This window comes from Lonchura striata, chromosome 8 (assembly GCF_046129695.1).
Source record: "Lonchura striata isolate bLonStr1 chromosome 8, bLonStr1.mat, whole genome shotgun sequence".
Lineage (NCBI taxonomy): Eukaryota > Metazoa > Chordata > Aves > Passeriformes > Estrildidae > Lonchura > Lonchura striata.
The window spans coordinates 13,961,533-14,033,621 of NC_134610.1; the positions used below are offsets into that span (position 1 = coordinate 13,961,533).

Genomic DNA, 72,089 nt, shown 5'->3' on the forward strand with positions numbered 1-72,089 from the left:
TTTCTGCAGCAAGGCCTTGGCCTTGCATGAATAATGAGCCAAATATACTTTAAGATATTTCTTCCATGCTTTAAAGTTGGAAAAGAGAGAGGTCTTCCATGCTGCTGCTTCTTGTTCTTCAAATGCATACAAGAACATAGAAGTTAGCTCAAGCTACCAGTTTCCAGAGTAGGTGAGGTCAGCCATGAGTTGTCCATCACAGACTTTTTACAAAGAACTGTAGCTGATGAGACATTTTTGTAGGCCTGGAAAGGTACATTCGGTTTCAAGGAGCCAAATGGCCTAGCCAGGAATTTCAGCCAGTATGTGAAAAAGAGTTAAAGTCCCTGAACAGTCATTAGAGAAAAATTAAATGATACCAAAAGGCAAGTTAGTGAGCCTAAGAGCCATATTCCTATGCTACCCCTACACAGGTAACCTCTGTTTTTCCATGGGGTGATCAGACCCTCTGACACTCCGGGTTCCCACATGGACTTCCCAGACTGGAAACAGTGGTGCTCAGGGAAACTCCAAATATGAATCCAAGGAAATCCTGTATAGCAAACATTCTACCTTCACAATTATTAATGCACTATTCAAAACAGATGCCTGAGAGTGGAAAAATCAACGAAGAATGAGCTCTAACCACAGCACTATGCCATGACCCCAATGGAAGGTTAACTTCTCAGCAGAGAGTTATCAATATCTATCTGTGGCAAAGACATCAGTTAAGAGTAAAGTGGACATGAGCTTAATTCTCATTGTACTTGTGTATATTTACAAGGAGACAGAACATGTTGATAAAATTTTTATTCTGGCATAAAATTTTTTGCTTTATTTATGTCAAATGAATGTGACTTCTAAATGGAGAAAAGCCCTTTATAGCTCAATATTGTAGGTGTATTTCTCCTTGTAGATAATATTTGCAGTGCAAGATGTTTTAAAATCTTTTTTCCCCACAATGATCAAAAAACTCAGCATTTCCAACCTTTTCTGGCAGTACATTTTAGATTATGTTCTGTTCCTCTAAGGAATCCAAATAATAGGTCTCTGCCAGAAAATGGCAATTTTGCAATATCAGCACACTGGCAGAGTACAGAGAATTGTTAGAAACACATAATCACAGAATATTTGGGGTTGGAAGGGATCTCTGGAGATCATCCAGTCCAAGCTCCCTGCCAAGACAAGGGTCACCTAGAGCAGATTACACAGGACCTCATCCAGGTGGGTTTTGAATGTCTCCAGAGAGTGAGGCTTCACAAGCTCCCTAAGCAGCCTGTTCCAGTGTTTTTCCACCTTCAGTGTAAGGAAGTTCTTCCTCATGCAGAGGTGGAACTTACTTGCATGTCTTTTAGTCGATGGTCATTTCTCCTTATCCTGTCACTGGCCCCACTGAAAGGAGTCTGTCACCATTCTCTTGACACCCAATTTTGAGATATTTATATGCATTGATGAGATCCCCTCTCCTCTTCTCCACACTAAACAGGCTCAGCTCCTGAAGCTTCTCCTCTGACCCCACACTGGAGCAGGGGAAGGGTGTGAGGAGCCTTCCCCCTGAGGAGGAAGGAGCAGCAGTGATAGCATGGGAGGGACTGACACCGGTCCCTGTCCCCCTGTGCCACTGATGGGGAAGAGGGAGGAAAAATAAGAAGTGAAGTTGTGCCCTGGGAAGAAGGGTGGTATGGGTAGAAGGTGGATTAAGATTTGTGTTTCTTTCTTACTATCCTACCCTGATTTGATTGACAAGATTTTTTTTTTTTCCTAAGGGAGGTCTGTTTTGCCCATGACAATAACTGATGAGTGATCCCTCCCTGCCCTTATCTCGATGCACAAACCTTCCATTTCATTTTCTCTCCTCTGACCAGCTGAGGAGGGGAGGGCCGGATCAGGTTTGCTGAGCACCTGGAGTCCATCCAGGGCTAACCCACCACAGCAGGGCACTTCAGAGGACATTTGAGAATTAGCTTTTGAAGATAAAAATTGCAGATTATTGTGGCAGGTGAAAATTCAAATGGTGGAATATTGATAGAGAGTGTTAATTAACACAGAGTGTTTATTCGTGCTACATAGTGCATGTAATCAGTTACACTCACTAAATGAGGATTTGATTGCCCACTGTTCCAAAGCATACCAGCACTTTCATATCATAAAGACAGGGATTCTGTCCATTTGCATTTGCTGAGTACAAGCAGAATGGCCTCTGGGAGGAGCACAAAACAGTTCCAGAATAGAAATAGCAAATTTAAATATTCGTAAAAATGCTGCAACATCCTTTATGTCTGGATCTCAGCAAAGAACGGTGTTGGCTTTTTCTTAGGGAGAAGAAAAAATTTTTGGATGTGATGTAGTCCATTGCACCTAACTTTAGACACAGAATGAATAATCTTCTGGAAACCTCTATCTCCTCCTTTGACTCCAGAGGGTATGCAGTAGACTAGGATAGATTATGTGACTAATATTTCAAACACAGAATGTACATAAAATGACACAAACCCTTATCTTTAGAAAGTTTCTTCAATAGACTGCTTCATCGTAGAGTCTAATTAGGAAATTTATTTTGAGTGATGCTGTAGAGGAAGAGTCCATATATGAATATTTATAGGAAGCCTTTGGTAATCACAAAAATCTTTCAGCTTGCTTTTAACTTGTATCAAAACCTAATCATGTGCTTAAAGTTTAGAGGAAACCTCATGTTTTCTTAAATCCTGGAAGCCATAAGGGCATTCTTCAATCCTTCTCCAATAAAAGTTTGACATCCCAGAGAGGAACCAGCAGTGTAGCACTGTGCTACACAGAATTACTCCAGCTCTTATTTCAGTGTTTGAAAAAACTGACAAGATCCAGGCATCCTGAAGATTTCTGAACTAAGTATTTTCTCAAGGCTTCCTGATATAAACCAATTCAATTCCTGAACTCTCCCTGTAACATTTTTTTCAGCCTGACTTCACAAGAGAGAATTCATATTTATCTACCTCATAGAGAAAAGATATGTTTAGATTATTCAGATATTTTCCCTGTAGTTATGTTTATTGTTCTGAAATATAACTTCCTGGGCAGCTCTTTGATTTAATAAGGAAGAAAACTATTTCCAAATAAAGCACTGCATATTTCATAGTGAAGTATATATATTTATCTCAGTTGAGTTTGCTTGTAGCTCATTTCAAGAAAGGAATAATTTCTATACATTGTCTTTCAGCATCTCATCTTTCCCTTGCAGTTTAATGCTTACCATGCCTAACAGGAGCACAAGGACAATAAAAAGTCGATCTGCATGAGTGTTGCTGAATTGACAGCTGAAATCTTCAACCACATTTGTACATGTCATGTAAATAAGGCTTGAGGAAGTGAAAGGCATTGTACCCAGAAGGAAACCATTTTACCCATTTGGACTCTGCATTAAACAAAAACAAAACTCATTGTGCAATTTTGCCAGCAAAAGCATTCGTTGTGTGTCCCAGTGCCCGAGTGGCTGAGCTGCTGCAGTTGGGCTTGTTGCCATCCCAGCATGTGCAGTTTGAGATTTTTTTAGTGTTGTTCTGTTTCTTGCAGCTGTATATTCTCCTGCTGAAGAACTTCAAAAATCTTGAACTAGTGCCAATCAGATACAGCTGAATTGCCTTTACTGTAGTAAGAAAAATTATCAGCATGCAATTTATTATTAGAACAGACCATTCTAAATTTTTACTTCCATCACAGCAGACAGCTATATCCATTTTTGTATAAGAACTCACTCAGCACAAATAAAAGGAACAGTAGATTATCTGGCTTTAAAACCATATCCTATTTTCAGCTGGGCTCACTGGAAAGTGGGCCTCAAGCATAGCCATGCCCAGGGCATTTAGTTGCACTTGGAGAGCTCTTTCTCTCCCACACCCTGTACAGAACCAATAAAACAAACTTCTTATCAGTGACTTAGGAACCTCACTTCAGTGAGATTAATATTTTATTATTTGAGAGAACTACAACCACCCATTTAGCAGGGGGAAGCAGAAAATAAAAAGTTATATCTACTGTAGCTGTAAGTTTACCCCGGGGTTCTGTGGATCCTATACCAATGGTGTTTTAGGTGTTGTTTAAAGTAAGATTTAAAAGACAACAAAACAAACAAAAATCAGCCACCACCAAAACAAAAAACCCAAACAAAAAACCTCCAAAACCAACCAAACAAACAAAAAAACACTAAAAACAAATGAACAATAAAAAGGCAAACCAACACTACCAACATAAAAGTATTGATGCTCTGCATGCAGGATATGATAACCACTTGCCACTTTGGGAATTATCTCCAAGAGCCTAAGGATTTGCAAGTGTTACAGTCAGGAAAGAGAGGAGAACACACCCTGAGGGACCTTGGGAGGACTAAGGTCTGTTCTAATCTCTTGTAAACCCTTTCTTTCCCCCCACAGTGCCAAGTTATTTATGGGATTCTAATGAATTCCATTAGTATTGCTAACTGTATCTTCTAGTTATTTAACTAATCACTTAACAAGGGAAGCAACCTAAGTCAGTAAACATAAACATCCTCATGATAGTAATTAAAGTAATAGAATTAAAGAAAAATTATTGAAGTTTAAGGTTCTTTTAAAATAAAACCAACTCAAGTCACATTATTTATGAGAAAAATGAAGTGCAACCCTCCCTTCAGCTAATAATTGTGCAGAGTTATTTTTAAAGCAGTGATAGGAGCAGTGCTAAGCAACAGGGTCTTGGGGTCATCACACACATCCTTATGGAGCCTTAGTTTCATTCAGTGTAACTGTGACTTTACCACATGCCAGCATTGTGCTCAGACAGGAGGTTGAAACACTAAACTTCACTGAAGTATCTCTGAAGAGAAGCACAAGATTTTTGCTCTTGCACTTAGAGAAGAAAGTAATCTTAAAGTGATGCCTTTTTCTCTGGAGAGAATAGTACATACAGGCTAAAAGAGCAAATGCCTCAGTTATTATATTTTAGAAAATATCATCAGCCAATCCGGCTGAGTCTGTTTGGCTAAAAGTTGCTGCAAGGGGGGAAGCAGACTCAGGAATGGATTTTAAGCACACACTTATCTAACACCTTTGTTGGATGTAACCCAGTTACTGCTTTGGCCAAAGCATTTGCACTGTGATTAGAAAGATTTCTGCTTTGGATGTATCACCTCTGTGCTTCATACATCCAAGCTAGAAAAGGGGAGAGGAGAGTCTGAAGCCCTTGCTAAAGTACAGGAGATCCAATCTCCCAGAGAGCTCAGAAACAAGCCCATTATTACATTACATAAGGACAGGCCAGATGCTGTACTAGCAACCTTTGAGAGGATTTTCACCTGCATGTAAATAGACATGAAAACAAAATTTAACGCTTAGGTAATAAGACACAACAGGGTCCACAATCATCAGAATTCTTGACGTTCAATTTTCTGGCCACTTCAGAGTTATCACAGAGTATACTGAGTTGGAAGGATCATCTAGACCAATCCCTGACCTGCCCAGCACCATTCCCAAGAGTCACACCAAGTGCCCGAGAGCATTGTCCAACCACTTCCTGAACTCTGTCAGGCTTGGTGCTGTGGCCACTTCCTAGGGAGCCTCTTCCAGTGCGCAGCTATGCTCTGGGTCAAAAACCTTTCTCTAATATCCAACCTAAACCTCCCCTGACATAACTTCAAGCCATTCCCTTGGTTTCTGTCACTGGTAACCACAGAGGGATCAGTACCTTCCCCTCCTCTTCCCCTCACCAGGAAGTTGTAACTGCGGTGAGGTCTCCCTGCATTCTCCTCTTCTCCAGGCTGAACAGACCAAGTGACCTCGGCCACTCCTCGCTCAGCTTCCCCTCAAAGCTCTTCACCATCTTGGCTGCCCTCCTTTGGACACTCTCTAATATGCAACAACTAAACAACCCAACTTATTAAAATTATGGTGCAGTAATACAGTCCCATCTATGTAAAGAAGAGTAAAAGTTTTCAGTCAAACTGAAGATCAAACTCGTCAAACTAGATCCTCCAGGAATTAAGATTTGCAGTGTTTAATTCTACTTTGTGTGAGCAAATCTTCCCTTTTGTTTTAAATTGCAGAATGATTCACTTTATTTATCATTCTATTCTTTTGTTATGAGAAATCCATGTGCTAAAGCCTGCTCTGATTTCTTAACTCAGCAAGAGCTGATAGTATGATTCACCCTCTCCACATCTACCCAGATGACATTACCAAATACGTTCCAAATATTCACTATCAAACTGCATGTCAACATCCTGTTGACTGGTCTAGAGTGTGAGCAGATGTGCTTTCCAGTGGTGTTGGAAATTATATTGGAGAGGAGGCAGTGGCTTTAAGACATCCTGTCTGATCTTTGGACATGATGATACTATAGAGTTACAGAGACTCTGCACCACTGAACTCTTGACCTTACACATCTTCCTTCTATGGTATCATTAAATGAACCACAGTTCATGGAAAGCCAAGCACCAGAATCAAGGAAGATGTAGAGCCTCCTTATACTTCAATTTCACAGAGAGTAGGCATGTTTTGAGAAGCATTTGCATTGTAGTGACACTAAAGTTTCCCCTGAGTACAGACACAAATGGAAAAGAGTTTGACCCAAGCAAACTAACAGATTAAGTGGGAACCTTAAACACAAACAGGCATACTACATCCTTTATCTGCAAATAATTGTGCAATAAGATAAAGCAGGGGATATACATGTTCCAGGGATAAGAATATATTCCAAAGGTTCAAGCAGAAGTCAGGGGAGTGGTAAAAATAAAGACAAATGCCTGGGATGCAAAGTAGGAAGGAGAGCTGATCTCTTATCTCCAGGGTAAAATCTTCTTTTCTGGCCTTGTATGAGGGTCAAGAACTAGTTCAGTGTTATGAATGCAGACAGAAAATTCCCTCTCTGTGTTCCAAGGATTTCACAATCTTGTTGCACTTAAAGTCACAGGCTGCAGAGGCACCACATAAAACATGAGTTATACCATCATCACAGTCCATCCTGGATAATAAGTCTCCATTGATCCCTTTTGCATCACAAAGGTTTAATTCTCCATGACTTTACACCAGAGCTGAGATGATCCACACAGTCTATGGCAAAATTCCTTGCTCTTTCAGCACAAAAATAAATGGGAAAGAGAAAGAAAACAAGGTGGGGGGAGAACCCAACACACAAGGTAACAAATAAATGAACTATTTTTCCTTACAGAGATGGAGATAAAGATAATCCATCGAAAATAGTATTTCATGGGATGTCCAGAGCCAAATGCTTTCCTATGAAGAACCCTCCTTCAGGATTCAGCCTAGCAGTTAAATCTCTGCTTGTGCTTGACCTGCACAAAGTCTTCAAAATTTGGGATTCCGCCCAACCTCACCCTGCTCAGCAGCTTGGCAGGGTGTTTAAGGCAGCCTGAAGTGTGTAGCCAGCAAAGGAGAGGAGGAAGCCAAGACCATGTCTCCTGCCAGCTGGCCAGGTGACCATGGCATGTAGCCCAGTGGCACACTGAGCCCCTGGCTCATCTGAATGTGCCCACAGTGCTGCCACAATGCCCATCTTGAACTCACAGCCAGGCACAACTGCTGCTACATCCTCTCCTCAAATGTGTAGAGGATGGATCCAAACACCTTCTCTTGAAGCTTGCAGGCTGGGCAGGGTGGGCAGTGAAGGACATGATTGATATCTTTCCACTCAGCCCCTTTCAATCTTGCCATTGCCTTTACAGGATGAGATTCCAGATTATGCATTATGTTTTGCCATGAAAATCCATCAGAGAGAGGGATTTCTAGTGTGATGTCCTGTTGTTGCGAAGCATAACTTCCTGGAGAGAGCCTCCTTCCTTTGTTTTATTTATTTATTTTCCTCTGAGTGCAGCCTAAACCCTCCCTTCCTGTTGGGAACAACAGCTGCAGCATGCGGCATCAGCTTGCCAAGCCTGAATGACTGTGAAATATCATTTATCTTGGAGAAAGATAGCATCAAAGAGAACAACTATGTGGGCCTGACCATGCATTCACTACATAGCTGGGCTTAGGAGGAGTAGGATAAATTGCAGTATCGGAGGCAAAAGAGGTCCCACTCCTGAGCTAACACCCTTGGACCTGAAAGCACTGTCACATCTGAAAGCACTACTGAAGAAAAAAAAAAAGGGAATTTTCATTTCCTTATTCAGAAAAAGATTATTTCAAAGGCTGGATATGCAAAAGTATTCACTGGGGCAGGAAAGCTATACGTCTGTAGGTTAATGGGAACAGCATGGCCTTGAGATCAAGTAATTGGCTGATGGAAGCCACAGGGCTGACACAGATTTCCTAACATACCTGTGTTTTCCCACAGACCTAGTGAATCCAATCCTTAGATAAAAAATTATTGTCAGATACCCTTCTGTTATCTCCTCCCTTTAACCCTTTTGGGGAGCTTTTGTGGTTTTTTTGCCAGAAGCAACTGCTATTTAAGATTAGGAGAGAGTTCACTCAAATAGGAAATTAATGATTAATCACACATTTTCCCCACCAGCACTCTACTCCCATCTTTTGCTCTGGGTTCCTTTGCTGCCTCCTGTCCCACATGATAAGTTGGCTGAGAGCACTGAGATGCTTTTTGTTCAGTGCCCAGTCTCAGACTCCCCTGGAAGCATGCTGGGCTGCATGCTGCTTCCCTTGACAACATCACATATTTCCCATTAGTGATGGGTGGAAAGGTCAGGCAGGTCTCTTTAATGGCCTGTTTGAGAGCAAATAGCCTTGGGAAATGGCTCTCTGATTTCTGGGAACCCCAGTCTATTCAATAAGCAAAGAAAGAAGTCCCCAAAAAAGTGACGAGAACAACACATTAAAGGGAACTTTCTCATGTGAGTTTGGACCTGCCAGAATCCTCCTACATAACTTGGGTATAAGTCTTCCAGTGATTTTGGTGGTGGGGAGGGCAGCTTTAATAAGAACACAGAGAGAGACAGGAAGTGTTGCACAGATGCAGAGGGGTTAAGCACCAGGACCTAACTGTGCATGCCATTTTGAGTAGTGTGCCACAAAATTTCTAAGACAGTCCAGGCCACTGGCTGTAACATAATAAAGCCATCACAACTACAATCCTTCACATCACCTGCAAGCAGCTAGGGAACCTTTTCTCAATAGAACTTCTGAAATTTCTTAGACATCACAGAATCATAGAATCATACAATGGTTTGGGTTAGATCATCTAGTTACAACCCTCCTGGCATCTTACACTAAATCAGGTTGCTCCAAGGCCACCCAACTTGTCCTTGATCATGATGATGAAAGATTTAAATGTAAAAACTTCACATGACAACAGTTCTAGAAACCCCTTATTTTACCTCTGCACATTGTGTTTCTTACACAGAAGAAGCAGTAATTAAAAACATGCCCATCAGTATTTTCATAGAGAAGCTATCAAGTGTAAATGAATGTCACGCTGTGGAGCTGAAGCCAGTGCAGCAACGTCAGGAGTTTTTGCTATTATTCCTCTGTCTTTGTTTTATGCCTTGCTTGGCTCTATCACTAAATGTTCCAGAGCTCTCTACCACAAGCCCAGAGTGTGGAAATGCTGACTGAAGTAATTTACTGCATCTATGTTCACAAACAAGCTGTTAGTTGCTGTTGGCATGTAAATAAGTCACTGTTCTTTCCATCCTATAGCTGTTAAATAAATACTGTGAGCCAAGTTCAGGGCACTGATTTCTTGTAGGTGGTCACTGAGATGATTTCACAGAAATATCCTGTGACAATTTTGCAAAACAGGATGGCCTCAGCCTGAATTTCATTACTCTGTTTTTTTCCACTTCCATCCGATGGTGACTATGTTTCTGCTGTCACAGGCAGGCTGTTAATTCATCCTGACTCCATAACAGACACCAGGAAAATGGAAATTTTGTCCACTCTCCTTAGTGTTTAAGGCATGTGCATTAAAAATAATCTGTATTCTGGCATAACCTAGAAGTCCTAGTCCATGTCAGCTACAGACAGGCTGTGTATGCACACTTACAGTGACTACAAGCCACTGACTGCAGCACAGCATGCAGACAGCCAGATAGCTTTAAATGGTAGCTATATAAACAAGGCAGCTGGCACCCTAGTCCAGGCTGAAAAACTTTCAGTGGAGTAGGCAAATTAACCTCTGCAGCCCAATAAAATACATCTTATTTACAAATAACACCTGCCTGTACATTAAAACAAAAATACCAAGACTAGGGAGAAAGCAGGTGTCTCATCTTTATTCTACCAATGGCAAACTGGAGCAGAGATTAAATATTTTCCAAAGGTGCCATAGGAAGCCTGTGTCAGTAACTGGAGTTACTTGTGCCTCAGCCTGTGCTGTAGCCACAGGTTTCTCCTTGCTCTGAGCACAGTGTAGATTCATGGCATATGCTGATGTAACTACTTTGACCCAATAAATGCCATCCTCAGTTTTCACTTGTTAAAAGGACAGAAACAGTCAGACTGTGTGGGTTAAGGGGGACGATGAGCAATGCAAATTGAAAGTCCTACTTTCAATCTTACTCACTAATAGTAGACATTTTAGGAAAGGGAGTCAGCAGCAAGTTTTACACTTAAAAGTAATAACATCAACAGCAGTGGATAAGGGTTTGGGAAGTGGATTTAATAGGTGTGTCTAGATTTGGCTAAGAATGAAGAGAGCATTTTCTTTCCACTGGTTGCTGGCTAATAAAAGCAAAGGGGTGGAATACATCCAACTTGCAAAACTCGAATACAGTTACTGCTATCTGCAAATGGGTGCCCCTCCCCGCTCATGTGAGCTGCACAGGCAAAAGAGAATGACACATGTGCTGTTTCCTTTTCCAGTTGTGGAGGGGTCAGGAGCCAGGCAAGGAGAGCCCGAACAAGAGGAGCATTTTCCTGGGTTCCTCCAGCTGTTCTGTTCAATCCCGCCGTCAGTTTTGAGCAGGGAAGAGAGGCTGTCACCACAAATAAGGCATTTTTCAAAGGCGTAAATTATGAGTTCCCAAAACAATGCGACATCTCAACCACGTGAGTACCCTTACCCCCCTCCCCCCTTACAATAAGAGTGGATTTATCAGTCCGCTGCTTAAGGAGCAGATTGTCTAATGCAGTTAGTATGGAAAAAAAAAAAAAAGAAAAAAAAAGCCTGAGATTAATTCTGAAGGAAAAAAGTTGTGAAGAAGCTGTTTTCTTCCTTAATTCTTTGTGTGTGTGCGTGCGCGTGTGCGAGGGGAGAACTGAAACGGGCTCTGCAAACTCTGGCTCCTGAACAGCACCAAGCAAAGCTAGTAACGTTTCCGCCTAAACCCCAGCTTAGAAAAGTTTCATTTGAATGTTTTTCCCTCCCCCCACTTCAGGAATGAAGTTATAGAGCATTTTGAAAGCGTACTGACGCTTTTCTAAGACAGTAATGGTGCTGCCCAGCTTGCGTTTAGAGTCTCAAGCTGTCTGTGTGTAACGTGAGACTCAAGCCACAAACTGACGGTCTATATTTAAAGCCACAATGTGTTTCTGCTCCTGAAAATTTAGAAACATGGGCTTAAAGACAAACAAATTGGTTCTTCAGCAAGAGAGGGTACAGGAAGGCAAGTCCTCTGTTTCCATAACTGCATATTTCAGTAAATTTTAAAAGAGAGAATTTGGCCCGAACAGTCAAGCGAGCACAGAGGCTCAGCTGCACTATGGTAATGTTCATTTTGGGACAGTATTAAAAAGAAAAGTGAAGGAAAGAGTGTGGGTTATGATTTGCTAAGCTGTGAAAAACTCTTGAGTTTTTGGTGCTGCAATATATATATTTTTTTTTTTTCTTATGGCTTTAGTGTGATCTTTCTTGTTTTAATTCAAGAAAGTACATTTGTTGTATTTTTAATAAATTAACTGCCAATAGCAGAATTGTTTGTCAGACCATGGTGTCAAAAATGAAGGTAGAAAGTACAGACAGCCCTGCTGGGAGCAGCCCGCAATTCAGGATTTGATCCAGATACTGCTATAAGGATATTTGTTCTGTATGGCTGTAGACACTGACAAAGTTTTCCAAACTTTGAATGAGGCACGCTGATCCAGAGAGAAGACACAGCAAGCAGAATCTGTGGCATCCCAACCAGCAATTTCTAGTTACCCTTTAGTCCATTTTGCAGATTCTAACCAACAAAAAAGATTAGATGTTACCTTTATATTATATTCTACTCCATTCTGCAGTTTAGAATATTGTATTTTGTTTTCTGTTATAGCCAGGAAAGATACAGGCAGGCTAATTCAGCATTCTGAGATCTTGGGTTTGGCACAGATTGTGTAAATTACTGCTATTGCTGCTTTCCAAGCATGTCCAGGAGGGTGGTCATGATTCACTGAGGTTCTTCTTGTGTATTGTGAAATATCAACAAGGGTCCAGACTCAGTCTTGTGCATTTAGTGACAAGCTTGGCCAAGTGACACATCCAGGACCAGCTCTACAGTTCTGAATACATTACAAACAACCTCTCTGGCAGACCCAGGTTGTCAAACCACACCGAAGGCCCTAGGGGGAAACAGGAAGAGGAGTTCATGTCCCATGGGGCCTTTTGTCTCCTCATAATGAAAAAAGACAGATGCATCAGCTTCTGCTGGGTTTTTTTCCAGTATGTGGACAGGAATTCTCAACTTGAACTATTTTAAGATCATAAGATTCTCTCCATGAAAACAAATTGCTTTCAATCCAGCTAGGAGTATTCTGGCTGAAAAATAGTAATGATGTATTGTCTTTGGTTGGGGATTTTGGTTTTGTTTTGTTGTTTTGGGTTTTTTTGTTTTGTTTTTTTAATTAGATGGATAAAATTTATAGATTAGGAACAAAAGTTAAAGGGAAGTCTAATGATACCATATTTCTGTATAATGTAAGTTTGGTGCATTGATAATGGTTGAGGTTTTAAGGGAAGGTCTTTGGGAAAAGGGCCTTATTTCCTATGAAAATTCCTGCTATTTTTGTAAGAAACAAGACAAGAAACAATTGAAAGTTCAGTGTATTGACAGGCACTATGCAGCATGGACAGCAGATGTTTGCCAGAGTGGTAGAATAATTGGGAAAACAAATTTGCTTCATAGCCACACAGAACATCTTTGAGATGGGTGTGAAAATGCTCAAAATAATCATCAAAAACCTTTTGATATGTATACCGAACATATGAATTCTTTGCTGAATACCTGCAGGTGAGACCACAGAGCAGCTGCCAACTGATGTAAACTGAACAGTGTTAAGTAACCTAATTGCACATGTACTTTGCTTATCTCCTTGTATTCACCGATGGCTGATAAGGAATTTTTATTCATTCTATAAATGCGGTATGATCCTGTCAATCCAAGGACGGGGGAGCACACACTGTTTCAGATTTTAAATATTCAACTCTGTGAAGTCTGTAAATGTATTCTACCTCTATATGGGGATGCTCCACCATCTCACCTTGGATATTTCCCATGTCCAGCTCAGATATCCCCCAGATATCTGAATGGGATCTCTGTACACGTAACAGGTGAGTGGGACACTAACTCTGTGATGCATTTGCTTCCTGCTCAGATGAACGAGCGTGACTTAACCATGAAACCTGAGGAACTCCACAGGTTTGGCAGTCTCAATTCAGCTGGCAGCTTTTGCCCTCTTCCTGTTAGACTGCAGTGACCCTGTCTTGAGGCAGTGGGACAGCTCAAACGAGGTGAAGGATTAGGACAATAAACGTCACCAAGTCAAAGGTTCAACCTGGGAAGGCAGTGATCTGTGCAAAGCCATCTTTTTGGGTCAAAGGTGTTCACCCCTTTGGAGAAGGTGCTCGGCAATTTACAGGATTTCATCTGTACCAGCAGGCTGGGAATGTTTGTGTGGAGTCTCTTATATTTCAAATGACATCTGTCAGAGGAGGTAGTGGTTAAGGAGAACAGTTTGTGGAGGCTTTTCTTCCTTATCACCCATCAACAGATAAGATCCTCTTCCTGGGGAGATAGCAAAGCAGTATGATGTGTGCAGTGCAGAAGAATTGGCCCAAAAGGAAACCCAGAAGCAAGGCTGGTCCTCAGGCCATGCCCCAGCTGCAGAGGAAGGATAGAGGGTGAGGAAGAGGGTGAAGCAAACCCTTCCTGAACTGTATGCACTCCCTCTGCATTGCCAGCTGCCCTCCAGCAGTAACCCAGGCACTGCCCTGCTCAGGAGAGCAGAGTCTGGTGCTCTGTTTTACAAGCAAGAGGTCTTGGCTCCATCAGCCCCAGCTTCTCCACCTGCCCCAGTGACAGAGCTTCTGTCAAAATGAGTCACATATGTGTGGGCTGTCCTCTCAGAGAGGCTGAGACCTTGCAAATGTGATAAAGGCAGAGTGACTTCTGGCTGTGAATGGGGAGTGTGGTTCTGAGAACAGCCTTTCCACATCTTCAGCTCATAATGAGATATATTTTGGGGCTGCAAACTGATTCTTTTGTATGTTCTGGAGCAATACCACTTGTCTTTCACACAGGGTTTGTGAAAAGCCTTGAATGAACCCTTTAGGTTTTTAATTGTGTTATTCACACCTTGGCAATATATGTGATTTCATTGCCCTTAATCAACAGAAGTGCTTGCCTGTGACAGTAAATGATAAACAAAAACAGAAGCTATTGATTATGAAAATTTGGTCTTCATGAGTGAGCATTTATACACAAGGAAACCTACAGATTATAAGAACCTCTCATTTTTAGCACAGAAATCTCAAAACCTATCCTACAAGTATTTATGTAAATTGAATGTTTCTGCTTGCATGTTTGTTTCCTACCACTGTGCATACGAATTGGGAAGTTTGGCTTTATATCCCAGGGCTCTCCTCACACCCTTACTGTCTGACACATTTATGTGAAAGTCTAGGAATTGAAAGACTCAGAATGCACCTGAAATTGCAGTAATTAACAGCAGATATGTTGGCAAACCACTGAGCTGGGGAGAATAGGGAGGATGTCGACTCAAATAGGATCTTCTGTTTTAAAATACACAATTTTCAGCATTGCTGAGCATCATTTAAAAAATACACATTAGATGTTAAAGATTCAGGTTGTGGCTAGTTGTGTGCTTAAGCCTGTTAATATTATAGCATTATGCAGTGTCTGCATCTCATTGCTGATACTGCTGCACCTTTATTTCTAGGCTCTTGTGTAATATACCCTGTATCCATCACTGTTCAAATGACTGAGTCCAATCAGCAAAGTCTTTTGTCAAACAGGCTTTCAGGACTGCATTGTCTAATGAAAATCTGTTTGTGTGTGTGCTCTGTGCAGTGCCTGTCTCTATTGTTGGGGAGGGATCAGTATTCCTATAGCATAGAGAAATTCAAGCCAAGAGAGGGATCTGATTTTGCTAGGTGCTGTACAGTCACCTCTTCTTCAAAAGGCTGGTAAAGAGGAGAGATTACAGGTGGGAGAGAAATCACTGCTCTCCATGGACACTGCTAGTGAGGCAGCTTTTATCTGGGAAAAGCTGGGGTGGTAGGAGTTTGTTTGATTCCAGTAGATTCACTGGTGCAACAGCTCTTTGCTTCCCACTGCCTAATTTTATAATGCATGCTCAGGGAAAAACACATAGCTCAGAAGTTATTTAGGAATTGGCCTGCTTGTTTCCCATAGAAAGATCAGAAAACCTTTGAAAACAGCATTTGACATGAGTAGGAGCTTTGTTTACAATTTTTTGCTTCACATACAATTTGTGATAGAAAATGCATGAAAAGCCTAGATGCCACAGTGACAAGAATATAGGAACACCTTAGGAGGGCAAGTGTTCGGGCAGCAGACAATTGTGTTTTACTTCCTTAATTTTCTAAGTCAGATGAATTTGACAGCATTACCGCAGTAATGATCAGATGAAAAATTCACCAGCTGCTAAGCATTCTGAAAAACTGCTTAGAGAATGGAGAAAAGTATCACTTGGAGAAATCAGGGTTTGTTTGCCAATAATTTATGAACATGAATGGAGGAAAGGCCTCCCCTCCCTGGATAATTTATTTGTAACTGATAACTGCATCAAGTACCAACACTGCTATGCTATAACAGACATGCAGCTCATAATTTGACACTGAAATAAGATCTGGACTCCTCTCTTTCTCGAAGAGTCAGCACAATCTAATTCACACCAGATTCCTGTCTCTGCTATGTTAGCTTGGAAATCAAATGCACTGCCTGTGGTAAACTGATCCTTTATTGCAGATGTACCTTGCACGTGTAGTTTCACCAATGAGACAGCTGGCCAAGTGATTTTCCTCTTAATTAATCATCTCATATGCAAAGGACGCCAGTTTCTCATATCTTCTTCTCTTCTGACATATGTTTCACCACAGGGTTCTTCCTGATGAAGCAGAATACTTCACTAAAAATCTCAATGGGTTAAACTTGTTCTGCTGCATTGGAGTTTTAAAGTGATTTTTCTTTCCTTTCCTCTGCCTCTCTTTTTCATCTTAAGAGGGAAGAAAGAATTCAGTTATTTCGTGAGGGTCTCTACCTCTTTTTTCTGCAGATAAGCTCTGAAACAGAGTTAAGCTTTTTATCAGTAAGTTGCAGGGGGGCATTTGAACACACCCTGAGACAGTTCTTTGTTATTTTGAGTGATAAATGCCTATTTTACTGGGGACTACATGTTTAAAATATCTAGTTTTATGAGGCAGTCCACACCATAGAGGACATGTGTGACAAGTTCACAGCCATACAGAAACAGACATCAAATCCTTACATATGTGTAGGTGTTTACAGTTGTGAGCAGATCCTCTTTCAGTAACACCAAACCTAGAAAACGAGTTTGAATTCTGTCTGTTCACACATATATACACACAGAGTGTAAGTACATACAACATACCTTATATCCGTATGCATACATACACAAAGACATGAGGATTTATACCCACCATCCTTTCCACTACTTTACAGGTTTATATTCCTTTTCTAGCTCATCTGTGCTGGGAGAATTTGGTAGTTGCATCTTCAGGACAATTTTCTAGAAAAACTGATCATATTAGTGTATTCATGCCAAAATTAAAGTTATTCTTCAAAAAAACTACCCTCCTTTGAAAACAAAATACTTATTCAAAAATCAATTCAATCCTGTTACATAATTCTGTGACCCTCTCAAACAGCTGAGAAGATTAATTTATGCTGGAAGAGATTTTACAGCACTGCTATTCCAGTTTAACCTTTTTTTGGTAGGCAAACATCTCTGGTGTTCATCTTGTTTTCTTTGAAAAGCATTCTTACTAAGACAAAAGTAAAATGCTTCTTGTCTGCTAATTGGATGTTCCAAAAATTTCAGTCACTTAAGAAGGGATGAAAAAGCAGGTCTTCATGGATGACTTAAGATAAACGAAATAATCCTCAGGTAAGACAAATAGACAACTTAAATACAAGTGATTAAAGAGTTACCTGTATGAATGAGTAGAGAGAAAACATATTTCTAGTGGATGGTGAAGAGTTACCATAAAAATGTAGTCATCCAAGAGTTCAGGAAACTTGTGTACATTTTCAAAACCTGATGTTTAAAATGACATGCTGTTTTTTTATATTTCTGTCTTCTAGAACATATTGTTGAAATCTGCTTGCCGGATTTTCTTAGCATGTATTAGGGCTAGAAGTTTATCAGTTTATTATTAAATATTCTAGTCTTTTATTTCCTGAAACTTATAACCAGCACTCATGAGCTAACTGAGGTTGCTCTTTTAACTGCCAATGGTTCATGCAAGTGTAATGAGCACTTTCCCAGTCCCATCCAACAAAGCAATCAGGAAATTAAATCCTTGATACATCTGTGACCTCTCTCACACCTGCTCTCTCATATTGTCTAGTTCAGATATCCTCTGCACCTAATCCTACCTGTCTGTCCCTTTCTTAGCCCACCAGTAAATGGTCATCTCTGAACATTCGAGACACACACAGGTCCCAGCTGTTAAATGCAATTTCCCTCCTTCTCTCAAGGACCTTCCAAAGTCCTGACAGTGGGAAGGAAGAAAAGAACAGGTCAGGAAGACATAGATCTTTCCCTGTCACCATCTGGGCTGAGGCTTTGTTTTCTTTGGGAGTTGCCCTCTCTTCCACTCTCCCTCTTCTCTACTGATCTCTCTTTGCTCTCTCATCTTCACAGATTGCTATGAAACAACACCTCCCCTCTGCAGATCTTTGCTGTTATCACAGAGCAATTTTTATTTATAACTGGGACATGCTTTTTACATTCTGAATGACACGACTGGGAGAGATGATGATTGTCTATCTCTCTTGAATTTCCATAATTATGTCAATGGCCTTTGATTTTTGGACTTTATTGCATAAAATTCCATTTTTAGAAGCTATGCTACCTGTTACTAATGACAATTAAGCCCTTGGTGGAAACAGGGGCTCAACACAAAATTAGGCTGCATCTCTCTCTTCAGAAACCCCTGCATAACATGCTGGGTACACCAGGAAACAAATCTGCAATTGGGAACCAACTTTCAGCTTCCCCATTGTTTTGGGAAAAAAGGGGTTTTTCACTCTTTTGTAAGACCACTCAGTGTGTTCTGAACACTGTCACTTTTCCTGTTACTCAACCTATCCCTGCTCCAGTCATGAAGAAGAGCAAAATGAACAACTTCTGCTAACATCACCAAAGCCAAGAAGAACCTTGGTTCTTAACCACCAGGTCAGAGAGAGGAAGGCCAGATTGGCTGGGACTTTGCAAAACATGGTCTAGTGGAAGATGTTGCTGACCATGAGAATGTGGTTGGAAACTGATGGTCTTTAAGGCCCCTTCCAACCCAACCCATTCCATGATTATATGATTCAAAGGGGGCTTGGTAGGTCCTTCTTGTGAAGGCTGTGTCCACCTAAGGTGAAGAAATGCATTCTTTTGAAACCTTGCTGATTGCCTTTGGCACTTTACCACCTCCCACTAAGAGCTGTCTACTCATAACACCTACAGCTCAAGCAATGGGTAGTGACTGGACCCATGAACATCCTTAAAAAAGTGAAAAATACCCTTCTGTCGTACCTTTTCTGAATAACTGAATGGATCTGGTTCCTCACAACACCTCTTCCCAAGTCAACCATCCCACACCCTGACCCAAGAACCCACATCTGATTTGTACTTGCTGTACAGGGGACAATTTGAAATTACTACAAATCCAAGCCAATCCAAGGGTAGTGACACATCACCACATGGCATAGCAAGAGATGGAAGAGGTGGTGTTATACAGCCCCCAAATGAAGCTGGTTTTTTCATGCCTTTGGTTATCTGAGTCTTTCCTCTGTCTCCAGCTCTCCAATTAATGTCTCCTTCCTACTCATGATTAATAGCAAGCTTTCCACTCACATCCTTTCCATTTCCTCTTGACAAAATACAGTCTTCTTCATTGCAAAAGTGCATCCTTTTTACTTTGCTTACTCTGTAAATTTCTCAGGGCAGAATGATCTCTCCCTTCATCTCCTTTCTAAACAAGAATCACCAAATAATTATTTGACACTTTGGTGCTTATGTGGCACTGACCACATCTGTCTTCCCAAGTTACCTCATCAAGTTTCTGATTCTGGATAAAGATTTCAGCCTCCTGAAGCATGAAGATAAAATGCAAAAAACAACCTTAGGTATGACTTCAACCGGTAATGCATATCAAGCTGGAAGGACTTTAGGGGTTTCTCCTTGAAAATATTTTTCCCCTAAACACATTTATTTGTATTCTCTGAGATAGTCTCTAGACTGCAGAGATCAAAGAGAGCTGGAAATCCAGCAGGGTTTTTAAGTGCATTAAAGGTACTGTGTTTCAAAGCCACATGCCTGAACATTTAAGCACCATGGAAGAAATGAAGTAGCAGGTGGTAATACATGTAAACATGGTTGTTCTAATCTTAATACTTTTCAATTTGTCAAAGCCTAACTGTGTGAGAAAGAGCCAAAATAAAGGATGCTGTGGGCACATGCAGACACACATGAGAGCATAAAACCCAAGGACTTCAGCCAGCTTTGGGTTTTCCCTTTCAGCCACATTTCTGATCTTGTAAGTCATTTACAAGTTACAAGGATGTGTATTTACCAGACTTATGTGGAACCTGGAAAATCTAAGCATGGAGTGCTTCTTGAGAGATTTGAATACAGAAATATAATTCCCTGCTGCACTTTTTTTTTTGCTGAGGTAAAAAATATAAAATGCCATCCACTATAGAATAGTGGCATATTGTAAATGTCTGCATATTGTGAATATATATATATAGGGAGACACAGTCTATAATGTACCTCACTTAGCAACTGAGACATTATATAATATTTTCAGGTGCTTTCACAGAGTCAAAGTGAGACAAAATAAGACTTTTTATTACTCCTAAAGAAATGAGAAAATATTAACAACTGCTGTCCACCAGATCTAACCCCTTTCCTATCATAAGTTTTTGTGCATGTTTTCTGTACAGCTCTAGCTGTAAGTTGAAAACTTCATCACCTAAGATCACCTGAGATCCTGGCCTGTAAACAAATACTCAACTATTTCTGTGTCCTTCCCGTTTCTGCAGTTTCTCAGGAAATGCCTTACTTACTGCAAGTTGCTCTTGCAGGGCTGAAATCTGTTGTTGAGATACTTGTACCCCAGAACTTGAGATTGCTCATACTGATTTTATTGGATTTTGTATCAGGATTTGCTTATTTCAGATCTTAAGTTTTTAATACTACTCTGCTTCAAATGCCTTGGTTTAGCTCACAGCAGCTTCATCTACTATCACCACAGATTTTATTGAAGGCAAAGTGATTTATCAATGGTAACTAGAACTCTTGTAGGAAACTTGAAGACTGGGGGTAGTGGGGAGCAAATAAAGATAAACCGATCCTGTATGCTCCCAAAGAAAACCTCCTGCTGATTCAAAGTTCTTGCACATTAAGAAAAGATGTCTGTAGCTCCTGAGCTCATTCCCCCTGTGGATTAATGATCCATAAGGGATTCTTTGTACCAAGGAGGAGTAAATCACCCCTCCTGCTTTTGGCAGGCAGGAACATAACTGGGGAGATAAATGCTTTTACATTTCTCTGAACTTTGCTGTTGCTCCTGGGTAAAAGATTTCCCTTCTGGAATCCATTAAAATCTGTGAATCTCAGACAAAGACTCTTCTTCCTCCTCCCACATTCTGTGTGAGATGCTTAATCTTAGCATCCTGGGGACATAACCATTTGTGAGCTGGAAGCAGAGCATGAGCTGAGCCCTTCTGCTCTCAAGGTACCTCCTCTGGCTTCCTTTGCTTGCAATGAATGAAACCTTTCATTTTGACAGCCTCTGACTTATGTCAGAAAGTTCATGACTGACTGGAGCAAACAATGGGTTGGCAGAGAGGTTTAAAACTCTTTAAAATGTGGCATTGCTTAATAAATAAAGATCACCTTTAAACACAGGGGAGAAAGTGAGATGAGGTACAGCTGCATGACACTGTTTTTAAGAAAAAAATGCAGCTTGGTCTTTTCCTCCCTATTCCTCTCCATGAATTGCATTTCCTTTAAGGAAAAGGTCATGCCTTCTTTCCCAGGCTGTAACAAGCCTTCCCCAGACAGGAAGCATATCCTGTGTCCTGTTTCCTCCAGAGCTCAGTAGCAGAGCAGACAGGAGTGTGACTTCCACGCTGCTGCTCACACTGTGCTGTTTCTAAGTGACCTGAGTACCAAATCTCTGACTGAACCTTCCCCCTCAATCGTGGTGCAGCCCCTGGGCCTTGCAGAGCTGGCAGCTGCTGAAGGTGGCCAGAGGGAGAAACACAAGCTCCTCCCTTTGGAGGTCTGGATGGCTATTTTTGTCAGATATGAAACTGCAGCAGTCATTGTGGGGAGATGTGGGAGGGGGTAAAGCACATGTTCTGTAATTGAAGATTGTGTCTGTGATTTATTCCAGAAGAGAGGGGTATATTTTCCTCATTGAATGAGAAAAAGAGACTTGGAAACCATTAACAGGTAGTACATGCCATTTTCCACCCAAGTGATTTCCTTCACAGCTCACACCTGAGAAGAAGCTGGGGATCATCCCTCCCCTGTCATGCCCTGCTGCCTGCAGCACAGAGCAAGGCCCAGGACTTGTGGGTGGCCAAGGGAAGTTTGCCAGGGAAATACGGATAAATGTGGGTGTTCAGCTTTGCAATTGATTTTGTTTTCCACTACTTGGCACTTCAGGGCACCAGCTTGCTGTCTGTGGACATGAGCATCCATATCCCTTAGAGGATAATTTCCTCCCACTCCTCCTGCACTAAAAATATCCTTGGTGAGAGGAGATGTAGCAAGAAATGCAAACTCTGTCTCTTAACAGACACAAAGCCATGGCATGTCAGCTGTGGCCAAGGGTCATACGTCTCTCCAGACTCCCAGGGACACACACATCTGTCTTTTCCATTCCCAAACCTTGCTGGGATATTTCCAATCCATCTTCTAGCTAATGGGATTTGGTACCAATTTTCCCTGTCCTTTGTTTCAGTGCCATTGCATGATGAAGTGATGATGTAGCATTACAAGAGCTGCCTGTGTGTCTCCCTTAGCCCTCACCACCTGTTGGGTTACACCAGCATTAGGAAAAGAGACTTCCTTTCCCAGGGACAATGCCACCTCTTCCCATCTGCTGCAGAATCCATGACAAGTGATGGCCAGTGTGGGTTTGATCCTGATGGTGCTGGGTTTTCTTGACTAACCAGGATTTAAAATCTTTTTAATCTCTGCCCATGGAAATGCTGCGTGGACTGTCTTACCCACTAGAGCCAGTAGCAGATGCTTAATGGAGAGTTAAAGCACAGGCTGACCACCAAGGGATCTGAGGAATGGGAAAGTTTTGAGCCAGAATTAGTAATTCAGTATTTAAATGGGTGCCTTGGGGTATCAAAGCTTTTGCATTTACCAGAGTTTCTCATATGACATACTTTAACCTCCTGCTCACTTCCAGACTCAGCACTTGGTGGGACTGAGCCTTGTCTGCCACTCTTCTTGAACAAGATCTTTTAACTTGTAGTTGAAAGAATTCAATCTTTGAAGCTCAGCATTACTGAGTGCACAGCTGGTGGCAGGGAGCAGGGAACTCCTCTGTCCAGTTCTCCAAGGTAACTCCAGTGCTTGCAGGGGTGTGTGACCATGACTTTATCATTTTGTCCCCTCCATCTGTGCAGCAGCTGCCCACCCCAGCAGTGATAAAGGCTTTTGTCTGAAGCCAGCTGTGCAACCCAGCACAGCACAAAGGTGCTGGTAAGCCTAGCCCCTGTCTTGGAATGCAGCCAGGATAGGGAACATCCCTGCCACCCCTTCTTCCCTCCTCATTAAGCAGACCTCCTGCTTCTCAGGCAAAAATATCCAGTGTGAGGTCTTTAAGAGTTAAAGCCAGACTGCTGTGTATGGCCCTTCTTTACAAAGCATGTGCATCACCTGGAGAGCACTTCTTGCTGACTGTGTCCTAAAGGGATTCCCAAGAGCAGAGGTAGAAGGACAATCCTTAGAGCTCCTGCCTGTGTGTTTAACACTCCTGGTGTAGCAGGGGAACAGGGAAAGACTACCACGTCTTGTGAGATGAGCCTGACGGATTTGGAAAGACAAGACATTGAGGTCTTGAGGAAGAAGGAATTAAAATTGACAGAGAGGCCCTGTGAAGCTGGGGCCTGAGGCCTGTTTTATCCACTCCTTTTAACTTTTCTATTTGATTTATACAGACAGAACCAAAAATATGCAAAAAGGAAGTGGGCTTTGCACCTCTCCTGTAATAGATACATACTTGTGTCCAAGCCTTGCCATGGCATGAAGTACAGCACAGCTCCCCCTGAAATAAACTGCAGCTCACACATATCTCAGGGTGGAACTTGGCTCTTAAACAAAATTTAATGGGAGTCTGCTCTGGCTGAACTCTACTTATGACTTCATATTTTCCAGGGCTCTGCTACTGCTGTTGGCTTGTTCATTTTTCTTCTTTTTTTTTTTTTTTTTTTTTTTTTCATTCTCTTTATAGTAATAGGTGTTTCAGTGGGATAACTTGACCTTATGAGACTGTTCCAAAGTATACTTCTCTGGAGGCAGTGGTAAATAGTTTTGCTATATTATGAAAGTGCTTTGAGAAATTTTCAGGCTGTCTCATGACTGCTTGAGAAGGCAGACTTCTGCAACCTGTTCAGCAACATCTACTAGTCAATTAAACTAGGAAGTTGGGGAGCAGAGAAGGTGGACAGAGGTTATATATTATGTTTCTGGCTTGATTCTATCATGTTTCTCATACTCATAAAATTGAGTTTTCAAAACTTTTACCAACTGAGCCCAACTGAGCAGGTGGAATGTGTGAGAGAAGTGATTTCGAAAGAAGCAGAAGCAGTTTAGCAGTGAGAGTCCTTGCAAATCCCACCTTGGATGTGAAGCACTTGGTGTTTCCTTGGTGTGTTGGGATCATGCCCTGCTTTGAGCCAGCAGAGCCAGCAGTGGTGCTGCTGCTGCTTGGCCACAGAGCCCCGTGGCTGCTGATGCTGTGGAGGAGCAGCACCTCTGGAGGAAGGATGGCACAGGGAAACAGCTCTGCCCTGGGTCCCTGACAGCTGAGAATTCTTAGTGCATTCCAATATAATCTTACATAGGAAATGCCAAGGCCAGCATTTTCCATGGCCTTCTAGAGCTACTGTTGTTCAAAGGAGTCACTGGACTCTGAATGTCTAGGGTTCTCTGCTCTGCTCAGAGCGCTCTAGAAGTTTCCATCTTTAACCAGCTGCTTTTCTCTTTATGCTTTTCTTCTGGGGAACTTGTTTTTCCTGCATGTAGATTTATGATGTACTTCAACCACTCAACAGAGCATTCCTGCTTTTTGCCCTCTCTCTGCACCTAGCAAACCGCTTCCTATTAATGACAGTCAGACTACAGACTGACTTGGATCAATCTACCAGTAAGTAAATAGCCCTCTAAGTAAACAGTAAATATGAGTAAAAAAATAAATATTAAATGGGGGGAGGGGCTTTGATTTTGGTGAGCTGTTTTCTGCTTGGAAGGAAAATGTTTAGGAACAAGAATGCCCTTTGCTGCAGGAACGCAGTAGCCAGCTCAAATCACAACCATTCACTGTTAGCTTTCCTCCATGGATATTTCATACACTTGGAGCAGCCCAAAGGCTTTACAGTAAGTGAAAAATATGTTGATCAGAGAAGTACCATAGCAAGCATTTGTTGGTATTGAAAACTACTAGACCATATTTCTTTGCTTAATGACACACATTAATCCTTCATTGAAATTTCCAGGGCTTTTCAAGCTGAATCTGGGTTTAAAGGTTTAAAATACAGTCCAAACTATAAAAATGTAGCATTCTGACAAAAAAAAAAAAAGGAGCTGGAAAAAAAGTCTTAGCAATGTTCCTTTGTTTTTTCCTTTGCTGTTTAAATTACTAAGGATGTCATCTACAAGTTTGAAATGGTTTCAAAAACATGGCATTTTTAAAATTGGTGACCAGAATATGAATATTATCCAAGTACCCACTGCTACTTCTGTTTTCAGTCCGTTTTCCTAATGAAATGAGTCTTATGTGTTCCTGCTGTCTATCTGTCTGCCTAATCATCTGTTCATCCATCTGCCAGTTCTCATCAAGAACTTTTGGGTCCACTGACCAGTCTCAACCAGATTTGAAAGAGAAACAAGGGCCTTGGAAATTATTGTAATTTTCCATATTGCATGAAAGTCAACACTGTTTACAGAGAGCCAGTCAAGTCAACAGTAAAAAGGATTGCTTATTAGGAGATTAAACTAAATTAAGTTCTTTCATACTTAAGAATGTAGCAGCATCAAGTTTTGGCATGATTAGTTTCCTTCCATAAACATGACTCCAACTTAACAGGCAAAACACAGAGGTTAAACCCTATTTAAGCACCTAAAGGAGATATCAGGCCCTTCTGACCAGGGCATGTTGAAAGCTCTGCAAAAAAAAAAAAAATGGGTCTCACTACCTCATAGCATGGTTAAGCCTTCAGCACAAGCTGTGGAAAGGGATGGTTAAGAGGTGCTAACAGTAATGTTTGGGATTTATTTTCCCTAATTATAGACTCTAGAAATCTAGGCTTCTTTAAGCTATTCTAAGTTTGCTTATGGTTGATGGGAAGCAAATTTCCACACCATACTCCAGGATTCACCACACTGTGTGGAGGCTGAATAGATCTTCTTGCAAGAAGGCATGTCAGAACAGAACAGAGCAGCTCCAGTTGGAAGAGACAACACAGCTATCATCTCGACCTGTTAGTGTTCTCCTGCAGCACCTGTGGAGACAGCTGAGCTGACACAGACTCCTTTCCAGCAATCAAACGTCTCATCAGGCTGGTTATTGGCCTCCCACCTACATGGTCCTTGACATTCATGTTGCATTAGGAGAGAGGAACATTAGCCATAGACTGTTAATGAATTTTGCAACGATATAATTCTGTGCTAAAAACCATTCAGTATATGGCTTCAGTGCAGGTCTTTTCATGCTTAGCTCTGTTAATGTGTTCAATACGCTCTTTTCCAAATAATTCCAGACAGTTGTCCAAAAATAATATACAAACGATCCTTTTTTCTTTTTTTCCCAACAATTATTGCACAATCTGTCTAGAATAGCTCAGATGAGTGATAGATGGTAAAGAAGTTTTGCTAAAACTCCTCAACTCTGTTCAGACAGCTTGAACTGATACGTAAATGCTTTCCAGATAATAATGTGGCCTTTGTCATTAGAGCAAATATGCAAAAGATATCTGCATATTCATTGAAGAAACCTTGGGAAATAAGAAATATTGTTGCCCTGAGCTACTATTTGCCTTGCAAGTTTTTAAGGTGCTTCAATGTGTTTTATTTTCTTTGTTTAATGTGCTCAATATTCAAAGCATTTGGAAGATTGTTTCCACTACAGATATCTCCATTAATAATATTAATCTCATCTGTGCTCCAGGAAAGATCTCTGTCCCTGAAGAACATATGCTAAACAACCTGACATTTCCACTTCCAATGCACAGTAGACAGTGCCTCAGGCACTGGTGTATGAGCTGGATGGAGCTGAATACAATTCATATCAAATAGGCCAGTGGATGGAGCACAGAGAACTCCCATTTCCAGGACTTATCACCTGTTGGACTGCTTTGCTTCAAAATATTGACAGTGGGAATGAGCATAAATGAAGAAACCTGCCCGTGTTGAGAAAATAATTATATTTTTCTAAGGATAGGAGCCTGGTTCTACAGTCTTTGAACTCTTACAATATTATCAGGCTTTCACCAGTTTCCAGGTGGTTTCTAGGTGACATTATGTTTAGTTTGATCATATAATCTGTAGTTTAAGCACAGAGTCAAGCTTTCTCATCTCAATGAGAAATAGACATTCATCAGCCTCAGTAGCACAATGGCTGTGTTTCTACCTCAGCATGTCTGTGTCCATTAAAATGAGTTTTCTGCCAGCAACAGAGTCAGTGAAACACCCTTGCTTTTGGATCTATGCCTCCTAAATCCCACCCCCAGTTTGCAGATGCTCTCTCCTTCAGCAGCTCCCCATGGGGAAGGGGAGCTGCAGGGCCTCTGGATCTATGTTGCCTGATAATGGAAAGCTCATGGGCACCAGACAACTGACTGCTGCTAAACAGAGCTTAAAAATGCTGAGTCCTTGCTGTCTTTCCTTTGGTGCTGGGCTGCTCTGGTCTCCCTTTTCTCTCCAGTCTGCAGTTTTCAGGAAAATAGAAGCTGTCCTTATCTTTGCCTGCTTTTCCTTTAAAAACAGTTGGAGTTGAATAATGGAGTTAAAATTTGTGAAGGATAAAAGGACAGTCAGGCAGATAGCAGGAACAGAGAAAATCAGTGCAAAAATGCTGTTGAATGTATTTGATGTTTCAAATGTTTCAAATTCTAGCAAGTAGTTCTGACTGTCTTAGTTAAGGGGACTAATTTTAACTAATGTTTGTCCTAGTGCCAAATCCATAAATGCTTAGTGCCATGTCCATAAAAGACTAATCTTTAGAAGTTATTTCAGTCATAAAATCAAGCACGACAACTTTAAGAAACAGAGATCACCTTATCCTCTTCTGAAACAATCAAAAGGCTTGAGAGTCAGGTCTGAGGCTGCTAGACCTGTTAGGTACAAATTAAAAGCTTGTCTTGGTAAATAATTACAAGCAGTTTAGCAGTTAAGATGTCTTACTGCTTCATGTAACCACTTACACAAGGGACTGGAAAGGAATAATCACCTACTCCAAGATCTTTTGGCCTCTGACTGTTCATTAAAAGGTTCTGACTCAAATTTTTATGCTTATGTTTTTAAAAGAAAAGGTTTAAAACAGTGGGATATGCTGTTTTCGTGAATCATTTCATAAGAATTGCTAGATAAATATCAGCTACAGGTTGTGAGATGGGGTTTCACTATGTCAGTGGTCAGCTGCTTGGATTACCTGTGGTCATCTGCAACATTTGCAATGATTAATCAGTTATGCCAGCAACTCCTGTCTGTTCAGCTTTGACCTCAACGAAGGAGCAAATGACTGGTTTGTTCCCATTTTGGTTCAACAAAAAATGAATATAACTTTAAATTGTTGACTTGGAGGAAAGTCAGGCAGAAATTATCAAGAATAATCAGATTCACTGGATATTTAGTGTTTCTTTCAAAACCCCCTCAATTATAAAGCCTTCAAAAGGAGTACTCTGCTCTGATGAAGAGGGAAGAGGTGGGAAGAGGAGACGCAAAGGCAGGAAAATGTCCTGATCATGGGCTTTACATGACAGATTGATTCATACTTCATTTGTCACTCCTTCCTCAATGAAACAATTCCAGGTCAATTTATCTTCCCAAGGAAAATGTTGTATATGAGCTGGCTTTGACTGCTATAGAGGAAAAATGTAAATGGTGGCCTGGTTACATTAACCTATTTCCATGGAAAAGTAAGGAAATTTTGCAGTGATATAACTATATATATGAAACAGACAAAATAGGACACAACTTCCAAATTGCCACATGCAGCATTTTTTCAGCAGATTGGACCTTCTTCCAGGTTCTCACACTTCATGCACCTTTGTATGATAAGAAGGCAACATTTGGTCTTCAGAAATTGAGCATCTTTCCCTTAGGAGCATGGGAAAAACTGGTCACTGCAACATTTACAGTATTTCTGAGGCATTGACCATTTTAATACTCTTGCAAGATGGACTTAATTGCCATCAGAATTGGTGGCAATTCTCAGGGTTCAGCAACCCTGAGCAATGAAGTTAAAGTCTCCAATAACTTCAAACTAAAAAAAACCAGTACGTGGTTGAAACTGTTCAAAGTGGAAGGGGAATTTGAGGGCACTGACAGTTCTTTTTCAGTTCTTTTGGGGGATAAAGAGAAAAGTTAGTTTAAAAAAAAATTCTGTGTGTTTTTTAGTTTATATAATCCTTTAAAACAAATTTTTTATCTTTTAAAATTTGATATGTGTTTTTTATTTCAAAATATAGACTATCTGTTCCTTTTAAAAGATCCTTATTATTTTTAACGTAAAAGAATTTCCCAAATGTCATTAATATTTTCTCCTTTTCCCTCTTATCATTAAGGGATATCATATGATTACTTTTTGACATCATATGATATATATATCATATGATTACTTTTGAGATACTTTTGTGTATCTCTCCATCTCTGATTTTCCCCAACACCCAATGGCAAGTCAGCTTCACAAAAGAAGGAGAAACTGTCAGTGAAGCCATTACTACCACAAACATTCTAAAACATATTTTCTCTTATTTACTTCATAACATTCTAGAATGGTCAAAAACGATTTTACTAACACTGTATACTAGAATCATATGAGATTAAAATTATGTGACAATCTAATTAAACTAATTTGATAATTGCTTTTTATCCTTTCTATGTTAGGAAGTGTCAAAAAATCTTGAACAGACCTTTATTTGAATGAAACAGTACTTAGTCTGTTTAGAATTAATGCCAAAGTGCTTGTTAGCTGGGATAACAAGAGAATTGGGCCCAGAGCATTTTAATTTTGTAGGTATTTTTAATCTGCAAGGTATAACTTACATTTTCAACACAGTCCATTTACTTGTCCAAAAGATCATGTGATTGTTGTTGCTATATTACACCATTATTTTCCTTATAATAATTTAGTACACAAGTGGCAGCCAAATTATTCTGTCTCTTTTCCAGATTGACAGATGAGGAACTGTTCCTTAATTTTGAAAGAACAGCCTTAATGTGTTTCATAGTCTAATGGGAGATGGTGATGACTTTTTCAGCCGAATATGTCAAATTGATGGGTTCAGGCTGATGACCCTTCGGGACAAGAGATGCCAGCTCTGGCAGTGCACTGCACACTTACTGTTATATTAAAATAGGTAATGAATTTTTTTTCATTCAGAATGGCCTCAGTGTGATGCATCTGATATTGTAACGGGCCAGAGAGCAGCTTGAGCAATTAACATATTTCTAATATGAAGTTTTCAGAAGTTGGTTTGACTCATTTTTACAGATACAGCTGCAGTGAACCAGTTCTAACTATAGCTTGTAAATTAAATTGGTGTGCTAAGGTTAATAGATTAATGATTTTCTCATGAATGCAGTGTGTTGGCAAGGCACAAATATAAACCAAAGGGCAAGGAGGACATACCATAGTTGCATAAACAATGGAGGTGTTAAGAATTCATTAGTTTTTCTATATTATGTGTGTGATAAGAAAAGTCCTGCATCAGTGGAGAAAAACAGGGACACGTTAGGACCTGCTTCTCCAGTCAATAGGAGCCGGGACTGCAGAAGAGCATACAATGAACAAAAAGGTTGCCTTGGAAAGAACAGTTATGATAAACACATTTTTATAGAAATAGTATTTTTTAAAAATTAAATTTCAGTAGTTATAGAAAAGGTTTTTAGCAGCTGCAAAAGCTGCCTGGTAGACTCCATATACTCCTCAGTGCTTTCATAAGTTTATAATGTTTTACTGAACCCAGTCAAATACTTTAGTATCATTCTGAGTGGAGGCAATTAGAACCTCACCTAAGTTCTTTACATAAAAAGGCAGTCTTATTTTTAAATTACAACTGTTTAAAAATAAGGCAAGATTAGTATCGTATGTTATGCTATCTCTATCTGGCCTGAACCATGAACTGAATTAATGAACTATCATTCAGTTTGAACATCTCCCTTGTTTACTGGACATGCATGGATAGACAGTACAAATGTTTAAGACAAAACCATTAAACATTTAATAGCCAAACCCTAAAGACACCTTTCAGCTTACAGACAGAGACTGCTTACACACCACTGCCTGCAAGAACTCAGTATTTGGGGCAGTTCTGCAAAGCAGATCCCTGGATACACTGAGATAAGGGTGGGTTGTTCCTCACTTGGAAAGTCCCATTAGCAGCAGATTTTCATAAAGTAATTAGGTGAGATGATTCGAGATGAAATCTTCCTGTGTATTTCCTAGCCTGCATGCCTAGGAAAGCCCTGAGAAGGAAATTACTGCCTCAAGGAGTTCAACCATCATTCACATGGAGTGAATAAATTCAAACCACTTCTTATGCAATGAGATCATCATTGCATAAGAGAGATCAAGAGAGACATCAAGAGAGAGAATAGGTTGCACAAGAAAGCACTTAAAGACCTACTTGAGTGTAATTTAGCAGCCAAGGCTTTGTCTGAGATTGTAACCTAGCAGTCAGCAATGGAGCATCATGATAAGAGATGCTGGGGTTTTTAAGAATCAAAAGCACAAGCTTGTGGGTAGGAAGATCCTGAAAGAGGGGAGCAGGAGCAGTGCTGCCTGACTGCTGTAAAACCTGTGTTGTCAGAGCTGTTTATCATACTGATATCTGTATATTCACTCAGCCTGACAAACTCTAAAATGCAGGATCAGCCACAGCTGCATGGGAATCATGACAATGTGAGTTGTAATCTTGGGCTTTTCATTCTCTACTCAATGCTACTAGCTTCAGTCTGGAACTTTATCTTCCAGAAATTGGAGAGGCCTTTGGAGACGAGAAGTTTGGTGTAAGGTTTACAGTTATACCATGAAATTGCCCTTGTGGATTGCATAGTAGAGATTTGGCAGTTCACACCAGTAGATTAAATCTATCCTGTAGGGTCATTCCCACACATCCCTGTCAAATGTGCCAGATGGGGATCCCTTTGCAGGTCTGGTTTTCCTTTCATGCTTTTCCCCTGTGTAAATCCATAGCAATCAAACGTGGGTGCTTAGATTGTTGACTAAGGTCCTGAATGCAGAACCACCAAGAGTACAAACAGTGGACTTCTTTTCTGGAAACAAATTTAGCAGGCAAAAATGATGCCTGAAAATTAGAAAGCTTGAAGCTTTGTACAAGTTTATTCCATGTGTCACTGACAGTAGCCACAGAATCACAAAGTATTGTTTCCTGCAAGGGGCAAAATCTAAACTCTGAGCTTTCTATGCTGAAGGGGAGAAAGTATTTGGGATGAATATGCCCTTTCCCACCACCATATAAATTGAACAGCTTGTCAGCTGGAATGTCTTAACATAGTCAGGCTTCTAAAGTAGCTCACTGATAAGTCTTGCATCTTTCTCAGGACTGCCATTATACTTTGTGTTTTCCTTAAAGACCTGTTCTCTGGTGTCACAAAATCATGTCAAAACCACCCTTTCCATCTACAAAGAACATTTAGTCCTTGGCATTGTAAAGAAGAACTGGAAAGATCTACTTGAATGAAGCTCAGATATAAAGAAAGAAAGTGTAAATTTAAAAAAAACATATTTTTAAAGCCAGTGTCAGGATTTTGGGGTGGGAAGCGATTTATGGCTTTTAGTGGTTCAGATTTCCAATTTATAGAACAAAAGAAATAATTACAACTGTCAGAAAAGTGCATCATGAGAATAGGAGAGTGCTGAATCTCAAGCAAATATTTTCACTGCTGGACCTGACCGCTTCAAGCAAGTGTTCCTTAGCAAAAATTGAAGGGGATAGATTAAAACGGGGGGGGGGAGGGGGGGGGGTTAACTACTAAAATTCATCAAAATCAAGTTTAATTGGAAAATTGTATGTGAAGAAGGTAGTTTAACAAATTTAGCAGGAATAAGTCACCACTGGCTATGTTAACATGCAAGTCAGTTGCACTGGTGTGCCACTTGTGAATCACAGAGATCTGCTTGCAGTATTTAAGTCAGGAATATTTTTGGGACTTTCACAGGCTGCTGCCTTCTCAGCAGGATGTGATTGATGAGAAGGAGACAGGTAGCAATTGTCATTCTATTGCAAAAATTCCTTATCTTTAAATTTATGAGCAAAACTGGAATTTGATGAATTTCAGGTCGTGACAGAAAAGCATTTCTTTCTCATCATTCTGGCTTTTAGAAAATACTTTCCAGCAACAGACAATTTGATTTGTGTGTTCTGTTCTTGATTTGGTCAACTCATTCTGATGGCCAGAAATTTTACGAAAAACATGTTTCCCCACAATCTTTTGATTTCTGTGTGTCATGGTAACCAGTGGCAGTAAATAATAACAATGTTCAAGCACATTCAGAACCAGATTGTAGCTGGACAAGGGCCAATATAACAGGGGGAGGAGGTGTTGCAAGGACAATTCAGCAACAGATGACACAAAAGATGTCCTTGAAACAAAGGGAAACCATCAAAACAGGTGCAACAGCAGCTATTGAAACACAGACCTCTGAGCATTCTGCATATGAAAGAAGAGCAGAATAAAGAAGGTACAAGAAGGCCAAAACCATTGCTGAGCTAAAAGTTCCTTCAGGAAGCTGGATGTCTTTTTTGCCTCAGAAAGTGAAGATTCAGTCCTCAGTAGTACAGAAATGCACTGTATTTCTCACTCAGACTGAGTTTAGAGAGGCCATGCTGGGAGTCCTGGCCAAGCAGGGATTCCCTTCTGGACAGCAGCCACTGTTCCACTCCTGCTCAGGGAAGATGGTCTCACTCCATCACACGTGCCTTGCGTGCTCCTCGGCCATATTTCAGGAAGGACACCACTGCTTGAACCTCGAATGCCAATACTTTCACACCTGCCTGTAATATTGCCATGAACCACATAGATATTTTTGGACAAAGTGAAATTTCAGAGACAGTGAAACAGGGATTAAGGGTCTCTCTGTGATCTCCATCAACAGTGCTCCAAAACTGATCTGGGGAGCAGACCTTGGCTGTCTGGTCATTGGTGGTAGCTGCAATGTTCTGGCACTCTGACTGATGCAGCAAAAGGCTGTCTGGGAGGACAGCAAACCCGTTCTGTGCTCAAAAGGAGACACAAAAAAGAGGAGTCAGGCCCTGGTTCTTGTAGTAGAATGGGAGCTGTGGTGAGAGAAGCCACATCAGGTGTCGGCTGAAGGGCACAGCACTGCCAGCTTAGCAGATCAGTGCCAGCTGTACCATAGCTCAAGATGAGTCCTGCATTCTGTTGCAAACTTAGAAAGATGGAAATTAAAACTTTTCTGCAAAGTGATGATACTGTAATCCATTATCAAAAAGCACAGTGATGGCAAGTCCTAGAGATAAGGCACCTGTTTGTTATCTGAATCTGAGAGGCACCTAAGAATGCCAGGTATGAGCAGAGAGTTACTCATAAACTTTTTTTTAATTAAGGGGATAATAATTTGATCTGGAATTAATGTTTGGCAGCAAGCTGTGTGGCTTGGAAAGCACTTTGGAATTCACACCTTCAAGTGTTTGATTGCTATAGAGGAGCCTGCTTTTTTGGCATGCAGCATGTATTTGGTGTGTAAGAATATACAGAGCATTTTTGACCTTGAGGCAATTAATCTCTTCTGAGCACATGGGTTTTGAATAGACATAGGCATAATAGGAATTTTTAAATGACAGAAGATGTGCTCAATCTTTTCATCAGTATATAGATGGAAGAAAATGTGGGAAGGATCTCTGGGGGAGAGAAAAACACTCTTACTTTCTAAAAAAAGCACCTCCCATGTTTGAAAAGAGGTGGATTCTTTGAATCTCAGCTCTCCTCTTTGTTGCAAACTGATGTTAGAGACTAGACATGAGCAAGGAGATAACTACTGATAGTGTTTTGTCCTTGAATCATAGATACAGATATAGCAAAAAAGCATCCTAGGTAGCAATCGTAGTGCCACTCTTGAGTTTACAGAAGGATTTGGAGTTACATTTTCCTGTTTTCCAGTGAGCTTTTCTATGTACGACATTTACCAAAGGAAATTTTTTAATAAAATTTTAAATTAATTATAATGCAATTTATGCTATTTGATTTACCAGCACTGAGTTCAGACTTACTCTAAGTGGAGACTGTGTTTTATACCATACACATGAGAGACTTGCTGTGATTTCAAATGTAAACTGTAAAGAAAACAAATGCAAAGATTAAAACCAGGACATTTCAGATAAATAAATATTAATTGAAATCAATACACACAGATTAATTTGCACAAAATCAAGATCCAGATCATGCTCTGAAGAGCCATAAATGGGAAAATAAATAGACATCAACCTTTTTTTTCCTAAAACTACCTTTCTGAGAGTAATCACAGTACCTAAATGCTCTTAATTTAAGCATTCACTGGAGGATGTTACAGGTAAGTGCTCATAATACACAGTAGGTGTTTCCCTGGGGGCCATGATAATTTGCATAATGTGCTAGCTATTTCTTTTCCAGTGTTATGATGGCAGAAAACTGTTACAGTAAGGCTAACTCTAATGTGAAATTTCATAAATGTCTTTTGCTAACAAGAGATATTAAGTTCCGAGTTTCACAGGTTAAAATAATACAAAATTGCCAGTACAGTCATTGCTCCTCCATATGATCCAATTTCTTTTTTATAATTAACTTTTTTGTGTTCTATTCTATTTATAGATGGAGAAGTGGAGAGCCCCACAGCTGGAGCAGATGTGGCTGTTATTGGAGGTGAGTAGCAGACCATACTAAGCAGCACCATAAGAATTAAAACAGCAGGTTTGTTGATTTCTTGCATTTTGCAAAACCTTGCTGACAAGACAACAGGAATGGCACAATTAGAGTTAATTAGGCCAGGGGGAAGTCTGCTCCCAGAGGGGCTATTGGCAAGATAACAAGATGAGATAATGAGCACAAACCATACACTCAGCAGTACCACCCTCATCCATCCCCCATTTTAGGACAAAATATCAAATGATCCACCAGAAAAGTCAGTCCCTGATTTCCTTCAGTATTCACTGGGTCAGGCTTGTCCTTTAGTACAGAACCGGTGGAGCACCTTTGATTTGAGTGATGTTAGCTTCTACCAGCTGACCCTTTATTCTTACAGAATTCACCACACTATATTTCCTGGTGTTCCATTAAAGCTCTCTCATGCATTTAAACTAAATACAGTTGTCAGAATAAATGAGCAAAGCTACATTCACAGAGTGAACCTGTCTTTTTATTTTTATTGTGTTTGTTCATTTCCATGCTAACACACTAATTTCAGCCATTCACAAGGGGCTATACCAATCATTAGTGCAAATTGGTGAGGTTCTGCTATATTTCCCTCAGGTCCCATCTCCTGTAACTTTAATTTCAGCTTTCTATGAACAAGTAGCAAGTAAATTGATTTGTACTTAGTCCCCTAGGCTTATTAATATTGTGCTACATCTAAAGCCTATTAGAGCCTCTTGTGTCAAGGGATACCACTGAGGTCCTAAAAATTGATGAAGCCCACAATGCAACCATGATATCATTTTCAACTTGAAGTTCTTTGTATAAGCGATTTCATTCCTGCTAGCAGTAACTTTACCTTCCAGAACCAAGCACCATGAAATCTGGGGGATAATGTCAAGGCATATCTTTAAAGACAGAGTTATAATCTTTATTTGCCCTGCTAATATTCTATCTATTCCTGTGTTTTTATGCCAGTAGGGTTTACTCAGTTGATCAGCATCAGTAACTCAGTTTACTGATGCTGATAAATCTAAAGCTTTGGAGATACACTTACCATTTACCTGGAATATGATATGCAAAAAGAGGTACTCTCCACCTCCCGTCATTGTCTCTGCAGAGTAGTAGGCATTTCCAGGAGCAGTTCTTCTAACAAACATAAAATTCACTTCTAGAAGAAATTACCCCACACACATGCACCCTTCACTGACAGCAGAGAAAGCCCTAGGGATGTTCTGTTCTTTTTAGTGTGTATTTCTGTAATATTTGGCTTATTCCTGGATTGATGTTAATACAGCATCAGCTCAGTATCATGTACTCATACAGAATCACAGCAAAAACATTTATAAGTGCATCCTGGATCCATGCAAAAAATCATGTTTAAAAAATTGTAAATGTCACACAAGTTGAATAAACTTCAAAATAATTATTTTTTTCAGAATTTTTAAGTCAATAATTTGATCTGGAAGAAAAGGGATAGACTTTGTAGGTTTTTTAATAATGGATTTGTCATGGACTTGTCTGTTTTATGGACTTCTACCTTTCATAATGGAAAAGGCTCATTAATGTACTTTCTTTCACTAGGAATGTTTCCATTCACCATTTAGTCCTACACACATTGAGGTCATCTATAGAAATTTTTGTCCAGTCAACACGTAGCTGGAAATTAGCCTTAGTCCAGGAGACAAGAAAGATCTACCCAGAACCCCTTCCTTCTGCCAGCTGTCACTTTCACATTCATTACAATCAAACTTCCATAATTAGAGCACAGAATGAAATGGCAGCTTGCAAATGCAGAGCAGTTTCAAAGCCACATAGCTCTGCTATTTGTTGAATGTCCCCTATGAAATACTCTGTTCCCTGAACATTTCCTGAAATTGAGAACACTTGAGAAGGCAGCGTTAGGTTGTGTGCAACACCCCCCACCTTGGGTGCATGTTACCAGAAGGATGAAAGAAACCCTTTCGTTTTCCTTTATGTTCTTTTATTTCTCCTCATTTTGTAATGAACTTTTAGCTCCAATATGTTCAATCAAATCAAGCCATTGATTAAAAGAAAGAGAGTGAGAATTTTTCTAGTATTCCTGCAGTATCTACATCCCATCTTGTTTTTTGCAGTGTGTTCTGACTCTGGCCACTGCAACATGCAAACCCCTTATGACACACGGACTTTTCCCTACCCAGCAACTCGGGTCATGATGTCTGGCTGTGAGACACTTCTCGTATTTTATCACTGGTGATACATTTAAGTGGTCTCTTTCCTCCAGGTGTGATTGCTGCCGTGGTGTTCATCCTCATTTGCCTGCTGGTGGTGATGGTGAGGTACCTGTACAGGCACAAGGGCACCTACCACACCAACGAGGCCAAAGGCACCGAGTTCGCCGAGAGCGCCGACGCCGCCTTGAAGAATGACCCCGCCCTCCAGGAGGCAGTGGATGAGAGCAAAAAGGAATATTTCATCTGAGAGGCAAGGATTGCCATGGAGGCTTCCCCAAGGGAATCAGTCAGAATTATAACATCAACAGAAGTACTAAGAGATGGTTAATATGAGGATACAGGCGAACATCCTAATTGAAAAGTATCTCTCTGCTTTTTTTTGTCACTGGGTTGTTTCTTTTCTTCTAGCAGTGAAGAACTAAATGCCAGATATTGCCTGTTGATTTTATTAGCAACACAGCTGGTCACAGTTGAAATCAATATCAGATAAGAAGAAACAAAATCTCAGTACGAGTGATACACCAAAACCAGATAAAGATAGCAAATGTCAAGCCTTGACATTTGGTGAAAATAGCAGATGCCAAATGAAAACATCCTCTTAGAGTTAATGATGCATCCTATTCTGATACGATGAAGAACTACCTGAAAATGACTTTCAAATGGTAACAGAACAAACATTTAACTAGATAAAAGTGGTCTAGCTCAAAAAAAAAAAAAAAAACTATAGCCCAGACTTCCCCCTCCATCCTCTTAAAATATGAATTTTTATTGACATGGGGGAGTTTATGTTGGTTTTTTTGGGGAATTTACACTGGGATTTCCTTTTTAAATATTTGAATTTTATATATATATAAAAATCAAAGACAATTCAAAGAAATAAAACTCTTGGAAAACATGGAAAAGGTAAGAGTGAAGGATTTATTACTGACTTTCTCTGTATGGCAGCTTGAGAACTGCAAAATGTTGGAATTTACAATATAGATACAAAATAGTCAGTAGATTTACAAATATTATTCCAATTAGTCTGTAGGTTTTCTGCACTCATAAATAGGTAGATATTAAAAGGTAAATCATCCTGGTTTGAGCAGGCCCTTTGAAACAATGGAGCTCAGCTACCTTTTTTTCATGTACAATATTTTTGCCTGAATATTTATTTATTTATTTTGCATTAGAAAATTCTCTGAGTGCCCACCAACAGGACTGTAGATGAGAAATTCTGTTCTGGTGCAGATATCATCTTTCATAAATGCAGCCTTATGACTGTCACTATAAAGAAGCTTGTTCATCTGCATCCCACTGGCTTTATTTCTCACTCTGTATGGCTTCTGTGTATCCTTTTTAGTGTGCTAGACCAGAGAATTACACTGCCATCAATGCTTTATTATAAATAAATAATAGATAGATTATTCATGGTGGGTCACATGGAAAGATCTTATTCCTCACCTAAGAATCGACAGTGATGAGTTTCTTTACCCCAGTAAGTTGGCTTCTTAATTGAAGCCCACAATTACCTCCAGAAATAGGATAATTGTTCTCTGCACCTGCTCATCCACAGCTGTCATGGTGCCCTGGACTACTGAAAATAGAGGTGGAGAAATGCAAGATAACAAACAAGATACTGATGAGCTCTGCTCAAGTCGATAAATTTTTTCCTGTGCTTTGACCTTTATATGTGTGTACATATATATAAAGTAATCTACAGCTGTGCTTTGAAGACACTATTGCTGATCACTTGTGATCACTTCTTGGCACAAAAGCTTGGAAAGCTCCTGAACTCCAGTGTTCATTACTGACATTGGCCTCAAAAATGCTGTAAGAGGTCTGAGCAAGGTAAGACTCTGAGGACCCAGCTGAAGAAACAAGATATTTTTGTCTTTCAATCACAATCTCAGTCTTTTGCCACCACTTGAGGAAGATGGACTCAATTATTTTTAGAATCCAAATACCTTTAATTTTGAATCTTAAATCCATTTGTGTTAGCATTTTAACCAAAGAATGTGAAACTTGTGCCAAATTTATTAAATTCTTAAGATACTTTCTGTAACATACCATTGCAGAACCACATTGTATTCTGTGGCTAGTGCAATATAAAATGAACAAAACAGAGAGGTCAAATATTTTTATATTGTGCACCTGTCTCCTTCTTAGACCCATTAATATCTTAATCATTTTACAACTTTTGAACTGTTTAGGAACTGTTTTATTTCTTTAGGACAAGTGTTAGAAAAAAAAATGACTGATCTTAACTGTAAGACTGAGTTTATAAAACTGAAGACCACTGATCCTCCAGTTCAATAATAATGTAAATATTTCCTCTGAGAAAAGGATAACTGGGGTGACTTGAGCTCTGCTGCATCTCCCACACAATGTGTGGGAACACCCAAGTACTTTCCTCCAGCCCTAGCAGGACCTATAGAGGGCTACAAGCATTTTGTCCCCTTTCATACATGCAGAACATGTAATATTATTATAACAGTTAAAGAAAATTGATTTCACAGAAAAGTGTGATGGACATAGGGAATAAATTCCTGCCTTTCTCCTCAGTCGTGAAATTCTGGCTTTTGCAAGTTGAGCTTGCAGATTTTAATTAGACATCTGTGTCATACCTGTTACACATGGGAACCTGACTTAGTGTTTCTTTTGGCACGGGTGTGATTTTTTAATTATGAGGTAGACTTAGTCAAAGTGCCACACTGGAGTTGTAGAGGCCAAATTTTCTGGTGGTATAGCATGAGCTCAGAGGAACTCAGCCAATTCTTACCAGTTCAGTCAACTTCAGACTTTGTGTCATTGCCTCCCTTAAATCTCAACTGAGGGCAACTTGTGGTCTCTGACTAGATCTCTTCTTTGTAGCTTAATTAACAGTCTTTATCCCATTTTCCCCATTTATCTAGGCTGACAAACAGTCCAAGCATTCAGGAACAGCTTCCCTGTTGGTAACAAGCCATTTTGAGTAGTTGGGCAGCAGCACTTCTGTCATGACCTGTGAATTTATTTCTTTACTATGTCCTTCTAGGTTTCAGGGTCTTGTGTATGTAGAAATTACTCAAGCACACTCAGCAGAGAGAATAAATGGTTTGTGGAGATTTTCTGTTTCTTTATTTTCTTCAGGAAAAACTTTGCTTTGTAATGAAGAAATTTAATTGTATCAGGTGACCGGCACATTCTTATGGCCTCATCCTGCTGTTTTTCACTCATACAATAACTCAATTCAATGTCTTAAGTAATTCAATTTAGTTATAAAAAGAAGCATTAAAAACTTCCTATAACTTTTATAACTAATTAGCAAAACATCCTTCTGCAAGCAGCATGCTGTGCTAAAACAAACGTTGTGTACAACGCTGAGACATCTCAGTTGGCAGCCGTAGCTTTCCATCACTGATGGTTAAATTATTTTTTACAATTTGCTTCCTGAATAGAATAATTAATTAATGAAAAAGATTCTTCTTCCCCCACATCCTTTCATGTGGGGTTCCCCTAATGCTGTGGCCTGTTGTCCTGCAGTTCTTTGGTGCTTCATCTTCTCAGCTGTGGCTGCTGCTCTTGCTTGCACTCCCTCAGCTCCCATCTGGACCTCTACTGCCTTCTCTATGGCAAAGGATTAGTCATTTACTTATGTATTTATTTACCTATTTTTATCTATGAATTTGCTCTACTCATCTCTGCTAGCCAATAAAAATTTTCAAAAGGTTTTAGGTTTGGATTGCCAATCCTACACCAAATTTGAATAAATGTGACCAGTCTGAGACAGATTTACAGAATGATCACATATGCCACATTTTTACAGACAACAGGTCTAAAAATAGCACTGTAAGTTCTATAATTGTTAAATTTAGTGCTATAAATCTCCAGTGATAATCTCCAATGTTTCTCCCTAAACAAGGCGTCATTATGATGATCCCTCAAGCTGCTTGGTTTTATTCCCATGCCTTAATGCCCTGTGAAAACTTGTTGAATCCCACTTTGCATAGGAAGTCATAGGTCCACATTTACAAGTATAAGTAAGCAATTTTTCAATGCACCAAAATGACTAATATTTGCTGAAGTTGGCAGACAGAAAATAAATATGATCCTGTAGGAGCACATTATATTTTTTTAAGATATATGGAAATGACAAAAATTAAACAGTATTTCTGATGACATTAGTGAGCTTTAAGAGTGGGTTCATGAAGCTTTCTAATTCTTTCACTGATAAAAATAATCCATTACAAAGGGAAATTTATCTCCTTTAAACCATTTCTTTTTGTCAGTCTTTGAAAAAAATTTTCATAGATTCAATATTCTGACATTCTGTCTTAACATCTCAAGCTCAATTTCTTCCAACTTTATGAGCATAACTAACAGTCCTCCCCTGCACAAGAATGACTGCTTACCCATCTCAGCCTCTGAAGCATCATTACAGCTCAGCAAAGTAATTCTGTCCAAAAGACGTCAGTCCCAATTTTGTCTGGCCAACCAGACCATGGACCTGGTGTGCATTTTTTCTGGGGCTTGTCCCAGGTTTCCCCTATTTCCAATATGCCATTGCACATTAATACAGACCTGAGAAGAATTTAGTCAGCCACTTGTCAAGGAAATGAGACATATATACATATGTGTATTTTTTTTTTTTCTGTTTAGAATACCAAGACCAAATCATTTTGGGGTTCTATTAAAAATAGGACAATGGGATTTCTCAGATCATCAGGTTTCTCTTAAATCAAATCTAGGGATCACAGGGGTACATCAGCACATGGAAATAAAAAGGACTATTTTCTTTCAACAAGGAATGCAGACAAAGTGCTGAAACACTTTTAGTCCCAGGATAGGCAGAAGAGGACTGCACTAGTTAAAGCCTGCAAGAATTCATTACAGAAAAGAGGAAATACTGAGACAAGATGCTGAGAAAATCAGTAAAAAGGTGCAGAAGAAGAGAAGGTAATCTGATGCTAATAGGGATGGAGAGAAGTTTTTCTTCAAATAAAATAAATATTCCTGTTTGGATAAATCAGTGTATTTACTCACTGTAACTGCTGACAACAATTTTCTTTGAATTTTATGAGATGTTTTTTGAATTAAATGAGATGTTTGGATTCTTTGTGTGTAAGTCCAATCAAAAAATGAGGGTACATACACACCAACAGGACACTCCCATTAAATGTATTAAAAGCTGTTTATTGCATTTTCTAAAATCTCTCATTCTTCACATAAGAAAGCTTTGTATGTTTAGAAAGTGTAGAAGCCTCACAGCATCAGTCCGTTCAGGACAGAATACTAAATACTTGAACAAGGAATGGACCCACATCTGATGTGGGTAAATAAAGGAAGCTAACAATATCAAAATAAAACATAGATGGTGAGCAAAAATTCCAACCATATTACAAATAAGTTAGATATTTTTTGTAATAAAGATCCTTCTCTAATTCAAGACAGTAGTATTGTAAGTGTCTGAAAATAAGGAATCCTTATTCTACATGACCATACTCTGTGTGGTTGGGACAAAATCCCACTGCATTCAGTGGGACAAGCATTTTAATGATCATATTTATCCTTCCTGCAAAAAAATGTATTTCCACACATGCCAGAAAGAAACACAATGAATTAAAACACAATATAAGTGCTGATCTTTCAGCATAATCTCTTGCCTTTACACCTTTTCTGTTGTTTCAAACTGTATGTATGATGGAAAGTACCTGGTATGTTGTACTAAAGTCTATTTGGATTGTAGCATTGCTATGAAAAGAAGAAAAGAGCATCCAAAGCTTACTGCTGATTTTATGTTAAAGCTGACTATAGTGTTTGTATTTACCAAAGCTATTAATACACTGATGGTGTAAATCTACTATATTTTGAATGGAAAAAATATGAAGAAATTAATAACTTTATAATTAAAGTTCTAATTTTCAGCATTGAAAAGGCTCTTCTCATATTTTTCTTCTTTTTCAAAACATCATAAACTTTTAGCATTGCCAGTTATGTTGCTTTCATCTGAATGTAGATTAAAAAGAAATAGCTAGAATATTTCTTAATAGAGCATACAAACCCTAAAAGATATACTGCTGGTGTTTGCATTAAAAAGCAAGTAGAAGCTTTTGATAGATCTAAGAAGAAGTTAACCTTTAAATGAGAAATCAAACAATTGTTCTCTCTGAAGAAACATTACCCTGTGGATGCCTGTGAAGACCTGTGCACTGCTCTATGATCTAAGTCATGGTATTCTTAAAAATTCTGGGCAGATTATAAACATCTAATGGCTATTTGCTGTTTTCTGACCTGCCTTCCACTCAGCTGATACCAAATATGAATACTTCTGCTTTGTTCTTCATGCTTTCCATACAATTTATCTTTTATTTTAATATATCCCCAGTAAAAGAATATTGCCAGGATATGCCTGGTATAACAAGTATTGTAATCTTAATTACAATATCTTAAAGTATCTTAAAGTATTGTAATCGATTTTAATCATAGAATCATTAAGGCTGAAGAAACCCTGTAGTATCAACAAGTCCAACCACTAACAATCTTGCCACTGCCAAGCCCTTTTTGAAAGATTACTTCTGCCAGTGAGAAAAGCTCTTCAGGTAATATGTTATTGGGTCAAAATGGTACCTTAAAGTGGTCAAACCTGGAGGGTCCAGAAGGACAGTGGATCACCTCAGTTTTGATATCTGTAGAGAAACTGTTCCAATGGGCCTTTTATGTGCCATAGGATTTGATGTGTAGACTGGAGGCCAGCATCAGCCAAATGGTTTATCAGCAATGTTCTAATGCAGAAGCAAAGATAAGCAAAGAGGAAATGCTACTGAAGACTAGAAGCCAGACTATAAAAACTATAAACCAGATCCTTCATTTTTAGCCAGCACACTGCGGAAACGGGACCTTGACTTGGTACCACATCAGACAACAGGAGGTGCTTCCAATTTGGCAGCCTTGGTACCACATCAGACAACAGGAGGTGCTTCCAATTTGGCAGCCCAAATCTGTGATGACTTTTACTGTTACCTGTGCCCTGCACGGCGATTCTGTGGAGACTGCCACAGGCTAGCTGCCAAGGGATTACCAAAGTCTGTTCACACCAAATGAGTCTTCTATGGATGGCCAGTAGTTGACAAGCTTACAGCAGAAACAAAGAGGTGAATAAAGAAAAGATTAGCAAATAAAGGGCACTACATGAAAATAAGAGCTTTCAGAATGAAGTGCTATCACATAGCGTGACCTTACACATACACGTGATTCACTTCATACCTGTTCTATCAACCTAAAACTTCAGAACAAGATATTTTGACTACACTGACAAAGAAAAGGGTCCAGACTTTGAATTAATAAATCTGTTTCCCAGAAAATATTTAAACGTTTCTATTTCAGCTTCTAAAGAATTTCACGCCTTTGCAACTAATCTTGCTAGAACTATACATAGAGATGTTTCTTAATTTCTGATGTTTGCTTAATGACCAGGAACACCTGAATGGCCGTTCAGATTCCAATATCTTGTAAATGAAGTATTTCAGCTACCTGAGGGATTGCTACCAAATTCACTTGGAAGGACTTCTCAGTGTGACATATGGGTATGTTGATAAAATGCAACTCAGCAGGATGTGATGACATTCTTAATTACTGGGAACAATCATCTTTATTCATTCTAACACCTCATGGACTGATCGATAGCATTTTAATAAAGCCCCCTGATATTCATATTTAACATAAATTTTATATTGTGTTTCAATTAAATTACACTTTCTGCCATTCCATACTGTCAATTTTTTGCTTTGTTCCCCATTCATAAGTTTTTTTGTTTCACAAATGCATGTGAGACCCTCAGGGCTCTCCATACCTTTTTCTCATATTCCTGTAATGTTCTGCATAAATAAAGCCTCGTGCTTAGAATTTCTTCCATAGAGCAGAAATATCTCAATACCCTTCTGTTCAGCAGCATCACAACTTACCTAGCTGAACAAAAGTTGAAGAATCAGAGATTATTACATCTCTCAGTTTTCTGGTAAAGAGATAAAGACCCTTGTTCCATGAAGGGAGCTCAGGACTCTCTCAGTCTTTCTTCATGCATGACATGAGTGATGCTTCTGACACCAGGGTGCAAGAAAGCAAAATGAAAAATGGAAGGCACAGCACAGAATGAGGAGCAAGTGCATTCCCCTTAACAGCAAGATGCTGAACACTTGCCAAAAGCCCCCACAGAATCATTTCTCTTTTTCTTCTCATTCAATACATCTTTCACCTTCTTCCCTGCAAAGAAACATCTGGCAGCTGTGCTTAACTTTAACCAGATCTCTCATCTCTGCAACTTCACTGACTGCAATGAAAAATGGATTACAGGCACAAGGATAAGAGCAAATAGTTCAGGATCAGATTACTTCAAACTTTATCAGACCCACCAAGTCAGCTTACTTCTAGCCCCACTTACAGGTATAAGTCACATGAGCTTTGAAAACCTGTCCTGATTTTTTCATTTTGTTCCAGCCCTCAAGTCCTGTTTTCATCCTCTCCTGTAGGATTGGGCATTTTCTTATTAGACTCTGGCTGACCTTTTCATGGACAATCGTGAGGGGAGAGAAGAAACTGTTGTTGTATTGGTTGTGGTGCGTTTTTTTCCCATACAAAAAACCTTAAAACATGACAAAACTGTTTTGTTAAGCTCCAGTTGGTCAGGCTTTTTGGTAAGGAAGATGATGGAATAGTTGTGAGTGAAGGTCATATTCCCAAAGATCAGCCTGCCTCCCCAAAGCATAGGGGCATTGAAGACTTAAAAGAACAGCACCATAATATTTTTTTCTGACATGGATCAAACAATATCTTTTCTATAAAACAAATTCTTGGCCAAAGTTGAATTGTTTTTGAAAAAAAAAGTCTCTGAACTCCTAATAATTGTCTCTTCTCTGAAATAAAGAGTAAATAAATAATCAGTCTGGAGAAAAAGCATTTTTAATCAACCAGATGAATAAGAGGTCATTATTCACTAATGCAATTTCTTTTCCAGGAGCTCTGTTTTCTATAGCAAAATTTGTTAAGACTACACAAAGCAAGTAGTATTTTATTTCATCTTCCCTCTGCAGGAACAGTCATGAAATGTGTTTGTATCATTTTAGCTAATAAACATTTTTTTTTGTGAAGTGTCTTCCAGGGTCTTGCCCTCTCTCTCTATACGAATTGTATTTCAGGTGGAGATGGGAAAATATATATAATCATTCACAGTCTAGCTCCAAGTCCAGGCAAAAAGTTCCCATCTTCCAAGTGCTCTTTTTCATTTTATTGATATTATTATGGCAAATTAAACTGCTGAGAAAATTCTATACAGTTTCCTAAAATTGTATATTTAGCATGTATCTCTCTCAAGTTGGAATTCCCAGCCAAAAAGACAAGAGAGTCTACAATGAATTGGGAAAACAGGAATGAGAGACTCCATTAGTCCCATGAAGATTGCCTCTGCATGTGCCTTGATTTGCCCTAGGATTTCAATAAAGAGGGGGAGGTTATGGGGTTTTTTCCTTGTTTCTTTGTTGTTTTTTGGTGGTTTTTACTAACAGTGATATAGCCCAGCTGGCAAAATTCATGATAGGAGTAAAATAAAGTAATCCCTCCGAAGATACATAGCCTTCTCCTCCAGCTGCTGGGATGCAGAACATACACATGTCCGTTTTTAAGGACTAATGCTAAACCCAAATAGAGAAAGTTATGCTTTGCTCCACTGTACCCACTAAGACCATTCTGAACAAGATCAGGGAATTATATTTATCCCCAGGTGTGTGTGCCCTCATTTTGGATCATTTGAGAGCCAGGAGCTCTGTAACAGAGCAGCTGCTTCATCCCATCTCTGTCACAGAAGCTCTGATGTTTTGTATGTCTCAGATATCAATAACCTCCACACCAACGTCTGCCACCAGCTTGTGAGGGCCATCAACTACTGCCAAAATGCTTTCCAGAGAGTCTTATTACCTGCAACTGAAACAGCAAAAATGGACTCTGCATTCACTGTGGCAACAACTGAAAGAGGCCACAGATGCTGGGCAGAGTCCTATAATTTGTAGGAGCAATTGGATCAGATGTGGTAAAACCAGAGCAACCCATGACCTTGAAATGCTGTGTTGGTGAGTGAACACAAACACATGGATATGGGAAAGCAAATGAGGTCTCCCCTGGGACCTTGGGAATGGTAGAAAGTGAATTCATACTGCCAAGCACCTCACTGTGTAAACACAGCTATATACTTGTATTCAAGAGCAGCATGGCCACAAAGGCTGAATTAACCCAGCCCCCTTTATCTGTGGTTGTTCAAACTCAGCTACAACAAAACCTAAGAGAAATCTCTTCTGACAGCTGAGTCAGAAAGAAGCAGGAATTGATGGTGGTCATTCACTGTGAAGATCAAGCTGTGGTTCTCACAAATATTTTATCACCATATAGCACAGAAAACCTCTCTATGAAATTCTCTGCACCTGCACACTAACAAGCAAAGTCCAAGAAAAAGCTTTCTTGTAAAAGCTGTTTTCTTATTTGTATCCAGAGGTTTGTCTGCCCACAAGCAATTTTTATAAATTAACACAGGTCCTTTCACTTCAATATCCTTAACTTCAGCTACTTTGACTCAAAAAAAAACCCAGAAAAAACAGAACCAAACTCAAAAAAAAACAAAAAAACCTTAGCATAAATTTGTCAAGAACCAAGGAACACACTGAAACAGGAGATCTGCATGAAGAGAAGTTATGAAAAGGCTTGAATCCAACACTTAGGACTGAAGTGTACTTTTTGTTAGGCTTCCAGGAAAAATTAATGTTGCAATAGGTAAACTGGAGAATGAAAATGACCTTGAACGCAGCAAAAGAACCAGCATCTTTGAAAGCAGAGGGTTCTGATCCTTTCTAAATTATGTTGGCAGAGTCTTAATTTTGCAGAACTGATGGCTTTTGTTTTATCTCCTCACCACAGTTAATCTGACAATGTGCTACTGTAATTATAAGCCAAGACAAACTTGTATGCATTCTAGGGAGACCATCACAGAAAAAAAAAAGGAAGAAATATGCTATTGTGCATTAATGACTTCATTAAACAAAATTTCATGATTTTGTGATGGAGGACTGAAATGATGGGCAAGAATTATCTTCTTCAAACATCTGGGAGCAAAGCACAGCTGGCTCTCTCTTGGAGCTTGGCACTCAGCGTGCTATGAGACATACTTCAGTACATAAGAGAGGCTCTTATAAAGCTGAATCATTTGGGCAATTAACACTCAAAGCAATTTTCACACAAGCTCTTGATACACGAAATTTGAGTTTTCTATAAGTGACAGGCAGGCTGCTGTATGCAGACAGAACCAGCTTTGCTGTAGCACTTCAAGGTTTATGAGGGGGAAAATCCATTCAGAGATGGAAGGTGCTTTAAGCAAGTTTTTCTGTTCATTTGAAAAGGAAGACTTACTGACAATGTTTTACTGTTATGGGCCTGTGTAAAGTTAGTTACCTCACAGGAATATTCAGATCAAGGATCTGAAATTTTGAAAGGATTGAAAGGTTTTGAAAGTTTGAAAGTTTTACATCACAAGAGTTTAATGTCTTAGATGACAAAAAAGATAATTTTATTTTTCACCCCTTGCACAAAATCTTGCATTGGGTGTAAGCTGAAGTGTCTCTCTTAAGAAGGTGTTTCACATTTTCTGTGAAGAGCAACAGCATAAGTAGTGGCAAGAAATTGAAACAGATGAGAAAAAAATATGGATTTTATAAGTGCAATAACTTTTGATCAAAATTCCTGCAAAGTCTTTGATTTAGAAAAAAATACATTCCAAAAAGCCAACTATATTTAACTTTTCTATTACTGTTAAAAGTCCACATACAATATGGTTTCTGACTCAGAATTCCCAGTGATCTGGGAGTTGACTGATAGATTTATCATGCTTCAAATGGTTAATCACATGGCAGCCAGGAATTACCACAGACAGAAAAGGACAGCAAAACATGGAGTTAGTCACAGATAAAATAAGAAATGGAGAATAAAATTTGTCCTACAGTCATACATAACATAAGCACTTTGCAAAGTAAAGATATCACCCCTAAACTAAAATAATAAAATGAGAGGAAAATCAACATTCTTCCCCTACACCAATCTGTGAACTGGAAGTGAAGGTTCAATGTTAGTGAAATTAGTTTTGTTTATTTTTTAATTATTAGGTTATTTTTTTTTTCTTCTTTAAGTGCAGGACTGAGTAAAACACAATCCAGAAGAATACTCTGAATTTTGCTGTTCCTTTGGTTTACTGCAGAGTAGTGATTTCAGGCACTCTTTGAACTGGAATATAGAGATTTAGTGGCAGTACAAGGAAGGTTATTTAGAAGACAAAGTTACATAGAGCAGTTGCTGCTCACCATTCTGCTCTTAAACTATCAGCTGGTCTTGATAAAGCTGCTCAAATTCCACAGAGATAACTGAGAACAGAAGCTGTCTGAAGCCCCCTGACTTGATTAGAGTTTTTAAGTCAGAGTTGAACCCTATCTTCAGAAGCAGCCTTCCTATCAGTAGCTGCTTCAGAGTAAGCAATAGAGATACACAGCTGGATCCTTTAAACCTGAGAGAAAATTGAACAGAGGTGCATTCGAGAGGTAAACCTCTGCACCTGAGGTATCTCAGAAAGCCTGGATTTACTGACAAGTAGGCTCAATACCAAAGACTTTATTTATGCATTGCTGCTAGGACTGACAATAGCACTTTGCCATTAAGTGCCTCAAACTCATTTCGCCTAAACTCATATTCCACCAAAGCTATTTTAGGCTTCAATGACCAGAAGCATTTTATCAATGACTCAGAACTCCCTGCACACCTTGCTTCTTAACACTGACTCAATTGCTGCACACCTGGACTTCATTCCCCAAAATACTGCTATTATCCAAGAGTCACGAATCCTAGGAGTCACCTAGGGTTTGCAATCTAACGCAGCAACTAAGTGTAGTTAACTTTCTGTGCTTACTTCCACTAGGGAGCAAATCCTCTCTTATTTAGCAAATAGTCACAGCTGGGAAAAAGATTTTATAGGGAAGTTTTTCAGTCATCTTTGATTTGACTAGAGGGGTGCAAAACAGCATGATTTTCATTTGGGTTTCAGAATGTATTTGCAGCCAAAGATGAAGTATGGAGAAAAGTTTGAAGGAAAAAAACTTCAAACATCCATCAGTGATGTTTACTGAAGAGCACCTAAAAATAGCTCTTGGAGAACAGGACACTGAATTAAAAGAGCAGGTCCATATTTCTGTATAATTCTCAATGATTTTTCCATGTAAGGCTGATTTTCTGGCAGACCAGGATACTTCGAGGGAGAGCAATTTCTTCCACCCTCCTTTTCTCTTCATGCTCACCTCATCCACACACCCTCTGGTGTGTGCTGGGCACTGCCTCTCCTACCTGCTCTCCTGTTGTTACCCTGCTGCCAATATCTTGATTTCATCCAGCCCTTGTTTCTTTGCTACTAGAGCAGTTGTTTCCCACCAGTGAATACTGAGTCTGCTTCCTTGTGTGGTAAGCTTTTCTCTGAGTTTATTTTGTCTCTGGTTGACTCAGGTCAACCAGTCTCTCCCACCTTCCTCGTAGTGACATCTGAGTAAACTTCAGCAGAAATTAGAGGCTGACTCTGGTAATGTAAGGAATGTGTGTAGCTCTGTAAGAGAGCTGTAATGGGACAGAAGAAAGGTCCATGTAACCTGGTACCTCATCTCCAAATCTTTACTGATAGCAGGCCTATAAGGGAAGGCTACAAGAACAGAGGAACCTTACAGTGCAAATTCTCTGAACTATACTCTGAATATTTATGATTTAGAGATCTCTCAAATCAGAGTAAGGTTGTATTTTCAGATTGTAAGGTTTTTTTCACCATTATTTTTTTTAATTCATTAATAATAGGTTATGTTTTGAATTAACATAATTCTTTTTTATGTCTCAGACATGCTGAAGCAATAAGCTACATAATTTTATTTATTTAATAAAGCAAGACTTTATTTTCTCTGTTCTGAACCTGTCCCTGAGTTTCTCAGCAGATTTCTGATAGCTTTTGCATCAGAACAGATGACGAAGAGTTATTTCCATTAACTTCCTTGGTGGTCCTTACATCACTTGGAAGCCCTGTCCACCCTCTGCAAAGCTATTTAAAACAGCAGCAGTAACATGACCTGTCTTGTGTGAGGAAAACTGCAGCAGCAGTTTCAAAAAATGTTAAATTAGCTGGAAAGTTACGTTCTTTAGATTTTTTTTTTGTATTGCTCTCAACTTATGTTCAATGAGTCTTTTAAAGCTTGACATCCATTCTCTGCATAATATAGTCAGCAAGACACTACCTTTCTGGCAGCAGCTTTATTCAAGCTTTCTTTATTCAAGAATGTAATACTCTGCAATCCATGGCTTCTATGCAACAGACAGTATTTTAATCTTCATGTTATTATAGACCACTAGAGGGTTTTCAGGACTGTCTTCATATGTAGTTTTGATAGTAAAAAAAAGAAATTTGGCTTCCACATTTTGTAGTAAAGCTGTTCTCTTTCCCAGATAATGAACAGAACTCATTGGACTGAAAAGAGATAATTTGCAAGTAAAGCACTGATGGGTATATGAGAAACTTGAGCCCTAAGTTTGTCTTATTTTGGATGGACTTGGTTATGGTATCCAGATAAATTGGTGGCAGGAATCTCTGCTAACACAGAACAGTTGCAGGCTGCAGGTGGGGTAAGTTCTAGCTATGAAGGTAGCAAATTTCTCACTAGCTGACAGCATGGGAACCTTATCAGAATATTTCACCATCAGAGTTTCACACATCACTCTCCAGTTTATTTTCATAATCATAAAGCTGTTCTTTACCAATGTTAAATAGAACTCCTCTTGTGTTTTCATGAAACATGAATCAGCTCTGCATTAGAACCAGGGACTTTCAAGTCTGTAGAAGTCTTAGTCCACCTTCCCATGGGGGATCACATCAGGAGCTGAAGGTAAATATAGAATTGCTCCTCATCAGTGATTTGATTAATACAGACCAATACGGGTAGTTACAGATTTTGCATTGGAAGTTTGGTCTATCTCACAAAGTCCATTTTCATTAAGTGAAATGTAATATTACTGATCTAAAGAAGTGAGGAACAGAATGCTAATAACCAGTGTGAACTATATTTATAGTTCATAACAATGAAACAACTCAATATAATTTGCAAGGGTGATATAATGGGTGAACACCTTCCTTGGATGCACCAGCAGACAAGAACTGCAATAATTGTTTTTCCCTATTTGGCCTTGCTCACCTGATGCTGACACATTTCCTGCATAGTGGAATGACACGTCCAGTTCTGGTGTTGACATTTTCAAAAGGATGTTGAAAAACTACAGGGTGTGTAGGGAGGAGTCACAAACATAGCTCAAGGGATGGAGAGAAACATTTACGGGAAGTGAATTTGATCTTATCTCAAAGAGGTCCTGAGACAACCATGACTGGTGCATTAGTAACCTTACTCAAGTGAAAATAGAGTATACAAAATCATATTTTAATCTTGCAGAGAAAGGCATAACAGAAAATTTACATAAATTGAAATTGAGAAAATTCATATGAAGTATTTTTAATGACTGTGATTAACGACGAAATACACAGAGCATAGCAAGTTCTTGATCTCTGTGCCTGTATTAATACTTTAAAAAAAAAAAACCATAAAACAACCAGGCTCTCATCAGCACAGTTATAGTCTTTCAGCCTAGATATGGGCTTAAATGGATCACAGTCACACTTTTATGAATTCAGGTCAAGACTTGCTGTCTTACACATTTCTGAAGCAATATGTAAGCCAAACACAGTACAGGTTGTTGGATTCCATCCAGGAATAAAAGTGTGTGATCAACTGGCCAAGCACTTGGTCTTTTCCATCCAAGGGTGATGTTTTGTTACCAGATCTACAAATCTCGACAGCCTTCCCTGTTCACAAAATGTCTTGAATACCCACAATTTCCTAAAGCAAGCCTGATTGCAAAAACCACTTACCTTCACAGAGGGCAAGTACCACAAGAAGTAATACAACCAGCACCACAGCTGTGCCTCATGAATGAGTGAAGGCAGTAGCTATTGCTACTGGAAATAAAAGTGTAGGAGGCCTATCAGCTTCTCAGGTGCTGTTTAACCTGCAGGTATTGTTGTTTGTGTTGCTTAACACAAAAATATGTTACAGTGTTATCGCTCACTCCAGCAGATACAGCATTGCTAATTATCCCATCATGAACTACTTTGCAGTGATATAAATAGCCCAGTTAGTGTCATTTTACATTATCTAGCAAAGAGCCTCCGTAGCCTGCGTAGGGAGTAGAATTGCTTGAAAAGGAAAGCAGGTCACTTTAAAGAGGGATGCTGTAATTTTCTCTGCACATTTTAGATGCTATGGTTTGCTTGAATCAGTAGAGAAGGAAAAGGGGAATGACAAATAGGGTGATAAAAGAGATTAATTAATGAATAAGACTACTGTTGAGAATTCACCTAAAGCAGAGATGTAGAAGCTGATGCAAATACAGTTTGCCTCAGATTCTCCTAGCTACAATACTTCACAGACCACCCCTCCAAACTGAATCCATAACCTGGATCCCTTTTCCCCGTTTGCAAAAGGTCATGTTTCATTGTTGCCAACAGAATGACTTTTAGACCCTGTCTTAGGCTGTTCTTGTGTGTACACCTGAGCTCTACCCCACACCTGAGAAATTCTGATCTATCTGATCTGGGCTGCTTACTCAGCTTTGGTGCAATGGCAGACTCTATATGGGAGATTATGCCTGATGAATGGGACTCCCAAATTTCAAGCTGAGATTTCCAGGCTATAAATAGATAAAATCAGGAAGAAATTATGAAACACAGGATGGTTTGGGTCATTTATGCTCACGTATATGTATGGAACAGCTAAAATTCTGGACAAAAATATCCTACATCCTCAAATTCTGTCTATTCTGGAAATTTTACCAGGCAGTAAATATATCTAAATGGGAAAATATGATTAAAAGAGTATTATTAATCTAAGCATCTGTAAGAAAATATTAGAAAAACTGGGAAGTATAGACCTATCTCTTGGAGGGGGAATAAACTGAGAAAGTTATTAAAACCAAGCTGAGGGAAAGAAAATTTATTATTAATGAAAATTTGCTGAATCACTGAAAGGAGGTAGTGTGGGCCTCATTTCACAAGTGAAGAATGAAGACCATAATCCCAGTTAGATATTGGGAAAAGGAGGTGACCCAGAGGTCCGAAATTTGTTTTATCTTTTTCCAAGTTTCACAGTCATTGTTGCCATTGCAGTCATTTATCTGCAGTACATCTTGCTTGAGCTGTGTGCCTGGTGTGCAAGGACAAATTATTTACCAGGAGCCATATGGGTTATTACCATAGCCAGTTTGGTTCCAGGAACACCATTTGGCTACCTTATGGCAAAAGGCTGGAAGTTCTTCCAGGCAGGTTGTCATACATGAAGTTAGGTAGCACAGGTTCCTGAAATGAGGTCTGTGATCTTCCAAGGGTACTTCATTCTGAGATTGGCCTCTGCTTGTTCTCAGGTAGCTAATTTTGCTTTAAAACATTGAAAGAATAAATGTTTTCCTGGTGTTTCTCTTCCAATGGAGGAGCCATATGAATTGCCACAGGGAGAGTTGTCTGACAGCAGGAGAGAGGACAGTCCAGCTCACAGAGCATCAAAGGGTGGCTCCTCTCCTCCAGGGTCATCCACACTCTGGAAACCTGAGTGAGACCTTCTGCCCAATGGCAACCACAGGAAGTAGTCAGAATGTAATAAAAGGGTCTTGACAAGGAGGTATGGAGTCACTAAGTAAGTGGATTAAGGGGAATGAACATCTCTTCATATGTACTCATGGAAAGGATGACACTTCCATAGAATGAAGCACTTCTATACAGGAGTAAAATTTCTGTAGTGTTGGATGTGAAGATTTTACCCAAATTTACACTGAAGTTACTTACACTTTGTGTCATAAATTCTTTAAGCTGAAGAAGCTCCAAAACAACCTCAGCGTATTATTTTCTGGGCAAACACCTGTAAAAGGAATGTTGTAAATCTGATCCTTTCCTTGAGATGACACTCAGGCACCTGCATGTCTCAAGACAGAACCAAAGTTTCAAAAAGCTTGTGTGCAGTTGTTCAGGGAATTTTTCATTCATGTCTCAGGCTCTATTTGCTATGCAAATTGAATAGCAGCACACCCAAAATAACTTACATGTGTCTGCCTATTTGCAAATTGAACTATGTAAGTTAATAGGCAGCAGAAAACTGGGTCCCCACAGCAAAGAGCAGAGATCTACAACTTATAAATCAGCAGGACCTCTCTGTTGCTGTCTCATAACTCAGTTGCCCAATGAAATTACCTCCCATCTTAGATACCTCTAGGAAATTTGGTTTTCGTCTGCCAGTCTTTCTAACACCACCATTTGGTATGCCACCCCTGCACCCGCTGGCTCCAGAGCCCAAGGTCATCAATAGAAAACTCTTTTGTTTCAGCAGCCCTTAGAGTAGGCAGGAAATAAATAGACATATTACACACACTGTCCTAAAGAGGCTTTTTTTCCTACCAAATTAGTCCAGGTACATTTGTGAGGAGTTCAAAATTATCTTGACGGAAATTAATATGTATCCTGAAAAATCAAGAGAGCTGGAGGTGAAGTCCAGGAACTCAGAAAGCAGCATGTATTGTGTGGGTTTTTTTCTAAAGATTAATTTACTTCTCAGGGGACTCAGCCTAAGTAGTTGTGACAGATCAGACAGAAAAACCTTTTTATGCACATTACCTCAACTTCTAGCAACACTGCTGTGATGTTTGTCTTAAGTTTTTGGTGTTTTAAAGAGAGATGGAAATTCTATTACCAAACATTTTTAGCTTTCAAAAAAAATGCTGCTGTCTTTGAAAGAAAAGCTTTCAGCAAGAATTAGTCTATCAAAATGAAACTCCTACATGAAAAGCATTCTCTGTTGAAAAAAACAGAAGTTTTAATTACCTATTTTGATGTGCCTGACTTAAAGTTTTATTGTCCATTCCATCAAAATTCTATTTGCAGATTGGTTTTCAGCAAAATAAATAAAACTAAACTAACTGATACTGTTTTGAAATTGCAGTAGGGAAATTTTTTCTCACACCAATTCACCATCATAACTGTTCCTATTAATCAGGTTTTGCACCTCTCACCTGATTTGTGCACAGAAAACATGACAAGATTATCCTTCCTTCCCATCTCCTGCTGAGCTTCCTGGAGTTAGGAGAGCAGGGTTTTGGCCACTTGTGTTAGCAGCTCATCAGTGATACCTTCCTCTGTTCTGTTTCCATGCAGGCTGCTGTTTTTAAATCCTTTAGCCAAGAACATCTCTCTCATCTATCCTAGATCAGTGTTGCCTTGAGCACTTGGATGAAGTGCTCACTGCAGGACTGGGAGCTCTCATCTAAACGTGCATCATGCACATGGACACAAAGCATTCTGAGCATTTTGCAACCCTAAATTTAGCTTTTGCTGGACTATGAACTCAGCCCAATGGGCAGTACATGCCAAAAGTCCTGGAACACTTCATGCAAGGTAACAGAACAGTAGAAATAAGTGAAGAAGGTATTTCTAGACCTCCTCTGTGTAATTTTTCAGAAGTTATTCTTCAGCATGAGTGCAAACAGGAGGACATGGACTCTGGTGTGATTTTTTGCAGACCTCCCTCTTTACCCAGCCTAAATAAATTTCTATTTATTTAAGTGTGGCTTTGTGAAAACTGAGCCATTAAGATTCTAGTGACTGAAAGGTGATAGAAATAGCATAGGCCATGTATATCAACATAATCAGATTTTAGACCTCCAGATCTCCCTCCTGCAAGGGAATTAAATATAATTTTCTGATACCTGATCATTAGGTTTTGTTCCAGGATAGCATGAGCTTTTATTTATTGCATAAAGCACTTAGGATCATAGGATACTTGGTAAAATACAGATTAACTGCTCTGAAGTAGGCACCTACAGACAGCTGGATTTTGAGAAGCCCAGGAGGTCTTACCTCTCTCTCTCTCTGAAAACTCTTACTCCTTCTTTTCAATTGGGATTTTGAAAGAAGAATAAAAGGAGTGAGCTTTCAGCCACCCCCAGTCTAAATCAGCATATTCCCTTTTGCTGCTGGGAGCTCATGTTGTGACAGGTCATTGTAAGCTCTGTAAATGCAAAGATTAAAGTAATTGAACCTCTTGGGGGAAAGGCAGAGAGGTTCAAGCTGGAGGTAGCAGCAGGATGCCACAAGGTGGGAGGGGAAGTCTAGAAAGAAACCTTGAGATTTGCTTTTCCCTGCGTGGCAGGGATTGAGCTTGCTGTTTCTGTAACAGGGCTGTTACCATTTGAAGACTAATTGTCATTCGCTGAAAAAACAGACAAAACTGGAAGTGTTGAGGGAGGGGGAAGCTCTAACAAAATGAAACCTGGCAGAGACATATGACAGAGCCCCTCCCCACCCTGTTCAAAACCACAGATCTGAAGAGACTCTCCAGTTCTATTAGAGAAGAGAGATGCCACTATCCTATAGTACGTGACCTTATCACATGAATTGCTATTTTCCAGCTCTTGGTGTTCTCTAAGTATGTAGCTCTCTAAGCTCTCTGACTTTCAGACTTTGAGTTTTACTAAAATTCAAAGCAGTGTGGGCTTAGGAAAGGAGAGATTAATTTTGGTTCTTTCATCTGAGATGATTCATAACCAATACAGGAAAAATACTCAATTAAAAACTCTTTCAGAAGAAAAAAATGGGTTTGCATAAATATAAAATATAAAAAATACAACATTTACTTTTGACTGAAACAAAATTAATTACCCGTGCCAATTTTGTCCTTTTCCATAAAAAATTGTTTCCATAAAAACTGTGGTGTTTGTGGAGGACAATAATTCTTGTGTGCCTTGCCCCATTTTCTTATGTGGTCCAGGGTGGCATGGCATGGTTTCATGTCCAGCACTGCATGCCAGTAGCACCCCATGGCACACTTTCTGCTGGCATAGGAGATGCTGCCATTGAATTTTGCAGTCTATTTTTAACTTTCATCACTTGATATGCATTAGAATTTGATTAATCTCTCTAAAAATGAAAACTTTAGCAGTTTGGCACTATTTTGGCTGAAATAACTAGAATATTTGAGCACAAGTCAGTATTGGGAACTCTGAAAATGTTGCTGCCATTTCATTAGAGCACTCCCTCAGCTGCCATCAACAGGGCCTGTAGGTCTGGCAGTCACACCCTGTCAAACACAGGGAGACTCTACCCTTAGCTCTTTGATATATAATGTTCATTAGCATCCTGCACATTCCCAAGAACCTGTTGCTTTGATTTTCATCTGGCTTTGTTTAAGCGTGTTTGAGTTCATGGGATGTGTTGATTGTCTCTTCAATACTTTTGCACACAAAATCTCTGCTATAAAGCTGCCATCTGCCTCTGAAATATACACGAACATGCTGGGGTTCTCCTCTATAGAGACCTCCTGTTCTCCATGAAAAACTGAATAAAATTCATATGGGTGTTTCAGAGGCAATAATTTAAAAAGAAAAAAAGCTTTTGCAGGACTGAAGGAGTCGGATTTAACCATCTTTACCAGCGTTATGTCATCCAAATGTCCTCACTGCAACAGCAAAAATGTGAAGTTAGCCTACCCTATACAATTCATCCTTAGACTACACCTCAAATATTAAAAAGTTTGTGCCACATGTGAGTTTTATACTCTCTTGACCAAAAAAGTGTAGAGGAAGATTTGGCTTGTACAACAAAATGGCAGCCAACACTGACTAAAGCTCATGGGCACTACTCATTGAGTAATGATGAACAGTTTAGTGGCCACAATTGCTGTCCCTTTATTGTCACTGGACCAATCCATCCCCTGACTCAGCACTGGAGACCATTGTTTTACTGTCACTGACCAAGTCTTGTCCACTGAAGGCCATTGTGATGATGAGGCTCACCATCAGTTCAGGTAACAAAACTTTTGATCGTGGGGTGTGGTTGGGCCAGCAGCTGCCCAGTTGGCATATGTGACATCCTGAGCTTTCCAGTGTCCTTAGCAGAAAATTTAGAGCCTGACCTGGCAGATGAGTGTGCCATACAACAGGCAGACTTTGTCTTCCACCTGGGTAGGCAATGCCACATGAGCAATGTGGGCAAAGGCTGTCTGTGATGCACAGCCCAGGCCAATCCTATGTGGAATCCCTTCTCTTTCCATGAGTTATATTTATAATAATAGTCAGAAGCCCATTCAGGAGCCTGCTGCCATACTGAAAGATATCACAATAATCCTTCATTATGGGCTGAACAGGCTGCCATCTTCTGTCAACTATTTGGCTCCACTGTGGATTTTGTTACTTCTCTCAACTGGAAAGTCTTTACAGCTAATGCTAACTATGGTCACACGCAGTAAAGGCAATCCTTGTTCCCAGAAGTTCCAAAGGTTTAGATTAGAGGGCAGTAAGTTGCAGTGATGTGAAGCAACTAATTTCTCTCTTCTGCTGATGGATGAAATGCAAGTTCCAGCTCTTGCTGAAGAGAGATATTGCAGGTGTACAATGCTGCCTTCAACACACTGGAAGGATTTTCTGACTGGGGGGCCCTGCTGCAAAGAGCTACACCAAGCAGCTCATTCACTGCTAAAAGCAGCAATATGCTGTATCAGAGCTGCAGATCTCAGGCATCATGCTTTGGTTGTGTGCTTGGTCAAAGCCTCTGACACTTGTACATTAGTTGAGAACACAGCTGCTGTTGTTGTGACACAGCAATTCCTCAGAGTTGTCTGAGTTCCCTGCAAAATGAGAACAAATTATTCAGCTGTGGAAGATGTACTACAATTATTTAGTTTGTAACAAAAAGCAAGTAGATAGAGCAGAGAACTCTGAAAAAAAGTTTTTTCTTCATCATTGGCTTTGGCAGAATAGAATCTAGGTAAGGAATTTGCCATAAGGAATAGATGGAGGATTTCTCAGAAGAAATCCATGAGGTACAGCATTAAAACTGTTGACTTCATCTGGCCCAGGCCTGACTCCTAACATTATGTGTGACTTACAGCAAAAATAAAAACTGGTGCTCTCTGAGCTGAGAAAAGATTCTGAGGCACAGTTGGGAAGGAAGCTGGGAGTCCTCACACCCTCCTGTTCCAGCAACAGGTAAAACATCCATGTACACTAAAGAAAACTGAGAAGTCCTTTCACTTTAAACACTTAGAACTTTGGTACAAGCTGTTGATTTTTATGGCCTGTCACCCTTGAGGCAACGGAAGAATTATTGTTATCCTTATTGAAAACTGCATCTGTTTTTGGGATCAAGCAGTGTGTGCTGTCCTCATGATAATGTGGGACACAGCTGAAGGTTCAGAGCTTGATGATATTGAGGGGAGCTCTTCCACTGACTTCCATGGGTACCATATAAATCCTTTATTCAGCTACTTCATTAAATGTTTCTTTTTTACAGGGTTATTACTGTATAGGTCTGATGTACACAGGATACTGGACAGCATTTTTATTGCCAACCCTCTGTTTGAACCAATGGGCAATTTGGAATATTATGGTCCATTATTTTTGACTGAGGCTCTAAACTTCACTGTAAAATTGCTGTCCTTGTAAGTTTGTTATCCTGAGTGTTGCCATAAACACAGGTTCTTTCCAGCTGGGAGACATGTAAGGTAATTTCTGATGATCTGATCAACACTGGGTACTCCCAGGAAGCAGCAAGATGCCTGAGCTGGGATCACTGCAATTTAAGCAGTGGACTGAACCAGGAATGGGACTGTATAATCCTTTCAGAGATATATCTCCTCCTTGGCTATTTATGCTCTGCATGCCAGCAACTCACACATGAAAGGATAAACCAGAGCCCAACTCGTACATTTTACTTGAGGACTAAGCTTTACATAAATCCTGTTAAAGCTTTTAACGTGCATTATAGGTGAGTGAGCAGGAGATCCCCTCCAGGCTGGTGAACATAGAATTTATTGACCCTGTTTTACCAATGGCATTCTGGGGAAAGCTGTGGGTTTGTGCCAGCAGCAGTTACTGGGGAGAGAGATAACAACCTGCACCTCCTGGCAGATTCCCACTAGCTTTTGAAGAGATCAGCTGCATTTCATCTAACAACTTTATTGATCTAAAGCAAAGAAATAAGTAAAACTTAAGGAAATTATGCTAGGCAGCCCTGCAATATAGTTTTGGCTCAGATTTTGCCATAGCCATTGATTCTAAAAGCTGACATTGGTTTGAAATGGAATTTGAATAAATAATGGAAAAATAATAGGAATGTAGTGATGCTAAATATGAAGATGGCTGCCCTGGAGGTTGGGATCATATTTCACCCCACCTTGGAATTTCCTATTGGCACCACTGTTGACAGGATCCCACCCATGGATCCTGTCTTCCAGTCATTTATCACAACAAGGTGCAGGGTTTTTGTGACAAACTAGAAAAAATATGAAAGCTTTTAGAGACTGAAGCATATCAACATTACTGCTAAGGTGTGAATCTCTGTATTGCTTCTTCTGCCTTTTAAATCAAAGAACATTTCACAACTGCCCAGACTACTTGCTTTTGCAGAACTAACTTCTGCAGTGGTACAGTTAATAAACAGCTGTGCTCTTTTATCTACCAATTTGAGAATGACAGGTGTTTAAATGCTGTAAAATATTTCAATAGGCCTTTTTAAATTAAAAAAAAAAAAAAAAAAAAAGGTGCCAAATGCCTTGTATGTTGCTCTGGCTCACAGAATAGAATTTTCAAATGTATATTTGTATGTAGATTGTCTCTGTACTTTGTTGTAAGAGAGCTGGGCCACGCAGTGGGATGATCCAGCAATCCAGAGGAGCCATTGTCAGTGATGGTTTGCATACAGATCCTTGCCAAGAGCAGGGAGCTATGGGGGAAGCCCATTTCTGCTAGGCTGTGGTGAGTGGGAAGGCCACTTTTCTGAAATGTAGGCAAAGCTGAATATCAAAGGCAAAGCTGAGACCATTCCTGCTGCAGAAACAAGAAAGAGATGAGGGGATGAAGAATGGCAGTGGGAGGTGCAAGGTGTGGCACTGAGGGGATGAATTGGTCATACAGCTGTTCCTTCTTCTTCCTCATACATGAGAGCAGCAGCTTTGACCCAGGGTTTGTCTAAGTGCTGCTCCTACAGCCCCTGCGGATCCAGCAGCCTGCAGCCAACAGCTTTAACTCAACAGCAGCCCTGCAAAAATGGGCACGAGCCATTAAAGCTTCAGGAATTGTGAGTCCTGAGATGCTGTAAGAGAACAGACATGATGACTGATAGTGCATGTTTCACTGTGAGACTGTAGGAGCAAGAGAGAGTTTTGTCGTGGTTTACATTCAGTAAGTGTTCCTGGATTTTCACTGTACTTTTAAACGGGGGATATTCTGAACTTGTTATACACCTTTTATTTCCTCTCCTGCATCTCCAGCCAGCTTTCTCCTGTAGTTACCTGTGCCTGTCACTGTGATCATGGGAGAAGAGCAGATATATTTAGCAAAATGATTTAAAGCACAGCAGGGAATAAAAATAAATCAATTAAGGTTAAAGTATCTGAAAATTAAAAATCAAACTCATGTTTGTTCTTAATGATCCCTTCCTTTATCTGTTTTAATTCAGAAAGAGCCTCTTGGGTTGAGAAGGCTATTATCATCAACAAATGCCATTCTTTGAAAACAAACAACAACAAAAAAAAATGCCTGTTAAGTGCTAAATGCTAGCAAGTTTAATTGGCCAAGATTAAATATGCTTTTAGAGACATATAACTACACAAAAGGGGGAGAGTGGTGGAGGGGGAATTATAAAAAAATAAGTTTCTGCCTATGAGATCTGTTTGTTGTATTCAAATGTATCATTCTGCTCCTGTGTCTCAATAGTTTAATTCACACCTCTTTGGGTCCTTTTCCTGGGTCTCTTCCTGTTGGTCCCCAGTCACAGACTTGGGATACTGCTTTGGGATAGTTTTATACTCAAACCAATTACCTAAATGAAAAGCTAAAAAATATCAGAATGTGTTGGTATTTGGCCCAAAGTTCCCCAGTACAGACATCTGGATGAAAATACAGAGCATTTACTTCATTTTAGCGTCATTACACAGGCCAGCTGCCTTTTTTTTGTACACAAGCATATGTGATGCACAGTCCTCCTGTGGTGTCTCAAGCCAAGGCATTTGTGACATACTTTAAATGAACTTGAAATATATATGTGGCTAGTTACTGCTGTTCAGTTGATGGGGGGTTAACATTAATGTTAACTCCTCATTGCTCAGACATATCTCATTGCTGTTAAGGACGAGCCTAAATTTTCACCATAGCTCATGATTTAGGTGACTGAGGTAAAACTTTGGACAAGTGTCAGCTTCTGCCCAGCTGGCTTCTCTAGGGCAGATGTATCTGGAATATGTGTATCCAAGAAATCCAAAATTCTCTTCATTATTCTGATTAGAGTAAAAAAAAAAAAAAAAGAAAAGGAAAAAAAAAACACCAGAAAAAAACAAAACAAAAAACCAACCAACCAAACAAAAAACCCCACAAAAACACACACAAAAAAAAATAAAAAAATAAAATCTCTGAGAAAAATCCCTTGACAAATAAGATTTCCTGGTCCCCTATTAAAGGTTCCTTCCCACAGAATTCTCATAAACTTCATTTAAAATGCATCTGGCAGACCTGAGATGAGTCTCAATGTCTCATATTATTCATTTGAAAATTGTGTGAGACTGTGAGCTTTGGTCCAAGTGAAGCCAAATGAGGATAATTCAATGACATCTTTTAAACCTTCTTTTGAAAGTTTGAAACCATACCTTCATGTTCCTTTTCAAATCTTGCCATGAATTATTTGTTCAAGGGAGTTTAGGGAGAAGAAGTAAATTAATTCAAATCTCCATGGCTCCTGCACAGTGCCCTCATTTTTTCACTATCCTTCTTGGCAGGGGATGAAGCACACAGCAGAATTAATAGAGAGTGGCAGGAGGGCAGCGCAATGTGTCACTCATCAGTATACACTTCTTTGACTTCAGACCTTTTCCAGCTGGATCTACTCATAAAAACCCTCAATGCTCCAGCTGGAAATGGCTGGTGACTCCAACTGTGCCGCTGCGACTCTGGAAAACTCCTGCAGACAAATTAACACAGGAGGAGACTGATGGTCCCCTGATTCTGCACACACTGACCCCAGCACCTGCCTGTAGCCTCCCCCCTCGCTGAGCTAATGTGTTCTTGACTGCTGCTGCACTTAAGCAAATGAACTAATGCAAAGTTGTTAAATGCAGAGCAAACAATTAATTAAACACTTTACTTTTGTGCTGTTTAGAATGGGAAAAATAAACCACAATGTGACTTTCCTCCCCAGCCATTGCCACCTCTCACACATTTTGTTTTTATCAGCCCAGCACTGCTCTTCTAATGACCTGACTTTTCATAACATGGGCTTAATAGCTCAATAAATACCACTGTGTGAAAAATAGGTTCAGTCAGTGTCTCATCCTCCCCCAACTGCTAAAAAAAAAAAAAAAAGAAAAAAGTTTTCTTGGTTTCAGGTGTCTATTTTAGGGAAATATGAATCCTGGAGTTAATATATCGCTAGGAGACAGCTACCCTGTGCATTTCTTTAAGGTCAAAACATTTCTCCAAACAGAGTCGTCCCAGTGAGGGTATTTTTAAGTCTTGAAATTCATTCAGTGTAATCTTTTATAGTCATTAAACTGTGAGGATCCTTGATGAGCTAATTCTTTTCTGGCATTGAAAATTGTTTACAAGGACTGTATTCCACACGTATATAAACCTACTAGAGAGAGTCAAGATATCTATGTGGAAGAAGCTAGACGTAAAGAAAAATCAATCTCACATTTTTGAACAAGTACTAAGTTTAGATCCCTCCCTTCTCTGGATGATAGCATTTTGAGATGGAAGGCATTCAGAAGTAGGAAACTCAGGAGAAAGAAGATGGAGAGACCAAATAATAGAAGTTGACCATGTTGGGAAACCACAATTCCTAATCAAATATACATCCTTTCTCAGGGATTTGCTGGGCAAACCCCTCTTCTTCTATCCTCTATTTCTGGGAGATACAAAATTAACTTTGAGCAATGTTTCATGGCTAAAACTTTTATCAATTATTTGAGTCAGCTAACAATTTTACTTTGCATATTTTAAAGGGGAAAAATCTACGCGTGAGCTCAAGCTTATAAAATTTGAAATAAACAAAAAAAACCTGACAAAAACAAATTGAAGTTAATTTTCCTGAAGATGCTCCTTAGTATTTACATAATGGGTTTGTATTTCTAAAAAGAAAATTTTGCAGATCATTGAACCACAGCACAGTGACTAAGTGAGTTTGCTACTAAATCATTCAAAACAAGAGTTATTTAGCTTTTAGAAGAAGCAAACATATTGTTGCATAAGACTCTGAAAGGACTATTACAGTTTTTGTGCATCATTAAAGCAAAACTCCCAAATAATCCCTTAGTACGTAGGTCGGAAAACCACAGCCTGTAATGAAGCTATGAATATTTATTATAGCAGAACTACAGCAAGTGAGAAGCAGCTTTGGCCTAATAGTCTTAATGCAGCTGGCTGCATAATCTGAATATTACAAAGTCAAGAATTTACCAAAGCTAAATAACAGCAATCTGCTGTTCAGCTGAGGCAGCTGGAGCTATGGGAAGAAGAAAACCTCCCCACTGCATGGGACCAGAGGTGACCATGCTCCAGCCTCTGGCCTCCATAAGGGGTCAGCAGCAAGTGGAGAGGGCCAGCAGCATTTCATGGCATTCCCAATCCCCTTCTATCTCACCCAGTGCTGGGAGGGCACAGCCCTTGCCTATTTGCCCCTTTGCTGTCCCAGCACAACACTTGAACAGACTGATCCTGTTCTGGTCCACATACCCAAACTGTGTCATTCCTATGCTCACATTATATTGTAGACAGGAAATGTGGGCATAACCCAGATCTAGAGACTGAATTAATGGTATTTTCTGCCCTTTTCTTACCATTTTCCTTGTAATTTCTGATGTATATATCTATACTTTGATTTGACTGATATTTTTGACTCCTGCCAAGCATAGGTGGAGTGTTTTCATGGAAATCTACAATGATTAACTTTGATCTAACTTATGTAGCTAGATGGAGTTATTGTTCCTGTTGTGTATTATTTTGCACCTAGCAACACTGTCTTTCATTTTAGTACTCAGCCTCTCCATTTCATCCATCCACAACTATTTATCTGCACCATCAACTTCAGGATGGCAAAATCTAAGTAAGCTTTGTGCTAATACAAACTGTCATTTCACTACTCCCTGCTTTTCTCATATCATTTGTTGATACCTTGGTTAGCTCCAGCTCCCTGGTATGACTCACTTGTTCACATTGTGTTGGAATTCCTTTTACCTGCAGTCTTTGCAAAGTGATGATTTTAGTAAACAGGAAATAATTTATGAGATTTTTTTATCTTATCTCACAATGACTTTATACTTTACCCAGATATAATTATTTGCACCATTTTTTTCACTCCAGTAATTTGGTTATACCGTCCCAAAACATCCTAAAAACCTAAACATGTTTAATCCATCTAAGGCATTATTTTCAGCTCATGCCTGACTTCTGCAGTGAACTATACATAAATTTCTCTTTCACTGAAATTTCAATTGTAGACCTTTTTTCCCAGATTCATTCCCTGTATTAGAATGGGATTTCTCCCAATTCTCTAGAGTAAACACCAAGAAAAATATTTTTTTTAAACTTTTTGTTTATTATCTGCACTTGGTGTTTAGGAACAATCTACAGTTTAAAAGTCACTAATAACTCTTCAAATGAATAAAACTGAGAACTATATCCATTTCATATTAATTCCAGAATGAGGAATGCAGTCAACCTATCTATATATTTATAAATTTACTGGGTCAGTTCTTCACTCAAGACAAAAGTACAGATGCTTAAATGCTCTTTACCTTGAAGTCCTGGTAACAAGTGTTCATTTAAGCACATCAGTCTGTTAGTTTCTACATCACATTGGTTGGAGCTTTCTTCCTTTCCTTCTATATTTTAGGGTTTTTACTAAAAGACCAGTTCTTTCAAAAAACTTTGGAAGATCTAACTTGTGTCACTAACTGATTTGTTAGGGTTTGGTTTTTACCTTTCATCTGCTTTGAAGAGTGTTTTGTTGTTTGTTTTGTTTTTCCCTTCTCTTTTTTTCTGTTTTATGGGAGCATTGTGAAATACAAAGTACCCATGGGTGACATGCAGCTCTGTGCCATGATGCTGTACAGGACTGATCACAGAGTCAGAGAACCCCAAAGGCTGTTCAGATTTAATCAAGCCAGCAGCCACTACTAATTCCAATTATGTCAGTGAATGGTATAATGAAGAATTTGAGGGACTATCCTGTGCCACAAAACCCTTAGCTGCTCTTATCTCCTCCCTTCTGAGCTGGGACAGATCTTTCCAAGCAGCTTCAGGTGACAAAAAGGTGAAATGCAGTGTGCAGCCACATATAGCAGCTCAGTCCCTGGCAGACCTCTTTTTTATTTCTTTTTGTACAGAAATCATACCCCTTCTCAGTGAGAATACAATACCGTTTCTAAATCTATCTATGACAAACAGACATAAATCCTGTAAAATCATATTCTAATGAATCCTCGTTCTAAAGGTGGCCCATTTATACCATATTATCATACCTGCCTCTCTAAGATTGAAGTCACTAGTTTGTCTTCTGAAATAAACCTCTATACACAAGCTGTCCTTCACTGGAAAACAATAGACTTCGGCAACAGTTTTTCAATCTCATTTTCCCAAGGTTGAGTTTTCCTAAATAGTAGGCTTTGAAAGTCACCAGAATATTTTCAAATTCATAAAGCAAAATCTTGCGTCTTCTGTTTGAGGATGACTATATTTAGGGGTAAATTTTTCTTTTTTTTACAAAGACACACATTTTTGTCCCCTTAAGACACCACAAATTGTCTTGATCTAAATAATATGACCTTCTTGCTAACATTAATTAATCCTCCTTTACTGAGAAAACATTTTCCCCACAGAGTATTTTTCCTTCCCTCTGGCAAAGCAGTCAACCAAAATAAGAGAGAAGAAAAATCTCATCTATTGCACAAAGGTGTGTGAGTGTCAGACACACACAGGGGCACCCCCCAAGAGTCTCTAGGAGAACCAGGAGCAAATGGACACTGGAGATCTGATTAATTTCTTCTGCAGGTCAGGCTGTCTGTTAGCCACTAAGGATTCTGCAAGCCTGACTGCAACGTGTAGCTTTGAAGTTAAGATCTCTCTAGTCAAGAACACAGATAAAATCAATGGCTTGTAGCTGCTTACATTTATCCATTGAAGTGGTCAAATTTTTCATGATATGTGATCCATTTGAAAGAATTTTCATCTGATTGATTTCTTTGTATTTTCTACTTTCAGGGCACAGAACAAATCACAGATTTATGAAAAGCAATTGCTATTCAAACATAGGGTACTTTCTCTTGTTTTTTGCTGCCTATACATATATATACACATACACACAGGCCTGATTATTTGACCAAAGCACAGGATGCCTTCATTTAGTTTTCCACTATAATCCATTTAGCCTTTGTCATGGAGAGATCTAGGGGAAAAAATGGCAATTTTGCTGGTAACAAGTTACTGCTGCACATCATCCAAACTGCACTGCATGACTGTGTAAGAGTTACTACCTGCTGTCCAGTGTGAGTGAAAACATGCCTTCCTCACAGCCCATTTCAGCTCTTCATCAGAGGAAAGCAGTGCACCAGCAGCATGGTGAGCTTAAGCAGAGGGACCCCATCTCACCCAGCTGCCAAAAGAAATATTCATGGAGCCACAGCCTTGAGCAGCATTGCCACAAAAGCCTACAGCAATTTAGCTGGGTAGCAGAAAGCTGTTCTACCTAGTAGTGGCAATAACTGGTGAAACAGTTGTTTGATTTCATCTTAGTGTGCTGAACTGGCCCTGCAAAAGTCCACAGGAGAGCTCCTCCCAGGAGGAGGAATGTGAGCCTGGAATGTGGGTAAGGGTGTGGCAGTCAGGGGATGGATTGGTGTAACAGCACTCTTAATAGAAGTGGTACCTGTTTTTCTAAGATATGAACTGCCTTTGGACTTTGGTCACAGATTTTGCTGATGTGCAGGAATCTGTCAGACCATGATCTAGCATTGTCCTTATGCTTTGGCTAAAGGTGACACTAGTCAACTACAAAAGCAGTGCTTTCAAATTTAGCAAAACCTGTTCTACAATCCTGTTTGTCTCAGCAGTTCCCACACCACGATCCCTGCTGGCAAACAAATGCCTCAACCGCAGAGCAAGTTTTGAGGGATTTCTATCTCTCCCAAAAATTATATCAACAGCAAACCAACTTTCCAAATGCTTCTCAAGGACAGATTTCTGACTCCAGGGCTGTCTTCTCAGGGGACAGCTTGCTTGACTCACTATATTCTGTCCCTTTCACCATTGCGTATGTGTCATTATGTGCTGGGTTGGTGTGACAGTCCTTCCTCTGAGGAAGAAAGAAGCTGAACCCTCAGAGCTGGATGGGACTGGCTCAGTTCTGTGTGGCAAATAACCTTGCACAGGATTTATTACTGTTGTGAGCCTCTTTCACCAGAGATCTCTTAAGCAAACCCTGACACCAGTCCCAGTTTCCCATTCTGAGACAGAAGGGAGTCCTTTGATTTCATCCTCATGATCTTCATGTTGTTTGGATTTACAATATTACACAAGGTAAATTTCTTACCCCAAAGCTGCTGTTTGTTCCAGTGACCCTGACAACTTCTCTACATTTGCCATCTGTTCCAGAAATTGCTTTACCTGGGACTTCCCTTAGTGTTCTCTTCCCCACTTTCAGGACACCACTACTAAACTCACCTGAGATACCTCAGGTAGATGGGGAGCAGTGCACAGCTCCCCACGATTCAACAGGATAAGAGCCCTGCTGCATTTCACAGAAACAAAGTAATCACAAAGATTCTGAGACCTTCACATACAAGCTTAGTATGGACAGCAGAACCATCACAAACAGGATGGAAAAGGTCCTTGAAAAATCCTGTACTTCATTATGTAAAGCTGGTAGACCAGCACAACTGCCATTCCTTTGCTCTCCATCCATCATCCATCTCTCTCCTTCGCCCTCTCATTTTCGCTGTTCACATCATCACAGCTCTGGACCTGGCTTCTTTATCCCCTCAAAGCAGCTGGGAATAGTCTGACTGCTAGGTGCTACTACAGGGAATAAAGATGATTGTAATAAATAAGGAAGCAGAAAACTACTGCAGATGAAATAAAATGCAACACATGAGTCATTAAATATTGAACTAAACTCAGGCTGCATAGCCAGACTCAATCTGTTTTTACTGATGGTAAATGATGGCCTTATATAATTTTCAGTATCCTGATGGATGAGATGGCATCAGTTGTTTAGGTTGAACAAGATAGAATGAAAAGCATACATTTTACTATTCTCTTTAAAAGGCCAATGCCTCTGCAGTGCTGAGGACCTGGGAGGCCTCACTAACTTTCTGGTTGGATTCTCAGTTTCTCCAGTGTTAATAAGAGCTGTGGCATTTTGGAGCAGTTTGGTTTAGGGAGTTTATAAAAGGTCCTCAAATACTAGCTTAAGGATTGATTACCCTTGTCAGTTTCTAATGAAAATTAACAATGTGGGTGGGAATAGATTTTTATAATTACCAGGCCACTGAAATTAAAAAGATATTCCCCAAAACTCTGAGACACCATTTCCCTCCAGCCAGGGGCACCACCACAGAGTGACTGCAGGGAGGCATGCTTTGCTGCAAGGGAAAGAAAATAAGAATTAACTTCTGATCTACAAAAGCACTGGAGCTTCTGGCAATTAAGTTATTATTTAATAAGATGCCATGCTTTGAACCATTAAAAATTAAGGTCTGGGGGAATCTCTCTGCCACACTGCTCCTTTTGCCACTCAGACCCATACTTGGCAGCCACCTGAGGTTAGAGAGCTGTAATTAAATTAATAAAGGAAGGCCTGGCTACTAAAGAGGGAAACAAAGAGAAGAGTGATTGCAAGTAATTACTGGATGTACTGGTGTAATTTAATTTTTTTTTCTGCTCTTGAGGCTGGTAATTTTTTTGCTGCTGCTGTTCTTGATGGGGTCTCCAGATAGAAATCACCTGCCAAGCCACAATTTTTCATCAA

At 39.6% G+C, this 72,089-nt stretch overlaps 1 protein-coding gene across 1 annotated transcript; it reads left to right on the forward strand.

The window, feature by feature from the left end:
- The first annotated feature begins 10,729 nt into the window (after positions 1-10,729).
- GYPC (glycophorin C (Gerbich blood group)) lies at positions 10,730-38,866 on the forward strand. The gene is made up of 3 exons (XM_021526316.3): positions 10,730-10,949; positions 35,673-35,723; positions 37,978-38,866. The coding sequence occupies exons 1-3, from the start codon at positions 10,916-10,918 to the stop codon at positions 38,172-38,174; spliced, it is 282 nt and encodes a 93-aa protein (XP_021381991.1). The 5' UTR covers positions 10,730-10,915; the 3' UTR covers positions 38,175-38,866.
- Positions 38,867-72,089: the final 33,223 nt, after the last annotated feature.

Coding starts and splice junctions, on each gene's coding strand:
- GYPC (XM_021526316.3), top strand. CDS start 10,916: ATGAGTTCCCAAAACAATGCGACATCTCAACCAC. Junction 10,950..35,672: donor CAATGCGACATCTCAACCAC/GTGAGTACCCTT, acceptor TTCTATTTATAG/ATGGAGAAGTGGAGAGCCCC. Junction 35,724..37,977: donor AGATGTGGCTGTTATTGGAG/GTGAGTAGCAGA, acceptor TCTTTCCTCCAG/GTGTGATTGCTGCCGTGGTG.